The 71,039-nt window shown below is 43.5% G+C and overlaps 14 non-coding genes and 12 pseudogenes across 14 annotated transcripts; all 26 read right to left on the reverse strand.

Moving 5' to 3' along the window:
• Positions 1 to 618: 618 nt before the first annotated feature.
• Positions 619 to 737, reverse strand: LOC113566555 (annotated as a pseudogene).
• Positions 738 to 3,028: 2,291 nt separating this feature from the next.
• On the reverse strand, positions 3,029 to 3,147 carry LOC6604213 (annotated as a pseudogene).
• Positions 3,148 to 6,760: 3,613 nt separating this feature from the next.
• Positions 6,761 to 6,879, reverse strand: LOC6603220. The gene has a single exon (XR_048205.2). It is a non-coding gene; the product is annotated as a 5S ribosomal RNA (ribosomal RNA).
• Positions 6,880 to 7,195: 316 nt separating this feature from the next.
• LOC6604192 lies at positions 7,196 to 7,314 on the reverse strand. The gene has a single exon (XR_048257.1). It is a non-coding gene; the product is annotated as a 5S ribosomal RNA (ribosomal RNA).
• A 527-nt stretch (positions 7,315 to 7,841) lies between these two features.
• LOC6604193 lies at positions 7,842 to 7,960 on the reverse strand. The gene has a single exon (XR_048256.2). It is a non-coding gene; the product is annotated as a 5S ribosomal RNA (ribosomal RNA).
• Positions 7,961 to 8,269: 309 nt separating this feature from the next.
• LOC6604195 lies at positions 8,270 to 8,388 on the reverse strand. The gene has a single exon (XR_048255.1). It is a non-coding gene; the product is annotated as a 5S ribosomal RNA (ribosomal RNA).
• A 323-nt stretch (positions 8,389 to 8,711) lies between these two features.
• LOC6604548 lies at positions 8,712 to 8,830 on the reverse strand. The gene has a single exon (XR_048285.1). It is a non-coding gene; the product is annotated as a 5S ribosomal RNA (ribosomal RNA).
• Positions 8,831 to 9,146: 316 nt separating this feature from the next.
• Positions 9,147 to 9,265, reverse strand: LOC6604547. The gene has a single exon (XR_048286.1). It is a non-coding gene; the product is annotated as a 5S ribosomal RNA (ribosomal RNA).
• A 318-nt stretch (positions 9,266 to 9,583) lies between these two features.
• On the reverse strand, positions 9,584 to 9,702 carry LOC113566551. Its single transcript, XR_003409135.1, has one exon. It is a non-coding gene; the product is annotated as a 5S ribosomal RNA (ribosomal RNA).
• Positions 9,703 to 10,019: 317 nt separating this feature from the next.
• On the reverse strand, positions 10,020 to 10,139 carry LOC6603219 (annotated as a pseudogene).
• Positions 10,140 to 10,657: 518 nt separating this feature from the next.
• LOC6604244 lies at positions 10,658 to 10,776 on the reverse strand. Its single transcript, XR_048264.2, has one exon. It is a non-coding gene; the product is annotated as a 5S ribosomal RNA (ribosomal RNA).
• A 323-nt stretch (positions 10,777 to 11,099) lies between these two features.
• Positions 11,100 to 11,218, reverse strand: LOC6603221. Its single transcript, XR_048206.1, has one exon. It is a non-coding gene; the product is annotated as a 5S ribosomal RNA (ribosomal RNA).
• Positions 11,219 to 11,534: 316 nt separating this feature from the next.
• On the reverse strand, positions 11,535 to 11,653 carry LOC6604247. The gene has a single exon (XR_048262.2). It is a non-coding gene; the product is annotated as a 5S ribosomal RNA (ribosomal RNA).
• Positions 11,654 to 12,378: 725 nt separating this feature from the next.
• Positions 12,379 to 12,497, reverse strand: LOC113566552. The gene has a single exon (XR_003409136.1). It is a non-coding gene; the product is annotated as a 5S ribosomal RNA (ribosomal RNA).
• A 323-nt stretch (positions 12,498 to 12,820) lies between these two features.
• Positions 12,821 to 12,939, reverse strand: LOC6604628. The gene has a single exon (XR_048288.1). It is a non-coding gene; the product is annotated as a 5S ribosomal RNA (ribosomal RNA).
• Positions 12,940 to 13,256: 317 nt separating this feature from the next.
• Positions 13,257 to 13,376, reverse strand: LOC6604627 (annotated as a pseudogene).
• A 685-nt stretch (positions 13,377 to 14,061) lies between these two features.
• LOC113566554 lies at positions 14,062 to 14,180 on the reverse strand (annotated as a pseudogene).
• Positions 14,181 to 16,685: 2,505 nt separating this feature from the next.
• On the reverse strand, positions 16,686 to 16,804 carry LOC6603895. Its single transcript, XR_048236.2, has one exon. It is a non-coding gene; the product is annotated as a 5S ribosomal RNA (ribosomal RNA).
• A 317-nt stretch (positions 16,805 to 17,121) lies between these two features.
• LOC6604478 lies at positions 17,122 to 17,240 on the reverse strand. The gene has a single exon (XR_048281.1). It is a non-coding gene; the product is annotated as a 5S ribosomal RNA (ribosomal RNA).
• Positions 17,241 to 17,767: 527 nt separating this feature from the next.
• On the reverse strand, positions 17,768 to 17,886 carry LOC6604477 (annotated as a pseudogene).
• Positions 17,887 to 20,357: 2,471 nt separating this feature from the next.
• Positions 20,358 to 20,476, reverse strand: LOC113566553 (annotated as a pseudogene).
• A 271-nt stretch (positions 20,477 to 20,747) lies between these two features.
• LOC6604407 lies at positions 20,748 to 20,866 on the reverse strand (annotated as a pseudogene).
• A 1,671-nt stretch (positions 20,867 to 22,537) lies between these two features.
• On the reverse strand, positions 22,538 to 22,656 carry LOC6603889 (annotated as a pseudogene).
• Positions 22,657 to 24,907: 2,251 nt separating this feature from the next.
• On the reverse strand, positions 24,908 to 25,026 carry LOC6603595 (annotated as a pseudogene).
• Positions 25,027 to 41,435: 16,409 nt separating this feature from the next.
• LOC6603821 lies at positions 41,436 to 41,552 on the reverse strand (annotated as a pseudogene).
• Positions 41,553 to 46,418: 4,866 nt separating this feature from the next.
• LOC6603703 lies at positions 46,419 to 46,539 on the reverse strand (annotated as a pseudogene).
• Positions 46,540 to 71,039: the final 24,500 nt, after the last annotated feature.

Raw genomic sequence — 71,039 nt, forward strand, 5'->3', positions numbered from 1 at the left:
CATAAAGGGCTCGCAAACGATATTGCAAAAGGCTCGCAAAAGATATCATAAACGGCTCGCAAAAGTCTCGCAAAAAATATCATAAGCGGCTCGCAAAAGTCTCGCAAAAGATATCATAAAAGGCTCGCAAAAGATCCGTTTTTGAGCTACCGAAAATTAAACTTTCACTGCCACAAACTGAGCGACTAGTGATTCATTTTCTTATCGTTTTCGGATCTCAATTCGATAGTTTTACACGGCTGAGTTTCGCTTAGCTCTCGTTTGCGATATCTTTTACGAAGTTTTGGTCCACTGGCATGGTCGTTGGCGAAAGCCTGGGAGCTGAACGTTGGTTTCCTTTGTGTTCTGCTTTCGACTGACCAAAACTAACAATAGGATGTGTTTTTAGTTCAAACGACTAGACTAGGATCTGCTGGCAGGGATTGGATGTGGTATGGGGTGCCTGTATTTATGCATTTATTTAGAAAAAGAAAACCAAACGCCGTTCCCCTTCGAACAATAGTAATATAAATTTTAATTGTATCCATGACCCTTGGCCAAAATATAATTCAAGGAAAATAAAAACGAAAAATTAAAAACGAAACGAAAATACGGCAAAAGGCAAAAAGTTGGTGACGAAGCCAACAACACGCGGTGTTCCCAAGCGGTCCCTCATCTAAGTACTAACCGCGCCCGACGCTGCTTAATTTCGGTGATCGGACGAGAACCGATGTATTCAGCGTAGTATCCCAGTGGACCAAAAAGCGATGGTAAAACGGAACTATCATAAAATGTCCGGAAACGCACTTAGAAATGATAAAAATCCGGGAGCGATGAGTGAAGTCTCGCAAAATGCTCGCAGACGGACTTAGAAAAGAGCATTTACCGGACAAAAACCGAGTGACGATAAAGTCTCGCAAAACTATCACAAACGGACTTAAAAACGGGTGAAAAATGGACAGAAAAGTGAAACATAACGGAAAAAATAGCTAGGTACGGGTGAAGTCTCACAAAATGCTCGCAGACGGACTCAGAAAAGAGCATTTACCGGACGAAAACCGTGCGACGACCAAAGTCTCGCAAAACTATCACAAACGGACTTAAAAACGGGCACAATACGCAAGAAACGCCGGATCACGTAATAGAACATGAACGAACATGTCAAACTGCGGCCCGGCACAACGCCGCCGTTTTTTCGTTTTGTGTTATTTTGTGATTAAAAACCGCAGCAGAAGGACGTAAACGGGGAGTTAAATCATAAAAATAGTGAAAAAAAGGAAAAATCGGTAAGTAAATTATTATTTATTTAATAGTATAGTATAGTGCACAAAATTTGAGTTTGGGAGCAGTATAAGACCCCAAAAAGACAACAATCTACACATTCTGTGTATATATTTTTTTCTAGCCATCTTCTTGTGCATCAGGCCACCTGCGTCAACGAATATAACAATTTTCGCTGGAACTGACTTTGCGCACCATTTATACACAGGGGAGTACTAATATTAATAAAAAATGCCATTTAAGCGTAAAAGCAGGAAATATATATGCGAATCGAAGCATATCAATAAAAGTACATCGAACATTAATATTATTGACAAAAAAATGGACCTTATGCTTAATAAACTCGACGGAATAAATAACCTGGACAAAAAAATGGACATCATGATTAATAAACTGGACCGAAACACAGCGGAAATGGTGGCTCTTCGTTCCGAAATTGGCTCCATTAAGGCGAAGGTTTGTGGTGAGATCCGCAAACCCAAAGTAGTTCTGCCTTGCCAACCGCTCACAACCATAGAAGAATTGGATCATTTCGAGCATAACTTGCAGGAAGAAAGTTTCTTCAAAAATGTGGTAAGTGTTTTGCGTGAAACTCACGAGCTAAAAATATATTCAAAAATAATTCTGTACAGATCGCAGAGTTAATGATGTCGGGCGAGAAAGCATTCGACAAATGGATTCGGAGTTCTTGGCGTTCAATTGTGTCCGACGAGGTCGCACGACAGTGCTCTTGGCGGGGCACAGAGGAGAAAAAGTGCATTAGGGGCTTGCGGGTTACTCTAGCCATCCGTAGTAAGTATTATTTTCAAATTAATATGTATATTGTAATATAATAAACATGATTATTTGTTTACAGCGGGATTTAAGGAAAGATTTTCGTTAGAAGACGCCGATTTCGACCGAATCACGCAAAAATTTTTCCAGTACGCCCAGGACAGAGTGTCGAAGGAGAAAAAACAAATTAAATTTAATTCACTAATATAATTTTTTAATCTATTTATGTACCACCAAAATTAAAAATTAAAATTAATTAAAATAAAATTAAAAATTATAAAAGCAAAAAAAAAATTGTGCGTCCCTTTTCATATTACTTTCGGCTCGCAAAAGATATCATAAAGGGCTCGCAAACGATATTGCAAAAGGCTCGCAAACGATATTGCAAAAGGCTCGCAAAAGATATCATAAACGGCTCGCAAAAGTCTCGCAAAAGTCTCGCAAAATATATTATAAGCGGCTCGCAAAAGTCTCGCAAAAGATATCATAAAAGGCTCGCAAAAGATCCGTTTTTGAGCTACCGAAAATTAAGCTTTCACTGCCACAAACTGAGCGACTAGTGATTCATTTTCTTATCGTTTTCGGATCTCAATTCGATAGTTTTACACGGCTGAGTTTCGCTTAGCTCTCGTTTGCGATATCTTTTACGAAGTTTTGGTCCACTGGCATGGTCGTTGGCGAAAGTCTGGGAGCTGAACGTTGGTTTCCTTTGTGTTCTGCCTTCGACTGACCAAAACTAACAATAGGATGTGTTTTTAGTTCAAACGACTAGACTAGGATCTGCTGGCAGGGATTGGATGTGATATGTGGTGCCTGTATTTATGCATTTATTTAGAAAAAGAAAACCAAATGCCGTTCCCCTTCGAACAATAGTAATATAAATTTAAATAATCCATGTCCCTTGGCCAAAAAAAAATTCAAGGAAAATAAAAACGAAAAAAGAAAAATTAAAAACGAAACGAAAATACGGCAAAAGGCAAAAAGTTGGTGACGAAGCCAACAACACGCGGTGTTCCCAAGCGGTCCCCCATCTACGTACTAACCGCGCCCGACGCTGCTTAATTTCGGTGATCGGACGAGAACCGATGTATTCAGCGTAGTATCCCAGTGGACCAAAAAGCGATGGTAAAACGGAACTATCATAAAATGTCCGGAAACGCACTTAGAAATGATAAAAATCCGGGAGCGATGAGTGAAGTCTCGCAAAATGCTCGCAGACGGACTTAGAAAAGAGCATTTACCGGACAAAAACCGAGTGACGATAAAGTCTCGCAAAACTATCACAAACGGACTTAAAAACGGGTGAAAAATGGACAGAAAAGTGAAACATAACGGAAAAAATAGCTAGGTACGGGTGAAGTCTCACAAAATGCTCGCAGACGGACTCAGAAAAGAGCATTTACCGGACGAAAACCGTGCGACGACCAAAGTCTCGCAAAACTATCACAAACGGACTTAAAAACGGGCACAATACGCAAGAAACGCCGGATCACGTAATAGAACATGAACGAACATGTCAAACTGCGGCCCGGCACAACGCCGCCGTTTTTTCGTTTTGTGTTATTTTGTGATTAAAAACCGCAGCAGAAGGACGTAAACGGGGAGTTAAATCATAAAAATAGTGAAAAAAAGGAAAAATCGGTAAGTAAATTATTATTTATTTAATAGTATAGTATAGTGCACAAAATTTGAGTTTGGGAGCAGTATAAGACCCCAAAAAGACAACAATCTACACATTCTGTGTATATATTTTTTTCTAGCCATCTTCTTGTGCATCAGGCCACCTGCGTCAACGAATATAACAATTTTCGCTGGAACTGACTTTGCGCACTATTTATACCCGATACTCAAAATGAGTATTGGGGTATATTAGATTTGTGGTAAAAGTGGATGTGTGTAACGTCCAGAAGGAATCGTTTCCGACCCTATAAAGTATATATATTCTTGATCAGCATCAATAGCCGAGTCGATTGAGCCCTGTCTGTCTGTCCGTCCGTCCGTCTGTCCGTCTGTCCGTCTGTCCGTCCCCTTCAGCGCCTAATGCTCAAAGACTATAAGAGCTAGAGCAACGATGTTTTGGATCCAGACTTCTGTGATATGTCACTGCTCCAAAAATATTTCAAAACTTTGCCCCGCCCACTTCCGCCCCCACAAAGGGCGAAAATCTGTGGCATCCACAATTTCGACGATACGAGAAAACTAAAAACGCAGAATCGTAGAAGATGACTATATCTTCTAGAGTGCAAAATCTGAACCAGATCGTATAATTATTACAGCCAGAATCACGAAAACAATTTCACTCTTTCTCGCTCTGTCTCACTCTAACACACAGGTTTCATGGTCGGTTTTGCCAATTGCAAAATATGAGTTCAAGGATCTCAGAACCTATAAAAGCCAGAGCAACCAAATTTGGTATCCACACTCCTGTGATATCGGACCTTGACCGTTTCCTGTCCAAATTTCGCCACACCCCCTTCCGCCCCCGCAAAGGACGAAAATCTGAGGCAACCACAAATCTCAGAGACTATTAAGGCTATAGTAACCAAATTTGGTGCACACACTCCTTTAAGATGTCACTATAAAACGTATATCTCAGAATTTCGCCCCACCTCCATCCGCCCCCACAAAGGACGAAAATCTGTTGCATCCACAATATTGCAGATTTGAGAAAACTAAAAACGCAGAATCATAGATAATGACCATATCTATTAGATTGCTGAATCTGGATCAGATCAGACCATTTTTTTAGCCAAAAGGAACAAATCAATTTGCAGTGGCTACGCAGCGCCCGACGTCACGCTCAGACTGATTTTCTGTCTCTCTCGCACGCACTCTTTGTCGTGTCGTTAAATATTAGCGGCGTCTGCCGGAGGAGAGCCATACTGACTTAGTATCGGGTATAACCTTAGAGTTGCGGTGTCCGCAGCAACTCACAACGTTCCACCTCGTTTTTTTATACACAGGGGAGTACTAATATTAATAAAAAATGCCATTTAAGCGTAAAAGCAGGAAATATATATGCGAATCGAAGCATATCAATAAAAGTACATCGAACATTAATATTATTGACAAAAAAATGGACCTTATGCTTAATAAACTCGACGGAATAAATAACCTGGACAAAAAAATGGACATCATGATTAATAAACTGGACCGAAACACAGCGGAAATGGTGGCTCTTCGTTCCGAAATTGGCTCCATTAAGGCGAAGGTTTGTGGTGAGATCCGCAAACCCAAAGTAGTTCTGCCTTGCCAACCGCTCACAACCATAGAAGAATTGGATCATTTCGAGCATAACTTGCAGGAAGAAAGTTTCTTCAAAAATGTGGTAAGTGTTTTGCGTGAAACTCACGAGCTAAAAATATATTCAAAAATAATTCTGTACAGATCGCAGAGTTAATGATGTCGGGCGAGAAAGCATTCGACAAATGGATTCGGAGTTCTTGGCGTTCAATTGTGTCCGACGAGGTCGCACGACAGTGCTCTTGGCGGGGCACAGAGGAGAAAAAGTGCATTAGGGGCTTGCGGGTTACTCTAGCCATCCGTAGTAAGTATTATTTTCAAATTAATATGTATATTGTAATATAATAAACATGATTATTTGTTTACAGCGGGATTTAAGGAAAGATTTTCGTTAGAAGACGCCGATTTCGACCGAATTACGCAAAAATTTTTCCAGTACGCCCAGGACAGAGTGTCGAAGGAGAAAAAACAAATTAAATTTAATTCACTAATATAATTTTTTAATCTATTTATGTACCACCAAAATTAAAAATTAAAATTAATTAAAATAAAATTAAAAATTAAAATTAATTAAAATAAAATTAAAAATTATAAAAAACAAAAAAAAATTTTGCGTCCCTTTTCATATTACTTTCGGCTCGCAAAAGATATCATAAAGGGCTCGCAAACGATATTGCAAAAGGCTCGCAAAAGATATCATAAACGGCTCGCAAAAGTCTCGCAAAAAATATCATAAGCGGCTCGCAAAAGTCTCGCAAAAGATATCATAAAAGGCTCGCAAAAGATCAGTTTTTGAGCTACCGAAAATTAAACTTTCACTGCCACAAACTGAGCGACTAGTGATTCATTTTCTTATCGTTTTCGGATCTCAATTCGATAGTTTTACACGGCTGAGTTTCGCTTAGCTCTCGTTTGCGATATCTTTTACGAAGTTTTGGTCCACTGGCATGGTCGTTGGCGAAAGCCTGGGAGCTGAACGTTGGTTTCCTTTGTGTTCTGCTTTCGACTGACCAAAACTAACAATAGGATGTGTTTTTAGGTCAAACGACTAGACTAGGATCTGCTGGCAGGGATTGGATGTGGTATGGGGTGCCTGTATTTATGCATTTATTTAGAAAGAGAAAATCGGACGAGAACCGATGTATTCAGCGTAGTATGGTCGTTGGCGAAAGCCTGGGAGCTGAACGTTGGTTTCCTTTGTGTTCTGCCTTCGACTGACCAAAACTAACAATAAGATGGGTTTTAGTTCAAACGACTAGACTAGGATCTGCTGGCAGGGATTGGATGTGGTATGGGGTGCCTGTATTTATGCATTTATTTAGAAAAGGAAAACCAAATGCCGTTCCCCTTCGAACAATAGTAATATACATTTTAATTGTATCCATGTCCCTTGGGCAAAATATAATTCAAGGAAAATAAAAACGAAAAAAGAAAAATAAAAAAAGAAACGAAAATACGGCAAAAGGCAAAAAGTTGGTGACGAAGCCAACAACGCGCGGTGTTCCCAAGCGGTCCCCCATCTAAGTACTAACCGCGCCCGACGCTGCTTAATTTCGGTGATCGGACGAGAACCGATGTATTCAGCGTAGTATGGTCGTTGGCGAAAGCCTGGGAGCTGAACGTTGGTTTCCTTTGTGTTCTGCCTTCGACTGACCAAAACTAACAATAAGATGGGTTTTAGTTCAAACGACTAGACTAGGATCTGCTGGCAGGGATTGGATGTGGTATGGAGTGCCTGTATTTATGCATTTATTTAGAAAAGGAAAACCAAATGCCGTTCCCCTTTGAACAATAGTAATACAAATTTTAATTGTATCCATGACCCTTGGGCAAAATATAATTCAAGGAAAATAAAAACGAAAAAAGAAAAATTAAAATCGAAACGAAAATACGGCAAAAGGCAAAAAGTTGGTGACGAAGCCAACAACACGCGGTGTTCCCAAGCGGTCCCCCATCTAAGTACTAACCGCGCCCGACGCTGCTTAATTTCGGTGATCGGACGAGAACCGATGTATTCAGCGTAGTATGGTCGTTGGCGAAAGCCTGGGAGCTGAACGTTGGTTTTCCTTTGTGTTCTGCTTTCGACTGACCAAAACTAACAATAGCATGTGTTTTTAGTTCAAACGACTAGACTAGGATCTGCTGGCAGGGATTGGATGTGGTATGGGGTGCCTGTATTTATGCATTTATTTAGAAAGAGAAAATCGGACGAGAACCGATGTATTCAGCGTAGTATGGTCGTTGGCGAAAGCCTGGGAGCTGAACGTTGATTTTCCTTTGTGTTCTGCTTTCGACTGACCAAAACTAACAATAGCATGTGTTTTTAGTTCAAACGACTAGACTAGGATCTGCTGGCAGGGATTGGATGTGGTATGGGGTGCCTGTATTTATGCATTTATTTAGAAAAGGAAAACCAAATGCCGTTCCCCTTCGAACAATAGTAATATAAATTTTAATTGTATCCATGACCCTTGGCCAAAATATAATTCAAGGAAAATAAAAACGAAAAAAGAAAAATGAAAAACGAAACGAAAATACGACAAAAGGCAAAAAGTTGGTGACGAAGCCAACAACACGCGGTGTTCCCAAGCGGTCCCCCATCTAAGTACTAACCGCGCCCGACGCTGCTTAATTTCGGTGATCGGACGAGAACCGATGTATTCAGCGTAGTATGGTCGTTGGCGAAAGCCTGGGAGCTGAACGTTGGTTTCCTTTGTGTTCTGCCTTCGACTGACCAAAACTAACAATAAGATGGGTTTTAGTTCAAACGACTAGACTAGGATCTGCTGGCAGGGATTGGATGTGGTATGGAGTGCCTGTATTTATGCATTTATTTAGAAAGAGAAAACCAAATGCCGTTCCCCTTCGAACAATAGTAATATACATTTTAATTGTATCCATGTCCCTTGGGTAAAATATAATTCAAGGAAAATAAAAACGAAAAATAAAAAAAGAAACGAAAATACGGCAAAAGGCAAAAAGTTGGTGACGAAGCCAACAACACGCGGTGTTCCCAAGCGGTCCCCCATCTAAGTACTAACCGCGCCCGACGCTGCTTAATTTCGGTGATCGGACGAGAACCGATGTATTCAGCGTAGTATGGTCGTTGGCGAAAGCCTGGGAGCTGAACGTTGGTTTCCTTGGTGTTATGCCTTCGACTGACCAAAACTAACAATAAGATGGGTTTTAGTTCAAACGACTAGACTAGGATCTGCTGGCAGGGATTGGATGTGGTATGGAGTGCCTGTATTTATGCATTTATTTAGAAAAGGAAAACCAAATGCCGTTCCCCTTCGAACAATAGTAATATACATTTTAATTGTATCCATGTCCCTTGGCCAAAATATAATTCAAGGAAAATAAAAACGAAAAAAGAAAAATGAAAAACGAAACGAAAATACGGCAAAAGGCAAAAGGCAAAAAGTTGGTGACGAAGCCAACAACACGCGGTGTTCCCAAGCGGTCCCCCATCTAAGTACTAACCGCGCCCGACGCTGCTTAATTTCGGTGATCGGACGAGAACCGATGTATTCAGCGTAGTATGGTCGTTGGCGAAAGCCTGGGAGCTGAACGTTGGTTTCCTTTGTGTTCTGCCTTCGACTGACCAAAACTAACAATAAGATGGGTTTTAGTTCAAACGACTAGACTAGGATCTGCTGGCAGGGATTGGATGTGGTATGGAGTGCCTGTATTTATGCATTTATTTAGAAAAGGAAAACCAAATGCCGTTCCCCTTCGAACAATAGTAATATACATTTTAATTGTATCCATGTCCCTTGGGCAAAATATAATTCAAGGAAAATAAAAACGAAAAAAGAAAAATAAAAAAAGAAACGAAAATACGGCAAAAGGCAAAAAGTTGGTGACGAAGCCAACAACACGCGGTGTTCCCAAGCGGTCCCCCATCTAAGTACTAACCGCGCCCGACGCTGCTTAATTTCGGTGATCGGACGAGAACCGATGTATTCAGCGTAGTATGGTCGTTGGCGAAAGCCTGGGAGCTGAACGTTGGTTTTCCTTTGTGTTCTGCTTTCGACTGACCAAAACTAACAATAGCATGTGTTTTTAGTTCAAACGACTAGACTAGGATCTGCTGGCAGGGATTGGATGTGGTATGGGGTGCCTGTATTTATGCATTTATTTAGAAAAGGAAAACCAAATGCCGTTCCCCTTCGAACAATAGTAATATAAATTTTAATTGTATCCATGACCCTTGGCCAAAATATAATTCAAGGAAAATAAAAACGAAAAAAGAAAAATGAAAAACGAAACGAAAATACGACAAAAGGCAAAAAGTTGGTGACGAAGCCAACAACACGCGGTGTTCCCAAGCGGTCCCCCATCTAAGTACTAACCGCGCCCGACGCTGCTTAATTTCGGTGATCGGACGAGAACCGATGTATTCAGCGTAGTATGGTCGTTGGCGAAAGCCTGGGAGCTGAACGTTGGTTTTCCTTTGTGTTCTGCCTTCGACTGACCAAAACTAGCAATAAGATGGGTTTTAGTTCAAACGACTAGACTAGGATCTGCTGGCAGGGATTGGATGTGGTATGGGGTGCCTGTATTTATGCATTTATTTAGAAAAGGAAAACCAAATGCCGTTCCCCTTCGAACAATAGTAATATAAATTTTAATTGTATCCATGACCCTTGGGCAAAATATAATTCAAGGAAAATAAAAACGAAAAATGAAAAACGAAACGAAAATACGGCAAAAGGTAAAAGGCAAAAAGTTGGTGACGAAGCCAACAAACACGCGGTGTTCCCAAGCGGTCCCCCATCTAAGTACTAACCGCGCCCGACGCTGCTTAATTTCGGTGATCGGACGAGAACCGATGTATTCAGCGTAGTATGGTCGTTGGCGAAAGCCTGGGAGCTGAACGTTGGTTTTCCTTTGTGTTCTGCTTTCGACTGACCAAAACTAACAATAGCATGTGTTTTTAGTTCAAACGACTAGACTAGGATCTGCTGGCAGGGATTGGATGTGGTATGGAGTGCCTGTATTTATGCATTTATTTAGAAAGAGAAAATCGGACGAGAACCGATGTATTCAGCGTAGTATGGTCGTTGGCGAAAGCCTGGGAGCTGAACGTTGGTTTCCTTTGTGTTCTGCCTTCGACTGACCAAAACTAACAATAAGATGGGTTTTAGTTCAAACGACTAGACTAGGATCTGCTGGCAGGGATTGGATGTGGTATGGAGTGCCTGTATTTATGCATTTATTTAGAAAGAGAAAACCAAATGCCGTTCCCCTTCGAACAATAGTAATATACATTTTAATTGTATCCATGTCCCTTGGGTAAAATATAATTCAAGGAAAATAAAAACGAAAAATAAAAAAAGAAACGAAAATACGGCAAAAGGCAAAAAGTTGGTGACGAAGCCAACAACACGCGGTGTTCCCAAGCGGTCCCCCATCTAAGTACTAACCGCGCCCGACGCTGCTTAATTTCGGTGATCGGACGAGAACCGATGTATTCAGCGTAGTATGGTCGTTGGCGAAAGCCTGGGAGCTGAACGTTGGTTTCCTTTGTGTTCTGCCTTCGACTGACCAAAACTAACAATAAGATGGGTTTTAGTTCAAACGACTAGACTAGGATCTGCTGGCAGGGATTGGATGTGGTATGGAGTGCCTGTATTTATGCATTTATTTAGAAAAGGAAAACCAAATGCCGTTCCCCTTCGAACAATAGTAATATACATTTTAATTGTATCCATGTCCCTTGGCCAAAATATAATTCAAGGAAAATAAAAACGAAAAAAGAAAAATGAAAAACGAAACGAAAATACGGCAAAAGGCAAAAGGCAAAAAGTTGGTGACGAAGCCAACAACACGCGGTGTTCCCAAGCGGTCCCCCATCTAAGTACTAACCGCGCCCGACGCTGCTTAATTTCGGTGATCGGACGAGAACCGATGTATTCAGCGTAGTATGGTCGTTGGCGAAAGCCTGGGAGCTGAACGTTGGTTTCCTTTGTGTTCTGCCTTCGACTGACCAAAACTAACAATAAGATGGGTTTTAGTTCAAACGACTAGACTAGGATCTGCTGGCAGGGATTGGATGTGGTATGGAGTGCCTGTATTTATGCATTTATTTAGAAAAGGAAAACCAAATGCCGTTCCCCTTCGAACAATAGTAATATACATTTTAATTGTATCCATGTCCCTTGGGCAAAATATAATTCAAGGAAAATAAAAACGAAAAAAGAAAAATAAAAAAAGAAACGAAAATACGGCAAAAGGCAAAAAGTTGGTGACGAAGCCAACAACACGCGGTGTTCCCAAGCGGTCCCCCATCTAAGTACTAACCGCGCCCGACGCTGCTTAATTTCGGTGATCGGACGAGAACCGATGTATTCAGCGTAGTATGGTCGTTGGCGAAAGCCTGGGAGCTGAACGTTGGTTTTCCTTTGTGTTCTGCTTTCGACTGACCAAAACTAACAATAGCATGTGTTTTTAGTTCAAACGACTAGACTAGGATCTGCTGGCAGGGATTGGATGTGGTATGGAGTGCCTGTATTTATGCATTTATTTAGAAAGAGAAAATCGGACGAGAACCGATGTATTCAGCGTAGTATGGTCGTTGGCGAAAGCCTGGGAGCTGAACGTTGGTTTCCTTGGTGTTATGCCTTCGACTGACCAAAACTAGCAATAAGATGGGTTTTAGTTCAAACGACTAGACTAGGATCTGCTGGCAGGGATTGGATGTGGTATGGAGTGCCTGTATTTATGCATTTATTTAGAAAGAGAAAATCGGACGAGAACCGATGTATTCAGCGTAGTATGGTCGTTGGCGAAAGCCTGGGAGCTGAACGTTGGTTTCCTTTGTGTTCTGCCTTCGACTGACCAAAACTAACAATAAGATGGGTTTTAGTTCAAACGACTAGACTAGGATCTGCTGGCAGGGATTGGATGTGGTATGGAGTGCCTGTATTTATGCATTTATTTAGAAAGAGAAAACCAAATGCCGTTCCCCTTCGAACAATAGTAATATACATTTTAATTGTATCCATGTCCCTTGGGTAAAATATAATTCAAGGAAAATAAAAACGAAAAATAAAAAAAGAAACGAAAATACGGCAAAAGGCAAAAAGTTGGTGACGAAGCCAACAACACGCGGTGTTCCCAAGCGGTCCCCCATCTAAGTACTAACCGCGCCCGACGCTGCTTAATTTCGGTGATCGGACGAGAACCGATGTATTCAGCGTAGTATGGTCGTTGGCGAAAGCCTGGGAGCTGAACGTTGGTTTCCTTTGTGTTCTGCCTTCGACTGACCAAAACTAACAATAAGATGGGTTTTAGTTCAAACGACTAGACTAGGATCTGCTGGCAGGGATTGGATGTGGTATGGAGTGCCTGTATTTATGCATTTATTTAGAAAAGGAAAACCAAATGCCGTTCCCCTTCGAACAATAGTAATATACATTTTAATTGTATCCATGTCCCTTGGCCAAAATATAATTCAAGGAAAATAAAAACGAAAAAAGAAAAATGAAAAACGAAACGAAAATACGGCAAAAGGCAAAAGGCAAAAAGTTGGTGACGAAGCCAACAACACGCGGTGTTCCCAAGCGGTCCCCCATCTAAGTACTAACCGCGCCCGACGCTGCTTAATTTCGGTGATCGGACGAGAACCGATGTATTCAGCGTAGTATGGTCGTTGGCGAAAGCCTGGGAGCTGAACGTTGGTTTTCCTTTGTGTTCTGCCTTCGACTGACCAAAACTAGCAATAAGATGGGTTTTAGTTCAAACGACTAGACTAGGATCTGCTGGCAGGGATTGGATGTGGTATGGGGTGCCTGTATTTATGCATTTATTTAGAAAAGGAAAACCAAATGCCGTTCCCCTTCGAACAATAGTAATATAAATTTTAATTGTATCCATGACCCTTGGGCAAAATATAATTCAAGGAAAATAAAAACGAAAAATGAAAAACGAAACGAAAATACGGCAAAAGGTAAAAGGCAAAAAGTTGGTGACGAAGCCAACAAACACGCGGTGTTCCCAAGCGGTCCCCCATCTAAGTACTAACCGCGCCCGACGCTGCTTAATTTCGGTGATCGGACGAGAACCGATGTATTCAGCGTAGTATGGTCGTTGGCGAAAGCCTGGGAGCTGAACGTTGGTTTTCCTTTGTGTTCTGCTTTCGACTGACCAAAACTAACAATAGCATGTGTTTTTAGTTCAAACGACTAGACTAGGATCTGCTGGCAGGGATTGGATGTGGTATGGAGTGCCTGTATTTATGCATTTATTTAGAAAGAGAAAATCGGACGAGAACCGATGTATTCAGCGTAGTATGGTCGTTGGCGAAAGCCTGGGAGCTGAACGTTGGTTTCCTTGGTGTTATGCCTTCGACTGACCAAAACTAGCAATAAGATGGGTTTTAGTTCAAACGACTAGACTAGGATCTGCTGGCAGGGATTGGATGTGGTATGGGGTGCCTGTATTTATGCATTTATTTAGAAAGAGAAAATCGGACGAGAACCGATGTATTCAGCGTAGTATGGTCGTTGGCGAAAGCCTGGGAGCTGAACGTTGGTTTCCTTTGTGTTCTGCCTTCGACTGACCAAAACTAGCAATAAGATGGGTTTTAGTTCAAACGACTAGACTAGGATCTGCTGGCAGGGATTGGATGTGGTATGGGGTGCCTGTATTTATGCATTTATTTAGAAAAGGAAAACCAAATGCCGTTCCCCTTCGAACAATAGTAATATAAATTTTAATTGTATCCATGACCCTTGGCCAAAATATAATTCAAGGCAAAAGGCAAAAAGTTGGTGACGAAGCCAACAACACGCGGTGTTCCCAAGCGGTCCCCCATCTAAGTACTAACCGCGCCCGACGCTGCTTAATTTCGGTGATCGGACGAGAACCGATGTATTCAGCGTAGTATCCCAGTGGACCAAAAAGCGATAGTAAAACGGAACTATCATAAAATGTCCGGAAACGCACTTAGAAATGATAAAAATCCGGGAGCGATGAGTGAAGTCTCGCAAAATGCTCGCAGACGGACTTAGAAAAGAGCATTTACCGGACAAAAACCGAGTGACGATAAAGTCTCGCAAAACTATCACAAACGGACTTAAAAACGGGTGAAAAATGGACAAAAAAAAGAGAAACATAACGGAAAAAATAGCTAGGTACGGGTGAAGTCTCACAAAATGCTCGCAGACGGACTCAGAAAAGAGCATTTACCGGACGAAAACCGTGCGACGACCAAAGTCTCGCAAAACTATCACAAACGGACTTAAAAACGGGCACAATACGCAAGAAACGCCGGATCACGTAATAGAACATGAACGAACATGTCAAACTGCGGCCCGGCACAACGCCGCCGTTTTTTCGTTTTGTGTTATTTTGTGATTAAAAACCGCAGCAGAAGGACGTAAACGGGGAGTTAAATCATAAAAATAGTGAAAAAAAGGAAAAATCGGTAAGTAAATTATTATTTATTTAATAGTATAGTATAGTGCACAAAATTTGAGTTTGGGAGCAGTATAAGACCCCAAAAAGACAACAATCTACACATTCTGTGTATACATATATTTTTTTCTAGCCATCTTCTTGTGCATCAGGCCACCTGCGTCAACGAATATAACAATTTTCGCTGGAACTGACTTTGCGCACCATTTTTTTTATACACAGGGGAGTACTAATATTAATAAAAAATGCCATTTAAGCGTAAAAGCAGGAAATATATATGCGAATCGAAGGATATCAATAAAAGTACATCGAACATTAATATTATTGACAAAAAAATGGACCTTATGCTTAATAAACTCGACGGAATAAATAACCTGGACAAAAAAATGGACACCATGATTAATAAACTGGACCGAAACACAGCGGAAATGGTGGCTCTTCGTTCCGAAATTGGCTCCATTAAGGCGAAGGTTTGTGGTGAGATCCGCAAACCCAAAGTAGTTCTGCCTTGCCAACCGCTCACAACCATAGAAGAATTGGATCATTTCGAGCATAACTTGCAGGAAGAAAGTTTCTTCAAAAATGTGGTAAGTGTTTTGCGTGAAACTCACGAGCTAAAAATATATTCAAAAATAATTCTGTACAGATCGCAGAGTTAATGATGTCGGGCGAGAAAGCATTCGACAAATGGATTCGGAGTTCTTGGCGTTCAATTGTGTCCGACGAGGTCGCACGACAGTGCTCTTGGCGGGGCACAGAGGAGAAAAAGTGCATTAGGGGCTTGCGGGTTACTCTAGCCATCCGTAGTAAGTATTATTTTCAAATTAATATGTATATTGTAATATAATAAACATGATTATTTGTTTACAGCGGGATTTAAGGAAAGATTTTCGTTAGAAGACGCCGATTTCGACCGAATCACGCAAAAATTTTTCCAGTACGCCCAGGACAGAGTGTCGAAGGAGAAAAAACAAATTAAATTTAATTCACTAATATAATTTTTTAATCTATTTATGTACCACCAAAATTAAAAATTAAAATTAATTAAAATAAAATTAAAAATTAAAATTAATTAAAATAAAATTAAAAATTATAAAAAACAAAAAAAAATTTTGCGTCCCTTTTCATATTACTTTCGGCTCGCAAAAGATATCATAAAGGGCTCGCAAACGATATTGCAAAAGGCTCGCAAAAGATATCATAAACGGCTCGCAAAAGTCTCGCAAAAAATATCATAAGCGGCTCGCAAAAGTCTCGCAAAAGATATCATAAAAGGCTCGCAAAAGATCCGTTTTTGAGCTACCGAAAATTAAACTTTCACTGCCACAAACTGAGCGACTAGTGATTCATTTTCTTATCGTTTTCGGATCTCAATTCGATAGTTTTACACGGCTGAGTTTCGCTTAGCTCTCGTTTGCGATATCTTTTACGAAGTTTTGGTCCACTGGCATGGTCGTTGGCGAAAGCCTGGGAGCTGAACGTTGGTTTCCTTTGTGTTCTGCTTTCGACTGACCAAAACTAACAATAGGATGTGTTTTTAGGTCAAACGACTAGACTAGGATCTGCTGGCAGGGATTGGATGTGGTATGGGGTGCCTGTATTTATGCATTTATTTAGAAAGAGAAAATCGGACGAGAACCGATGTATTCAGCGTAGTATGGTCGTTGGCGAAAGCCTGGGAGCTGAACGTTGGTTTCCTTTGTGTTCTGCCTTCTACTGACCAAAACTAACAATAAGATGGGTTTTAGTTCAAACGACTAGACTAGGATCTGCTGGCAGGGATTGGATGTGGTATGGGGTGCCTGTATTTATGCATTTATTTAGAAAAGGAAAACCAAATGCCGTTCCCCTTCGAACAATAGTAATATACATTTTAATTGTATCCATGTCCCTTGGGCAAAATATAATTCAAGGAAAATAAAAACGAAAAAAGAAAAATAAAAAAAGAAACGAAAATACGGCAAAAGGCAAAAAGTTGGTGACGAAGCCAACAACGCGCGGTGTTCCCAAGCGGTCCCCCATCTAAGTACTAACCGCGCCCGACGCTGCTTAATTTCGGTGATCGGACGAGAACCGATGTATTCAGCGTAGTATGGTCGTTGGCGAAAGCCTAGGAGCTGAACGTTGGTTTCCTTTGTGTTCTGCCTTCGACTGACCAAAACTAACAATAGGATGGGTTTTTAGTTCAAACGACTAGACTAGGATCTGCTGGCAGGGATTGGATGTGGTATGGAGTGCCTGTATTTATGCATTTATTTAGAAAAGGAAAACCAAATGCCGTTCCCCTTTGAACAATAGTAATACAAATTTTAATTGTATCCATGACCCTTGGGCAAAATATAATTCAAGGAAAATAAAAACGAAAAAAGAAAAATTAAAATCGAAACGAAAATACGGCAAAAGGCAAAAAGTTGGTGACGAAGCCAACAACACGCGGTGTTCCCAAGCGGTCCCCCATCTAAGTACTAACCGCGCCCGACGCTGCTTAATTTCGGTGATCGGACGAGAACCGATGTATTCAGCGTAGTATGGTCGTTGGCGAAAGCCTGGGAGCTGAACGTTGGTTTTCCTTTGTGTTCTGCTTTCGACTGACCAAAACTAACAATAGCATGTGTTTTTAGTTCAAACGACTAGACTAGGATCTGCTGGCAGGGATTGGATGTGGTATGGGGTGCCTGTATTTATGCATTTATTTAGAAAGAGAAAATCGGACGAGAACCGATGTATTCAGCGTAGTATGGTCGTTGGCGAAAGCCTGGGAGCTGAACGTTGATTTTCCTTTGTGTTCTGCTTTCGACTGACCAAAACTAACAATAGCATGTGTTTTTAGTTCAAACGACTAGACTAGGATCTGCTGGCAGGGATTGGATGTGGTATGGGGTGCCTGTATTTATGCATTTATTTAGAAAAGGAAAACCAAATGCCGTTCCCCTATGAACAATAGTAATACAAATTTTAATTGTATCCATGACCCTTGGGCAAAATATAATTCAAGGAAAATAAAAACGAAAAAAGAAAAATTAAAAACGAAACGAAATTACGGCAAAAGTCAAAAAGTTGGTGACGAAGCCAACAACACGCGGTGTTCCCAAGCGGTCCCCCATCTACGTACTAACCGCGCCCGACGCTGCTTAATTTCGGTGATCGGACGAGAACCGATGTATTCAGCGTAGTATCCCAGTGGACCAAAAAGCGATAGTAAAACGGAACTATCATAAAATGTCCGGAAACGCACTTAGAAATGATAAAAATCCGGGAGCGATGAGTGAAGTCTCGCAAAATGCTCGCAGACGGACTTAGAAAAGAGCATTTAGCGGACAAAAACCGAGTGACGATAAAGTCTCGCAAAACTATCACAAACGGACTTAAAAACGGGTGAAAAATGGACAGAAAAGTGAAACATAACGGAAAAAATAGCTAGGTACGGGTGAAGTCTCACAAAATGCTCGCAGACGGACTCAGAAAAGAGCATTTACCGGACGAAAACCGTGCGACGACCAAAGTCTCGCAAAACTATCACAAACGGACTTAAAAACGGGCACAATACGCAAGAAACGCCGGATCACGTAATAGAACATGAACGAACATGTCAAACTGCGGCCCGGCACAACGCCGCCGTTTTTTCGTTTTGTGTTATTTTGTGATTAAAAACCGCAGCAGAAGGACGTAAACGGGGAGTTAAATCATAAAAATAGTGAAAAAAAGGAAAAATCGGTAAGTAAATTATTATTTATTTAATAGTATAGTATAGTGCACAAAATTTGAGTTTGGGAGCAGTATAACACCCCAAAGAGACAACAATCTACACATTCTGTGTATATATTTTTTTCTAGCCATCTTCTTGTGCATCAGGCCACCTGCGTCAACGAATATAACAATTTTCGCTGGAACTGACTTTGCGCACCATTTTTTTTATACACAGGGGAGTACTAATATTAATAAAAAATGCCATTTAAGCGTAAAAGCAGGAAATATATATGCGAATCGAAGCATATCAATAAAAGTACATCGAACATTAATATTATTGACAAAAAAATGAACCTTATGCTTAATAAACTCGACGGAATAAATAACCTGGACAAAAAAATGGACATCATGATTAATAAACTGGACCGAAACACAGCGGAAATGGTGGCTCTTCGTTCCGAAATTGGCTCCATTAAGGCGAAGGTTTGTGGTGAGATCCGCAAACCCAAAGTAGTTCTGCCTTGCCAACCGCTCACAACCATAGAAGAATTGGATCATTTCGAGCATAACTTGCAGGAAGAAAGTTTCTTCAAAAATGTGGTAAGTGTTTTGCGTGAAACTCACGAGCTAAAAATATATTCAAAAATAATTCTGTACAGATCGCAGAGTTAATGATGTCGGGCGAGAAAGCATTCGACAAATGGATTCGGAGTTCTTGGCGTTCAATTGTGTCCGACGAGGTCGCACGACAGTGCTCTTGGCGGGGCACAGAGGAGAAAAAGTGCATTAGGGGCTTGCGGGTTACTCTAGCCATCCGTAGTAAGTATTATTTTCAAATTAATATGTATATTGTAATATAATAAACATGATTATTTGTTTACAGCGGGATTTAAGGAAAGATTTTCGTTAGAAGACGCCGATTTCGAAAGAATCACGCAAAAATTTTTCCAGTACGCCCCGGACAGAGTGTCGAAGGAGAAAAAAAAATTAAATTTAATTCACTAATATAATTTTTTAATCTATTTATGTACCACCAAAATTAAAAATTAAAATTAATTAAAAGAAAATTAAAAATTATAAAAAACAAAAAAAAATTTTGCGTCCCTTTTCATATTACTTTCGGCTCGCAAAAGATATCATAAAGGGCTCGCAAACGATATTGCAAAAGGCTCGCAAAAGATATCATAAACGGCTCGCAAAAGTCTCGCAAAAAATATCATAAGCGGCTCGCAAAAGTCTCGCAAAAGATATCATAAAAGGCTCGCAAAAGATCAGTTTTTGAGCTACCGAAAATTAAACTTTCACTGCCACAAACTGAGCGACTAGTGATTCATTTTCTTATCGTTTTCGGATCTCAATTCGATAGTTTTACACGGCTGAGTTTCGCTTAGCTCTCGTTTGCGATATCTTTTACGAAGTTTTGGTCCACTGGCATGGTCGTTGGCGAAAGCCTGGGAGCTGAACGTTGGTTTCCTTTGTGTTCTGCTTTCGACTGACCAAAACTAACAATAGGATGTGTTTTTAGTTCAAACGACTAGACTAGGATCTGCTGGCAGGGATTGGATGTGGTATGGGGTGCCTGTATTTATGCATTTATTTAGAAAGAGAAAATCGGACGAGAACCGATGTATTCAGCGTAGTATGGTCGTTGGCGAAAGCCTGGGAGCTGAACGTTGGTTTCCTTTGTGTTCTGCCTTCGACTGACCAAAACTAACAATAGGATGGGTTTTTAGTTCAAACGACTAGACTAGGATCTGCTGGCAGGGATTGGATGTGGTATGGAGTGCCTGTATTTATGCATTTATTTAGAAAGAGAAAACCAAATGCCGTTCCCTTTCGAACAATAGTAATATAAATTTTAATAGTATCCATGTCCCTTTGCCAAAATATAATTCAAGGAAAATAAAAACGAAAAAAGAAAAGTGAAAAACGAAACGAAAATACGGCAAAAGGCAAAAAGTTGGTGACGAACCCAACAACACGCGGTGTTCCCAAGCGGTCCCCCATCTAAGTACTAACCGCGCCCGACGCTGCTTAATTTCGGTGATCGGACGAGAACCGATGTATTCAGCGTAGTATGGTCGCTGGCGAAAGCCTGGGAGCTGAACGTTGGTTTTCCTTTGTGTTCTGCTTTCGACTGACCAAAACTAACAATAGCATGTGTTTTTAGTTCAAACGACTAGACTAGGATCTGCTGGCAGGGATTGGATGTGGTATGGGGTGCCTGTATTTATGCATTTATTTAGAAAAAGAAAACCAAATGCCGTTCCCCTTCGAACAATAGTAATATAAATTTTAATTGCATCCATGACCCTTGGCCAAAATATAATTCAAGGCAAAAGGCAAAAAGTTGGTGACGAAGCCAACAACACGCGGTGTTCCCAAGCGGTCCCCCATCTAAGTACTAACCGCGCCCGACGCTGCTTAATTTCGGTGATCGGACGAGAACCGATGTATTCAGCGTAGTATCCCAGTGGACCAAAAAGCGATAGTAAAACGGAACTATCATAAAATGTCCGGAAACGCACTTAGAAATGATAAAAATCCGGGAGCGATGAGTGAAGTCTCGCAAAATGCTCGCAGACGGACTTAGAAAAGAGCATTTAGCGGACAAAAACCGAGTGACGATAAAGTCTCGCAAAACTATCACAAACGGACTTAAAAACGGGTGAAAAATGGACAGAAAAGTGAAACATAACGGAAAAAATAGCTAGGTACGGGTGAAGTCTCACAAAATGCTCGCAGACGGACTCAGAAAAGAGCATTTACCGGACGAAAACCGTGCGACGACCAAAGTCTCGCAAAACTATCACAAACGGACTTAAAAACGGGCACAATACGCAAGAAACGCCGGATCACGTAATAGAACATGAACGAACATGTCAAACTGCGGCCCGGCACAACGCCGCCGTTTTTTCGTTTTGTGTTATTTTGTGATTAAAAACCGCAGCAGAAGGACGTAAACGGGGAGTTAAATCATAAAAATAGTGAAAACGAGGGGGAACGTTGTGAGTTGCTGCGGACACCGCAACTCTACAGTTATACCCGATACTAAGTCAGTATGGCTTTCCTCCGGCAGACGCCGCTAATATTAAACGACACGACAAAGAGTGCGTGCGAGAGAGACAGAAAATCAGTCTGAGCGTGACGTCGGGCGCTGCGTAGCCACTGCAAATTGATTTGTTCCTTTTGGCTATAAAAATGATCTGATCTGATCCAGATTCAGCAATCTAATAGATATGGTCATTATCTATGATTCTGCGTTTTTAGTTTTCTCGAATCTGCAATATTGTGGATGCAACAGATTTTCGTCTTTTGCGTGGGCGGAAGGGGGTGGGGCGAAATTTTGAGATACACGTTTTATAGTGGATCTAAGAGAAGTGCGGATTCCAAATTTCGTTACTCTAGCGTTAATAGTCTTTGAGATTTGTGAATATCCCCAGATTTGCATCCTTTGCGGGGGCGGAAGGGGGTGTGGCGAAATTTTGAAACAAACTCGTCTCGGTCTGATATATTAGGAGTGTGGATACCAAATTTGGTTGCTCTAGCTTTTATAGTCTCTGAGATCTAGGCGCTAATGTTTTACTCTAAGCAAAGCCGCCTATGCTACCTGTGTGTTAGAGAGAGACAGGGCGAGAAAAAATGAAATTGTTTTCTTGATGCTGGCTATAATAGTAATACGATCCAATTCAGATTCTGCAGTCTAAAAGATATGGTCATTCTCTACGATTCTGCGTTTTTTGTTTTCTCGTATCTTTAAAATTGTGGATGCCACAGATTTTCGCCCTTTGTGGGGGCGGAAGTGGGCGGGGCAAAGTTTTGAAATATTTTTGTAGCAGTGACATATCACAGAAGTCTGGATCCAAAACATCGTTGCTCTAGCTCTTATAGTCTTTGAGCATTAGGCGCTGAAGGGGACGGACAGACGGACGGACGGACAGACGGACAGACAGACATGGCTCAATCGACTCGGCTATTGATGCTGATCAAGAATATATATACTTTATGGGGTCGGAAACGATTCCTTCTGGACGTTACACACATCCACTTTTACCACAAATCTAATATACCCCAATACTCATTTTGAGTATCGGGTATAAAAATGAAAAACGAAACGAAAATACGGCAAAAGGCAAAAAGTTGGTGACGAAGCCAACAACACGCGGTGTTCCCAAGCGGTCCCCCATCTAAGTACTAACCGCGCCCGACGCTGCTTAATTTCGGTGATCGGACGAGAACCGATGTATTCAGCGTAGTATCCCAGTGGACCAAAAAGCGATAGTAAAACGGAACTATCATAAAATGTCCGGAAACGCACTTAGAAATGATAAAAATCCGGGAGCGATGAGTGAAGTCTCGCAAAATGCTCGCAGACGGACTTAGAAAAGAGCATTTAGCGGACAAAAACCGAGTGACGATAAAGTCTCGCAAAACTATCACAAACGGACTTAAAAACGAGTGAAAAATGGACAGAAAAGTGAAACATAACGGAAAAAATAGCTAGGTACGGGTTAAGTCTCACAAAATGCTCGCAGACGGACTCAGAAAAGAGCATTTACCGGACGAAAACCGTGCGACGACCAAAGTCTCGCAAAACTATCACAAACGGACTTAAAAACGGGCACAATACGCAAGAAACGCCGGATCACGTAATAGAACATGAACGAACATGTCAAACTGCGGCCCGGCACAACGCCGCCGTTTTTTCGTTTTGTGTTATTTTGTGATTAAAAACCGCAGCAGAAGGACGTAAACGGGGAGTTAAATCATAAAAATAGTGAAAAAAAGGAAAAATCGGTAAGTAAATTATTATTTATTTAATAGTATAGTATAGTGCACAAAATTTGAGTTTGGGAGCAGTATAAGACCCCAAAAAGACAACAATCTACACATTCTGTGTATATATTTTTTTCTAGCCATCTTCTTGTGCATCAGGCCACCTGCGTCAACGAATATAACAATTTTCGCTGGAACTGACTTTGCGCACTATTTTTTTTATACACAGGGGAGTACTAATATTAATAAAAAATGCCATTTAAGCGTAAAAGCAGGAAATATATATGCGAATCGAAGCATATCAATAAAAGTACATCGAACATTAACATTATTGACAAAAAAATGAACCTTATGCTTAATAAACTCGACGGAATAAATAACCTGGACAAAAAAATGGACATCATGATTAATAAACTGGACCGAAACACAGCGGAAATGGTGGCTCTTCGTTCCGAAATTGGCTCCATTAAGGCGAAGGTTTGTGGTGAGATCCGCAAACCCAAAGTAGTTCTGCCTTGCCAACCGCTCACAACCATAGAAGAATTGGATCATTTCGAGCATAACTTGCAGGAAGAAAGTTTCTTCAAAAATGTGGTAAGTGTTTTGCGTGAAACTCACGAGCTAAAAATATATTCAAAAATAATTCTGTACAGATCGCAGAGTTAATGATGTCGGGCGAGAAAGCATTCGACAAATGGATTCGGAGTTCTTGGCGTTCAATTGTGTCCGACGAGGTCGCACGACAGTGCTCTTGGCGGGGCACAGAGGAGAAAAAGTGCATTAGGGGCTTGCGGGTTACTCTAGCCATCCGTAGTAAGTATTATTTTCAAATTAATATGTATATTGTAATATAATAAACATGATTATTTGTTTACAGCGGGATTTAAGGAAAGATTTTCGTTAGAAGACGCCGATTTCGAAAGAATCACGCAAAAATTTTTCCAGTACGCCCCGGACAGAGTGTCGAAGGAGAAAAAAAAATTAAATTTAATTCACTAATATAATTTTTTAATCTATTTATGTACCACCAAAATTAAAAATTAAAATTAATTAAAATAAAACTAAAAATTATAAAAAGCAAAAAAAAAATTGTGCGTCCCTTTTCATATTACTTTCGGCTCGCAAAAGATATCATAAAGGGCTCGCAAACGATATTGCAAAAGGCTCGCAAAAGATATCATAAACGGCTCGCAAAAGTCTCGCAAAATATATCATAAGCGGCTCGCAAAAGATATCATAAAAGGCTCGCAAAAGATCCGTTTTTGAGCTACCGAAAATTAAACTTTCACTGCCACAAACTGATCGACTAGTGATTCATTTTCTTATCGTTTTCGGATCTCAATTCGATAGTTTTACACGGCTGAGTTTCGCTTAGCTCTCGTTTGCGATATCTTTTACGAAGTTTTGGTCCACTGGCATGGTCGTTGGCGAAAGTCTGGGAGCTGAACGTTGGTTTCCTTTGTGTTCTGCCTTCGACTGACCAAAACTAACAATAGGATGTGTTTTTAGTTCAAACGACTAGACTAGGATCTGCTGGCAGGGATTGGATGTGATATGTGGTGCCTGTATTTATGCATTTATTTAGAAAAAGAAAACCAAATGCCGTTCCCCTTCGAACAATAGTAATATAAATTTAAATTATCCATGTCCCTTGGCCAAAAAAAAATTCAAGGAAAATAAAAACGAAAAAAGAAAAATTAAAAACGAAACGAAAATACGGCAAAAGGCAAAAAGTTGGTGACGAAGCCAACAACACGCGGTGTTCCCAAGCGGTCCCCCATCTACGTACTAACCGCGCCCGACGCTGCTTAATTTCGGTGATCGGACGAGAACCGATGTATTCAGCGTAGTATCCCAGTGGACCAAAAAGCGATAGTAAAACGGAACTATCATAAAATGTCCGGAAACGCACTTAGAAATGATAAAAATCCGGGAGCGATGAGTGAAGTCTCGCAAAATGCTCGCAGACGGACTTAGAAAAGAGCATTTACCGGACAAAAACCGAGTGACGATAATATCTCGCAAAACTATCACAAACGGACTTAAAAACGGGTGAAAAATGGACAGAAAAGTGAAACATAACGGAAAAAATAGCTAGGTACGGGTGAAGTCTCACAAAATGCTCGCAGACGGACTCAGAAAAGAGCATTTACCGGACGAAAACCGTGCGACGACCAAAGTCTCGCAAAACTATCACAAACGGACTTAAAAACGGGCACAATACGCAAGAAACGCCGGATCACGTAATAGAACATGAACGAACATGTCAAACTGCGGCCCGGCACAACGCCGCCGTTTTTTCGTTTTGTGTTATTTTGTGATTAAAAACCGCAGCAGAAGGACGTAAACGGGGAGTTAAATCATAAAAATAGTGAAAAAAAGGAAAAATCGGTAAGTAAATTATTATTTATTTAATAGTATAGTATAGTGCACAAAATTTGAGTTTGGGAGCAGTATAAGACCCCAAAAAGACAACAATCTACACATTCTGTGTATATATTTTTTTTCTAGCCATCTTCTTGTGCATCAGGCCACCTGCGTCAACGAATATAACAATTTTCACTGGAACTGGGGAGTACTAATATTAATAAAAAATGCCATTTAAGCGTAAAAGCAGGAAATATATATGCGAATCGAAGCATATCAATAAAAGTACATCGAACATTAATATTATTGACAAAAAAATGGACCTTATGCTTAATAAACTCGACGGAATAAATAACCTGGACAAAAAAATGGACATCATGATTAATAAACTGGACCGAAACACAGCGGAAATGGTGGCTCTTCGTTCCGAAATTGGCTCCATTAAGGCGAAGGTTTGTGGTGAGATCCGCAAACCCAAAGTAGTTCTGCCTTGCCAACCGCTCACAACCATAGAAGAATTGGATCATTTCGAGCATAACTTGCAGGAAGAAAGTTTCTTCAAAAATGTGGTAAGTGTTTTGCGTGAAACTCACGAGCTAAAAATATATTCAAAAATAATTCTGTACAGATCGCAGAGTTAATGATGTCGGGCGAGAAAGCATTCGACAAATGGATTCGGAGTTCTTGGCGTTCAATTGTGTCCGACGAGGTCGCACGACAGTGCTCTTGGCGGGGCACAGAGGAGAAAAAGTGCATTAGGGGCTTGCGGGTTACTCTAGCCATCCGTAGTAAGTATTATTTTCAAATTAATATGTATATTGTAATATAATAAACATGATTATTTGTTTACAGCGGGATTTAAGGAAAGATTTTCGTTAGAAGACGCCGATTTCGACCGAATCACGCAAAAATTTTTCCAGTACGCCCAGGACAGAGTGTCGAAGGAGAAAAAACAAATTAAATTTAATTCACTAATATAATTTTTTAATCTATTTATGTACCACCAAAATTAAAAATTAAAATTAATTAAAATAAAATTAAAAATTATAAAAAGCAAAAAAAAAATTGTGCGTCCCTTTTCATATTACTTTCGGCTCGCAAAAGATATCATAAAGGGCTCGCAAACGATATTGCAAAAGGCTCGCAAACGATATTGCAAAAGGCTCGCAAAAGATATCATAAACGGCTCGCAAAAGTCTCGCAAAATATATCATAAGCGGCTCGCAAAAGTCTCGCAAAAGATATCATAAAAGGCTCGCAAAAGATCCGTTTTTGAGCTACCGAAAATTAAACTTTCACTGCCACAAACTGAGCGACTAGTGATTCATTTTCTTATCGTTTTCGGATCTCAATTCGATAGTTTTACACGGCTGAGTTTCGCTTAGCTCTCGTTTGCGATATCTTTTACGAAGTTTTGGTCCACTGGCATGGTCGTTGGCGAAAGTCTGGGAGCTGAACGTTGGTTTCCTTTGTGTTCTGCCTTCGACTGACCAAAACTAACAATAGGATGTGTTTTTAGTTCAAACGACTAGACTAGGATCTGCTGGCAGGGATTGGATGTGATATGTGGTGCCTGTATTTATGCATTTATTTAGAAAAAGAAAACCAAATGCCGTTCCCCTTCGAACAATAGTAATTGTTAGGTTGTTTTAGTATTATAACCCTACATTTGTATTTACCTTGCTGCTAGCTTATAATTATTAGTGTTAATCTACAATTGTATTTACTATTAACGTTGTACGAAATAAGTATCGATATGAATAATCATCCGATAGTTCTAGTTCTGCGAACTAGAACTATGCGAGAACTATGCGGAGAACTAGAGATCGGAGCTGGGTTCAGGGCACTTTTGGCTGATCGACAAGACGGAGAGGTTGGAGAAAATAAAGCGAAACAATAATCTTAAAAAGTATAAAACATCCGTGGATTTTCTGCGCCAATAACTTCAGAAGTGGGATCGTAGCGGCATAGCGTCATATCTCCGACGACATATCTCCGCCCAGCACATTTTGCCGGCGGAATTATGTCGCTTTTTTTCTGGCGGACTTATGTCGTTTGAAAGCGTCATATCTCCGCTCGGAGATATGACGTTTTGAAACGACATATCTCCGCCGTGTTACAAACGACATATCTCCGCGCGGAGATATGACGTTTTGAAACGACATATCTCCGCCGTGTCACAAACGACATATCTCCGCGCGGAGCTATGACGCTTAGAAGCGACATATCTCCGCGCAGCGATTTTGAGCAAATTATGCCGATACACCATCAAAAAATACAAAAAAAAACAAAAAAAAGAAAACAAAAGGAACAAATAAATTTGCAGTGGCTACACAGCGCCCAACGACATGTTCTGACTGATTTTCTGTCCCTCTCGCACATACTGTTTATCTTTAGCTGGTTACCTAACTGTAAATGCACCGTAAAAAATATTGTCTTAATTGAGCAAATATAGCTACTGCATAATTTATGAACAGCGTTTTTATTAGGAAGTTAATTTCATTAAACAAAAATTGTTAAAGAATGCCGTGTTGTATTTAATGTAATATAAACGTATTATTTAATATGTAATATGTAGATAATTTATTGTTTTTAAACATGTGCATAGAATATAATGTTATAGAATATTTTTTTCTGTGCAATAGGCAAAGCGTGCGAGGCGCGCGCCAAAAATATGCCGCATTATTCTGCTGCATTCATTCCGATTCGGTTGCTCAGACAGTAAGAATGGACTACGAAAATATTAAATTTGAATTCAGAGAAGGAAGCCGAGCGGGCTGCTCGTTACTGTTGTTTTCATTATTCGAGCAACAAATTTATGTAAAAAACAAACAATTAAAGCTAGGCGAAACCACATATGTGTGCCGAGTTAAATTCTGTAAAGCCAGAGTTTATTTAAGTTCAGACAAATCTAGAGTTTACTCAAATCCTGAATATGTTGTGCATAGCCATGGCCCTCAGAGTGATGAAATGAAAAAAATCAGTGCTCTTAGTGAAATAAAACTGAAGTGCGAAAATAATAGCAATTTCGACACCAAAAAAGTATTCAATGATGTTCTTGCTGAGTAAGTTAATATATTAATTGAAATTTTAATAATACATACTGCCTTGCTACATATGTTTGTACAGTGGCTCACAGCTTAAATGAACCAAAGCACGTTAAAAATTTAAAATTTTCATAACTTCTAAACCATCAAACTTACCAATGAAAATCAAATGACAAACAAAACGAACTTCTTATATTTTTTAACATTTTTCTAAGACGTTTTAAATAATAAATAACAAAAATACTGCCTTTTTCCACCCCACAGCTTATTTTGTTCAAAGAGAAGGTGTTTTCTAGTGCGCATTTTGTTTTTTTCCTTTTTGCGGGGTAACGGAGAAGAATATCGAACTCTTTTTTTTGGTTGGTAAGATAAGTAAAATCTTAACAGAATTGTATTAAAATTTTTGTTATAGGACTGCTCAATTGATTTTTACAGGGGTTTGAAGTTTGAAAAGTGCTCTGGTTCATTTAAGCTGTGAGGCACTATATGTACATATATACTTCAGCGGTCGGCACGCACACATTACATTGCGTTTGTGTGCGTTGACAGAAGTCAAACTAAAACAAAAAGTATTATTGTGTTGCTGCCGACCACTGTTACAAACGCGTTGTGCCGGGTCGCAGTTTGACATGATCGTTCATGTTCTATTACGTGATCCGGTGTTTCTTGCTTCAAGTCCGTTTGCGAGACTTTGGTCGTCGCTCGGTTTTTGACCGGTAAATGCTAGTTTCGAAGTCCGTCTGCGAGCATTGGCCGTGCCGTCCCCTGATGTACATACATATGTACATATGTAGGTGTACATGTATGTATGTGCATGCGAGCAGACAAGAAATGCACACAGACTGATGTATTATTTTTCTATTCAATTAATTAGGAAAACAAGAGGTGAAGCGGAGATTGAAATAAATTATGACTCTGTCAAACGCACTTTGCAAAGAAAAAGACAGCCTTTCTTGCCAAAGTCTCCATCTTCTGCAGAGAATGTTCTGGAAGCTTTTCAAGACGAAAATATTATGAACCGTTTTGGAATAACCAAGGGAAATACTGCAAATCAGTTCTATAAAAAAGTGTACGCATCGAGCTCGTTTGCTTATTGCATATTTTCATCAGACAAGGTAATCACCTTGATGCAAGCCAACATTCCGGAGCATAATAGGCATTATTTAATTGATGCTACATTTAAAGTGTGCCCTTTTGGAGATTTTAAGCAACTTTTAATAATTTATATTAAATATTTGCAGAAGGTAAATTTCTTCTTATGCTACACTTTATTTACTAACTCTAATCAAAAATTTTTTTTAATTAGATAACCCCTTTTGTTTTTGTTTTGATGACTCGCAAAACGGAGCTGTGTTATCAGCACTTATTCACATTTATAGACTCGAACATTTGCTGCCTTAAAGGAGCATCCTTTATAACAGATTACGAAAAGGCAATGCGTAACGCGTTAAAAGGTCTGCATCCCAACATGAATTGTTACGCCTGTTGGTTTCATTTTACTCAAGCATGCAAGAAAAATGCCAAGCAATCGAGTGGTTTTGAAAATACGCTGAAATGCAATAAGAAAGCTTACATGCTATTTATGAAATTTTTGCACTTGCCGCTTTTACCAGAAAGCAAAATTGTCGAAGCATTTAACCTTCTAAAAGGCGATGCAATAAACTTGAATAAGAAGCTGTTTTCTCCATTTTTAAAATATTTTAATAGACAGTGGCTTAAAAAGGTATATTTTATTTATTGTTTAATAATTGAGTTGTATTTTACTTATTAATTTTTAACCCTAATTTTATAGGAGGGACCAAAAGCATATCCGTGTTTAAGAGGTCAACTAGAACCACGAGCTCAGTAGAAGCTTATAATTTGAATTTGGGAAATAAAATTCGAGCAAATGGGCACTTTTTTAAATTTGTTCAATGTCTTATTGATGCAGAATATGAAAAAAGTCGCGAGTTTGCTTTACTCTTTCAAAATGGTGGTAATGGAAATCAGACACAGAAGAAGAAATTACGTGTAAGTTGAATAAATTTTAAGTTCGTTCAAAATAATATGTTAGCTTAATTATTTTTGTTCTCAGGATCGCTCAAAAAAAATAATGGACGCAATGGATCTTTTTGAAAGAGGTGAAATTGATATACAGGGATTTCTGACATGCACTGTTTCCTTAGCTGACCGCTTTTCAAAGCAGGACTTCTTTGAAGGTGTGGACAATGAAAGCAATTTAACTGGAATGTCTTCTGATATGAAATCTTCCACATCGTCACTTTCATCGAATGCTTCTCATTCAAGTCAGTCATCTGATAAGTCATTGGTTCAAATAAATCCATGCAATGTGTGCCTATGTAACCCAAAGTCTGTGTTGTTGCGCCCGTGCAATCACGTAAACATTTGTGGTACATGTTGGGATCAAATTGTGGCCCACAACCAAGCAAAAAACGACTTGGAAGAAAATGAAAATATAAAGCCAAAATGTCCAAGTTGCAACCAAGAAGTCGAAGAGGCCATACGCAATGTTTTTATTTATAATTAACTTGTGTAAGTTAAGAACGAAAAAATTTAAGAAAACTGCTATTATGATTTCTGTGTATTTGGACTATTGCACATTTTTTAATTTCAATAAAATTATGTTATAAAAGGAAATGCTGTCAAAAAAATATAAGTGTATTTTACATGCGAAATTAGTTAATTATTTTCTGGCGGACTTAAGTCGTTTCGAAACGACATATCTCCGCCGTGTCACAAACGACATATCTCCGCGCGGAGATATGACGTTTTGAAACGACATATCTCCGCCGTTCCACAAACGACATATCTCCGCGCGGAGTTATGACGTTTTGAGACGACATATCTCCGCGCGGAGGTATGTCGCTTTAAAACGACATAATTTCGCGCGGAGATATGTCGTTTGTGGATCGGCGGAGATATGTCGTCGGAGATATGTCGCTACCCCATCGTAGCCCTTTAAAGAATCTGCCTACATAAGTATTTGTCTACTGGCATCCCCGACAACGAGTATTTTCCACATTTTATAAATGGCTGAGGAAACCATGGCAAACATTGACAAAGAAAAAATTGTAGAGTGGTTGCTGGAGAAGGAGATCATTTTTCCAGCCAGCGCAAGACTAAGGCAACTTCGCAAGCTTGCCATAAGTGGTGGAATGGACGAAGTTTCTGAAAGTCTGGTGAATAAATCGGATATTGAATCGGAGGAGAAAGTGTCTGAAAATGAGCAGATCGACGATATGAAAGAAGAAGAATTACTTGACGCCGCAATAAGGGTTGCTGAGAAAAAGAAGAAACTGGCTGCCTTAATGGTAATGGACAACCATGTGACCGATGACATCCGAATGGTCAAGCAACTTATTGCCCCTTTTTCTGCCAGTGAAAATGATGAAGCCTCTGAATGGGTCTTGAATTTTGAACGGATTTGTGGAGGCGTGAACGAAAGCAGCAATTTTAAGCTTCGTTGTGTGCGCATGTTGATGAAGGCGGGAACAGAGGCGGACTTGTTCATGCGTGTCGACAAATCAAAGACTTACGACGAGTTTAAAGGAAACTTCCTAAAAACTTTTGGCCGCAGCAATTCAACTGCCGACGTGGTACTCCTGTTGAAGGAAACCTTTTTCAACCCGGAGAAAAACTCCGTAATGGGATATATTCTTCGCATGGAAGAAATTGCTATGCGTGCCGACATCGAAGAGAAATTGACAGTGCAGTTCATCATTGATGGTTTTCGTGATCGATCTTCCAGTATCGCCTTATTGTATTCAGCGTCGACCATCGGAAAACTTAAGGAGCTAGCTCGACAATACGAGGCTTTGAGGAAGAGTACCCAGACGAATTTTAGGCGCACTGGGATGACCGCTTCCGGAAATGACCGGAGCCAGGTGCGCTGCTATAATTGTTCAGCACATGGCCATTATGCTTCATCGTGTCCCGCACCTAAGCGGGAGAAGGGATCGTGTTTCCAGTGTGGATCCATGCAGCACCAGGTGAAGGATTGCCAACAGAAGCCTATGTCAGCCCTGCGATCCGTGGGTACAGCCAGCAACCCGCTGATGGACGACAGAGAGGAGAACAATATTTTTGTTCCTATTGTTAATCAGGTAGGGGTATATTTTTACACTGATATAAAACGCAGGTATCAAATTAAATTTCTTTCTGGCATTTTGGACACCGGTAGCGCTATTAATTTGATGCAGCGCTCGGCGATACCTTATGAAAATTTTGATGGTGTACTAAGACCGACAGAGTATTTTGGAGTTAACGGTTCGAGAATAAGCATTTTTGGAAAAATAATTGTCAATTTAGTTTTTCATAACATTGAAAAAGAACTTATATTTTTCGTTGTACCAAACAACTATATTTCGTATAATGTCCTTCTGGGGCGCAGTTTCCTTGAAAATTATGGAATAAAATTAATTTTTGAAAATGAAATTGAAAATAGAGTATTAGTGAACAGTGACTTAGATGAAAATAGAGTATTAGTGAACAGTGACTTAGATGAAAATAGAGTATTAGTGAACAGTGACTTAGATGAAAATAGAGTATTAGTGAACAGTGACTTAGATGAAAATAGAGTATTAGTGAACAGTGACTTAGATGAAAATAGAGTATTAGTGAACATTGAGAGTGACCAAATTGAAAATGTAGTATTGACAAATAGAGACAGTGAGATGATGTTATCAGATATCAATAATAATGGATTATTGAAGGATGAAAATTATGAGAATAAGATTAGTGTCCAATTGAATTGTAATAACATTGACCTTTTATTGAAAGATAACGAGCAAAAGCATATGTCAAGTGAATCATTAGAAAGAACCAACTTAGATATACCGTATATATATAGTATTGAAATAACAAAAGAAGAGGACAGCTATAATATCGACCCAAAGCGAACTGATAAAGAACGTAGTAAATTCATGGAATTGATAAAACTTAACTATTCAGACTTAACTAACATTCCAGCAATTCAACATAACTACGAAATGATTCTCAAACTTAAATCAGAAGAACCTGTACGCACTGTTCCGAGAAGACTTTCATATCAGGAGAAGAAAGAAGTAGATACCCAAATAGATGAACTATTGAAAAAGGCTTCATAAGAGAAAGTAAATCGCCTTACAGCTCTGCAATAGTATTAGTTAAGAAAAAATCAGGGGAAAAAAGAATGTGTGTAGATTACAAACAGCTTAATAAGATTTGCATTCGTGATGGATATCCATTGCCACTAATAGACGACTGCTTAGAGAGATTAGAAGGGAACACAATTTTTACACTTTTAGATTTGAAACACAGTTATCACCAAGTAAAAGTAGCAGAAAGTTCGGTGCAGTATACAGCATTTGTCATACCTAGCGGACAATATGAATACACAAGAATGCCTTTTGGGCTTATGAATGCACCAGCAGTATTTATGAGATTTATTAATTTCATTTTACAACCATTAATTCGCGAAGGTAATGTAGTAGTTTATATGGACGATATCGCTATAGGTTCCAAGTCGTTGAACGAACATCTTATAACAGTAGGTAGAGTTTTAAGAATTCTCGCAGAATATCGACTAGAAATTAAGGTTAGTAAATGTCAATTTGGTTATGAAAGTATTGAGTTCTTGGGATATACCCTTTCTGGTAAGGGAATAAGCCCAAACTGTGAACACACAGCAACCATTAAGCATCTGCCATTGCCAAAAGATCGCCATGAAATGCAAAAGGTTTTGGGATTATTCTCTTATTTTAGGCGTTTCATCCTTGCTTACTCAAGAATAGCAAAACCATTACAAGAACTTACAAAACCTGGAACTAAGTTTGAGCTTCAAGACAAATGCATACAAATTTTTGAATCTCTTCGAGAAAAACTGATTTCGTCACCAGTATTAGCTCTGTATAATCCAAATCGAGAAACAGAATTGCATTGTGATGCAAGTAGTGAAGGCTTTGGTGGAATTTTGTTGCAGAAACAAGATGACAATAAGTTTCACCCAACAGCATATTTTTCACAGAGAGCGACAAAACTAGAGGCAAGATACGAAAGTTTCAAGCTGGAAACGTTAGCTGTGATCTATTCATTGAGGAAATTTCGAATTTATTTAGAAGGGATTCCGTTTAGAATTATAACAGATTGTAACTCAGTAGTTTTATGTTTAGGAAAGGGACGTCTTCATTCAAATATCGCCAGATGGGCCATAGAGCTAGCAAATTATAATTACACTTTAAAACATCGTAGTGGAAAATATATGTCCCATGTGGACACCTTAAGTACACCTTAAGGACACCTTCAGCGCTTAATCAAGATTTTGAATATGAACCAATAGTGACAATTCATGAAAGTGATAACAAAGACCGAATAGTTTCCGTGATTGAGTGCGACGACATTAATCTTCAGCTTCAGATAACACAAAACAGGGACAACCATATAGGAAAATTAAAAGAACAATTGGAGCATGGACCTGTTAAGAAATTTTCATTGAGCGATGGAATTGTTTATAAAATAGGTGAGAACGACGTTGAGCTGTTTTATGTTCCAGCTGAAATGGAAACGCAAATAATCAGAAGAGTTCACGAAAACTTATGTCACTTAGGAACTGAGAAATGTATGAAAGAAATCTTAAGACATTATTGGTTCCCGAATATGAGATCTAAAATCGATTTGTTTATAGGAAATTGTTAAAATTGTATCATGTTTTCAGTCCCCACACATGCGAACAATCGAACACTTCACAATATTCCTAAGCGACCAATCCCATTCGACACTTTACACGTAGACCATTTTGGACCACTTCCCGCTGTTATATCAAAGAAGAAGCATGTATTAGTTATCATTGACGCCTTTACGAAATTTGTAAAATTGTTTTCTGTAAATACGACAAGCACTAAAGAAGTCAACACATGTTTTTCAAAGTATTTTCAATTTTATAGTCGTCCACGTAGAATTATTAGCGATAGAGGAACGTGTTTTACATCATTAGAATTTAGTAAATTTTTGTTAGAAAATAATATAGAACACGTGAAAGTGGCAACTGCTTCACCCCAAGCGAATGGTCAGGTAGAACGGGTTAACAGAACTATGAAAGCTATGCTCGCCAAAATAACTGAGCCAATAAATCACGAAGATTGGAGCAAACTTTTAATAAAGGCTGAATATGCAATTAATAACTCAGTCCATTCGACCACGAAAGAATTGCCTTCAGTGTTGTTATTCGGAGTCCAACAGAGGGGTTGTAATATTGACGCGTTAACAGAATACTTAGATGATAAACAAGACCGAACTCAAAGCGATTTAGAATCAGTACGTAAGAAATCTTTGGATAAAATCGAGCATTGTCAGCAGAAGAGTGAAGAGTATTTTGAAAGGAATCACAAAAATCATATTGAGTTCTTGGAAGGCGATTTCGTTGTAATGAGAAACATTGACACCACAATAGGTACAAATAAAAAATTTGTTCCGAAGTACAGGGGTCCGTACATCATCAAAAAGGTATTGCCGAACGACAGATATGTGTTAAATGACATTGAAAACTGCCAAATAAGCCAAATCCCGTATGAGGGCATTATAGAGGCATGCCGATTAAGGAAATGGGCAGATTGGCGTAATCAGTGTGAAAGTGACCCCTACTTAAATAGTTAACAAAATATATATATACACATATAATTAAAATTACTCTTAATTACATATTTACGATCGAGGGCGATCTGATTGTCAGGATGGCCGAGCTGTTAGGTTGTTTTAGTATTATAACCCTACATTTGTATTTACCTTGCTGCTAGCTTATAATTATTAGTGTTAATCTACAATTGTATTTACTATTAACGTTGTACGAAATATCGTAAGTATCTGAATAAGTATCGATATGAATAATCATCCGATAGTTCTAGTTCTGCGAACTAGAACTATGCGAGAACTATGCGGAGAACTAGAGATCGGAGCTGGGTTCAGGGCACTTTTGGCTGATCGACAAGACGGAGAGGTTGGAGAAAATAAAGCGAAACAATAATCTTAAAAAGTATAAAACATCCGTGGCTTTTCTGCGCCAATAGTAATATAAATTTTAATTGTATCCATGTCCCTTGGCTGGCGAAAATCCTCTAGCTGAACCCTCCACGAGGGTGCCGGCTGGGCAATGGACACTGCATTACCCCGGACAAGGGTAATGCACTGTCGCTTGCTCTGTCCGGGGTAATGTCGAAGAAGGAGCAAGCACGGGTTGGGATGTCAACCCAAACGTCGGTGGAAATCGTGACTGCTACCACCGGCGGGCACGGGGAGGAGCAGTTCTCTCTGCGTGTCGCCAGCGGTCACACCTCAGACTAGGCGGGAGCAGGCCAGGTCAGTTGTAAAGCTACTGCCACAACAACAACAACAAAAACAACTCACTCCGTGGCCTGCAAGTTGAGCCGCACAGATGCCGTAGTCGATACAGACACGGATCTGGAGAGCGTGCTCTCTCTAAGCAGGACGGATGAAGAGAGCCTTCTCCGCTCGCCGGGACCAGGCACCAGCTCCCTGCGTAGGGAAGGGCCGAAGCGTTCCAAGGAGGGGATGAAGGCCAAAGCGCAATACAAAGCGGTCCTCAACATAAAAAGCCGACTGCAAGGCAAAGCAGACATCTCCCAGGAGGAGAAGGTCAAGCTAGCCTGGGCCGAGCAGAGAGTAGAGGAGGGTCGGCTACACTATGCTCAGATGCCACAGATGAGGGCGTCGAATGGCGAATATGCCAATAAGGTGGAGGAGATGATGGCCACCAAGAGGCAACGCTCGAGTGAGAGTGCCATTAAGGACACTCCAGCGAGCAAGCGGCAACGCGGGCCCAAGCCTAAAGCGAAGGTACTCTTCCCCATCACAATCCAGGGGGACCGAGCGCTGAAGCTCCTTCAGCGGCAAAACGCGGACGTGCCGACGGCCGATTGGAGGATCCTACACATTGGTAGCCCCCTACCCAACGAGGGGGGCCAATGTGTGATCCTCCAAATAAACAAGGAAGCAGAGGATCTGCTATACCCCAAGTTCGGGAAGATGGCGTGGGGCATGGGTAGCGTCTACCTGCGCCTCAAAAAGCGCCACCCTGAGGAGAAGGACGCGCATACCCTGCAGGCAGGCGAGGTGGAAAAGGACCTAGGTCTCGAGTCCATCGTGGAGGCCGCCCAGGGTCTTGCGCTTGAAGACGAAGAAGAGGAAGACGGTGACCTGACGCTGGTAGTCAACCCGTCAGGTGCAAGTGAGCCAGCCACCCATGCTGAGTGTGCTGCAGCTCAACTTGCATAAAAGCAAGGTAGCGTCGGCGGAGCTCCTCATCGCCATGGAGCAAGGGCTCGCCGACATAGCTCTAGTCCAGGAGCACTGGATTGCGACAGGCAATTCAGTGGCCGGACTAAAGTCCTCAAATCATAACCTGTTCTACTCAACATCGGTAAGCAGGAACAGAACCGTCGTACTCGTACGAAAGGGAATCCATGCTTACCTTATGTCTCATTACGGCACGGAGGACCTGACGGTTGTGATGCTGGAAAGTGAGGAAAAGCGCCTTCTGGTAGCTTCCTGCTACATGGCTCACGACAGACCCGCACCACCCGACGAACTCAGGAGCCTGGTGACAGAAACCGGCACCAAAAACTATCAACTCGTCATCGGAACGGACGCCAATGCCCACCACAATGTGTGGGGAAGCACCGACATCAATGACAGAGGTGAGTCACTCTTAGACTTTATACTAGCAACTAATCTATATATATATATCCTTCTCAGACCATAAGTACATTCAGTTCAAGTGCGAATTCAAACACCCTTCGAAGACAACAGTCTATAGAAACCCCCGGAACACAAACTGGGCAAAGTTTAAAAAGACAGTTACTTCGAAGCTCGCGAATCCGGGCTCAGTGAAATCCGCGGAGGATATAGAGAAGTCCCTAAAGACCCTATCCAACGAGCTACTGAACGCCTACCATGCATCGTGCAAACCATCGAGAACGAAGAGGAGGTCCAAGCCACTCTAGTGGAACCGAGATCTCTCTCTCCAAAGGAACAACCTCAAGGAATTCTTCAAGATCGCCAAACAAGCGAACGAAGAGATTGTCAATGAGGAATATAAAATCCTACTTAGGAGCTACAAGAAGGAAATACGTAAGGCACAAAGGAACTCGTGGAGAAACTTCTGCTCCAACATCGAGAAAGTGCCCGAAACCGCTAGGCTTCGGAAGCTGCTTTCAAAGCAGCCCACAGTACAGAGCCAACTAAAACTAGACAACGGACAGTGGACAGAGGGCAGTAAAGAAGCCCTAACAGCACTAATGGAGGCGCACTTCCCTGGATGCACCGAGGTCACTGACGCCAAGGAGCATCAGGACCTAGCAACCGAGGAACAGCACCCCCCAATAGGTCTGTTAACCACTAAGAGAATCCACTGGGCCATAGACTCCTTCGCGGGCATAAAAGCACCAGGACTGTACGGGATATTCCCAGCCATGATGCAGTTGACCAAAGAGGTTATTACCCCATGGCTCCTCGCAATATACTCAGCATGCCTAAGTACGGGCTATATCCCCATCCAATGGAGAACCTCGAGAGTTGTCTTCCTCCCTAAGGCAGGAAAGTGCAGCCACGTGAGTCCCAAGGATTACAGACCGATAAGCCTTACCTCCTTTATACTAAAAACACTAGAAAAGCTGGTGGATTTGCACATCAGGAATGAGGTAGAGGGACTGATGTCAACAAACCAACACGCCTACACTAAAGGGAAATCAGTGGAGACGGCACTACACTCGCTAGTAGCCACCATCGAGAGCGCCCTTCACAACAAAAAGTATGCTTTGGGAGCATTTGTGGACATCTCAGGAGCTTCAACAATGTGGCCACAACCGCAATAACAAGTCGCCTAGAAGCGAATAACATACACCCTGCAATCAACGTCTGGATCAAAAACCTCCTAAGTGCAAGACGGGTGCAATCGGAGTGGGGCACTGCTTCCATGGTAAAGGGGGCACACAGAGGCACACCTCAGGGTGGAGTCCTGTCGCCACTACTGTGGAATGGTCGACGACCTCATCAAGAGATTTGAAAGGAAGGCCCCAAAGATAACAGCTTATGCAGACGACATAAGCATACTTATTACGGGTGTATGTCCATCGACCCTCAGCTCCTTAATGGAACGTACACTCAGGGAGATACGTGAGTGGGCGGAAGAGGTAGGACTCAGTATCAACGCGGACAAGACGGACCTCATCCTCTTTACCAAGAGGTACAAGTTACCGATATGGACCCCCCCGAAAATTGACCAAACTAGGCTGACCCCAAAATCACAGGTGAAATACCTAGGCACAGTACTGGACAGCAAGCTGGCATGAAGGCCCAATGTAGTGGAAAGGGTGAAGAAGGCTACCATTGCGCTTTATGCATCCAAGAAGATGCTCAGCAGCACATGGGGCCTGTCACCTGCTCTAATGCACTGGATCTACATCTCGGTGGTGCGACCAACTCTGCTGTATGGAGCCTTAGTGTGGTGGCAGGCTACTGAAAAGAAGACATACCATAAGCTTATGGAAAAGACTCAGCGACAGGCTCTGCTCTGTATTACAGGGGCGCTGAGGTCAACCCCAACAAAAGCACTCGAAACTGTACTCGGAATCGACCCCCTGGACATTCACGCTCGCCTGATTGCGGGAAAGGCAGCACAACGCCTCATAGCATCAGGAAATCTATCGCCACAAGGATACGGGCATAGTTCAATCGGCAGGGAAATGACCAGATCAACTGACTACATGACCCCCCAAACTTGCCTTGACGTCAAAACAACCACATCTTTGGGACCTGAAGACTTTAATTGGAAGGGACCAAACTGAGCACCTCAATATATACACAGACGGCTCCAAGATGGAAGGAGGAGTAGGAACGGGCCTATACTGTACAGACCCTGAGATAAGGCTGTCGTATAAGCTACCGGACCAATGCAGCATATTCCAGGCAGAAGTTTTTGCCATCGGGAAGGCAGCGGAGGTCGCTCTCCTAACAGAACGAGCACACGATGCGGTCAACCTATTCGTCGACAGCCAAGCGGCGATAAGATCCATGCAGTCGTCCGCGGTCAGTTCCAGAAGTGTCTTGGCGAGCAGGGAGGCATTAGACATCCAAAGCACGACAAAGACAGTGCGGATCTATTGGGTTCCCAGCCACCAGGGCATCGAAGGAAACGAAGCGGCGGACGTACTAGCTAAGGAAGGCGTCGGGCTGGAGAATAGGAGAACCGAGAACGTGCCTGTCTCCCTCAGAACGCTGCAAGGCGATCTAGAGAAGCAGGCTAGAGCACAGACTGATAGCAGGTGGAGGAGTACCACCACCTGCAGAACCTCGAAGATAATGTGCAAGGAGCGCAACGAGAAACTTTGCCACTACTTACTGCACCTACCACGAAAGGACTGTAGACTGATAGTGGAAATACTAACAGGTCACTGTCTGGCTGCTGCACATGCAGCAATGCTAGGCATCACCTAGCATTCGAAACCCTGGAACATCTCATCTGCAACTGTCCGGCTCTCTCAAGGGCAAGGAGGAGATACCTGGGTGCCCCAGTGTTGGCATCACTGGAAGATGCCTCCAAAAGGACCCCACAGGAATTGCTGGCCTATGCTAAAAACACCTCGATTCTCGGGGACTTTTAAAACCACATTAACACTCCCGCGACGGTTCATACACCCCCCCATCCAGATAACTAAGGGCCATATTGGCCTATGCGTGGCCCCGCTGAGGGCCGTCCGGGTTAACCTAACCTAACCTATGTCCCTTGGTCAAAATATAATTGAAGGAAAATAAAAACGAAAAAAGAAAAACGAAACGAAAATACGGCAAAAGGCAAAAAGTTGGTGACGAAGCCAACAACACGCGGTGTTCCCAAGCGGTCCCCCATCTAAGTACTAACCGCGCCCGACGCTGCTTAATTTCGGTGATCGGACGAGAGCCGATGTATTCAGCGTAGTAGTATTCAGCGAAAGCCTGGGAGCTGCACGTTGGTTTTCCTTTGTGTTCTGCCTTCGTCTGACCAAAACTAACAATAGGATGAGTTTTTAGTTCAAACATTCACATGAACTTTGCAAAAGCGAACGGACGCGTCTTTATTCACTCCGCATCAAATTGTTATTAACAAGCGAATAATTGTCTAAAAAAAGGGAATTTCGTCTGATATCACCAAATAGACACTAAACCTCCCTGTGGCAGACTTGAAGCCGCAAATAATAAACATATTAAAGTGAAAAAAAGCTTTTTATTTATTTGGCAAACAAACACTGTGCTCTTCGATTTTGTTAGTGTTTACAACTCAAATCAAGCATCGAACATAATCTTCGAACAGCAGCACACTCACATTTACACAGAAACATAAACACTTATACGCGAGATACCTAAACTGCACAAAAACAAACCAAATCACAAAAGAGACGTGAAAAGCATACACACAGACATACAAAAATGTCATCATCTACTGCACCGCCAACAAAGCGCACCCGCAACAATGCTGGGACAGCGAGTGAGCGCCTCTCCGACGCCCTCTCGCCTCAATTGCTGGAGATGCTCAAAGACCGTTTCCAGGAGCAGACCAACCAAATTGCGTCCCATGTCCGAAAAGCAGAGCAGCGCATCCTCAGCAGTCTCATGGAGCGCTTGGATTCAATCGCTGGTGAGGTAAAACAGATGGGTGCCAGAGTCATCGATTTGGAGCGGGAAGTGGTTGATCTCCGCTCCCAGAGGGATCGGCTGGATGAACGGGTTGAGCGGCTGGACCGGGAAGTGGCTGATCTTCGCACACTGGGTGGGAGAGTGGGTGGCATCGAAGCGAGATTGGCAGCCGAACACATGGCAACGAGCTGCGAATCCACGGCTTTCCCTTTGTGGAGGGAGAAAATGTGAGAGCTCTCTTCAACAAGCTCTGCTTCAATCTACAGTTGACCCCACCACCAAGAATCCGAGACGTATTCAGGGCCAGACAAACACAACACTCAAATGTCGATCCCGTTATAATTGTTAAAATGGAAAACGTCCGCGAGAAGATCAATCTCCTCAGTAAGATTGGGATTTACCGCCGCGAGAGTAAGAGACAACTGAGCTTACAGTTCTTTGGTTTCGACTCAGAAGCTGCTGTCTACGTCAACGAGCAGCTTTTAAGAGAGAACTATATAATATCAAAGACTATACAGTATTGTATAGTCTTTGATAATATTCAAAGAGGCCATGCGAATGAAGAAGCACAAAATTCTTGCAGCTGTCTTTACTCGGCGCGGCCTCGTGCATGTACGATCCTATGATAGAGAGAGCGTTCAATGCATTGAGCGTATGGATGAGCTTTTGTCGCTCGCACCATCTAATGAGCCCGCACAGTCTCTCCCGCTCTCTTCGACTGCCTCCCCCACTCGCGCCTCGGTTGGATCGGAAGAAGCAGCAGCAAATAGCTTTCGCTCTTAATAACTTAAATACTGCTCTCCTAATCTTATCAGTTAGGTTATTGTTTTTATTATTTTTTTTTTCACAGTTCTTACACACAGTTAGTTTATTGTTTTTCAAATATCGAGTTTGCGCCCCTAATAAGTTCTCACTTTAATAATGAATGGTGAGATAGGTAGTTCCATAGCCGGTAGTATGATTAAAATAATTAGTAACCATAGAAATGGTCTCAAAGTTGTACACATAAATGCACAAAGTTTGTTAAGGAAAATCGATGAGTTTAGATTTCTCTTTACTCAGTCAAATGTAGATGTTATATGTGTATCTGAGACGTGGTTTAACTCTGATCTATGTGATTTGTCAATTGTGTGTGATGGTTATGTTGTTTTTCGTTCGGATCGTATTGGGCATGCAGGTGGCGTTGCTATATATGTTAACACAAAATTAAAATGTAATGTTAAGTGTACACAACCTAGTGAATGTCCTATTGAATATCTCTTTTTGGAAATCGCGAGCAAAATGAACAAGAAAATTTGATTAGGCTGTATTTATCGACCCAATTGTACAATCGACTATGAGCCACTTTTAAATATTATCTCGGACATCTCGGTGTTATACACTGACATTATACTTGCAGGTGATCTCAATAGCAATCTCTTGAAAGAGAGTCATCTATTGGATAACTTTGCCTCCCTGGGCTTGTACGCTGTTAATACAACATTGCCTACACATTTCAGCAATACCTGTGATACACTTCTTGACATTTTCTTCACTAATGACCATAGCAAGACCCTATTATATGACCAGCTATCAGTACCAGCATTCTCTAAACATGACCTTATCTTCCTGACATATGACTTGACTTTGGACCATAAAGCTAATTCCTTTACTTATAGAGATTTTAAAAATATTGACTATAATGAACTTTACCTAGAATTTACTGCGTGTGACTGGGCTTCTATTTACCATTCTCCCTTTGTTGACTGTCAATTGAGTGTTTTGAACAGCAATATTCAGTACTTGTTCAACAAATTTATACCACTAAAAACCAAAGTCACCAAACCAAGACAAAATCCATGGTTTAACAACGAGATAAAAAAAATAACTCATCAGCGAGATGTTGCCTACAGTAAATGGAAGCGGTATCAAACGGACTACTTCCGTTTATGGTACAAAGAGTTAAGAGCAAATGCTAACAAAAGTATAAGATCTGCTAAGCGTAGTTACTATAAATCTAAGTTCCAAAATTGCTCTACCATTAAGCAAAGATGGAAAGAAGTGAATAGTATAGGAATAGGCAAATGTAAACAGAAGACTGAGCTGGACATAAATGTCGAAGAACTTAACAAAAAGTTCTCGATAATTGATGTACCTGAAGCGACAAGTAACACGTACACGTAATAGCGTTCCACTTGGTGATAATAGTTTTAGCTTTGTGTGTGTCAATCAATGTGATGTCCTCGCGAGCATACTTAAGGTGAAGTCTAACGCCGAAGGTCTCGATAACATTAGCCCGAAATTTGTGAAAATCTTACTTCCTAAGATTTTGTCTCACATCACTTATATCTTCAACACGGCTATAACTACGTCCTCGTTTCCAACGGAATGGAAAAATGCGAAAATTTTACCGATCCGAAAACCTAACAACGACTTCAGGCCCATTTCAATTCTTCCGTTCCTGTCAAAAGCTCTAGAAAATCTCATGTCCTTACAGATTGAACACTACCTGACTAACTACTCGTTATTAAACAACAAGCAGTCAGGTTTTCGAAAAAAAAAAGAAGTTGTATAAGCGCTGTAACGGATATCGTCGAAGATATTCGACAGCGCGCTGTAACGGATATCGTCGAAGATATTCGACAGCAACTCGATAAGAACTGGGTTACGTTTTTAACCACAGTAAGGCGTTCGACTCAGTCAACCATAATATTCTCTGCACAAAACTGACCAAATTATTCAACTTCTCAGGGACTGCGGTCAATTTTGTAAAATCGTACCTAACAAATAGATTGCAGACAGTTGTATCCGGTACATATGCTTCCACTTTTAGGGTTCTTACACGGGGAGTCCCTCAGGGATCAGTACTAGGCCCCTTACTGTTTTCCATATATGTTAATGATCTACCCAGTGTCTTGTCTGACTGTGAAGTACATTTATATGCTGATGACGTCCAAATTTATGTTAGTAGTCCCGTTAATGAAATAAATCTATGTGTCAACATGTCCAACAAAATGCTTTCCCAAATTGAGAAATGGGTAAAAGAGAATGGCCTGGGAATAAATCCAAGAAAATCAAAATGTATTTTAATTGCCAAAAAACGGATTGATACAAAAAATCTCGTGAATGTACACATAGGCAATACACCTATTTCCTACGAAGATTGTGCAGTTAATCTGGGGATAACATTCAGTAGCACTCTATCATGGAGTAAACATATTTCAAAGGCAACTGGACGTACATATGGTCTGTTGCGTCAGCTCTCAGCATCTAAAACTTTTTTGCCAGAAGAAATAAGAGTATTAATTGCTAAAGTCATTCTCATCCCCACTCTCTTTTATGGTGTAGAGATTTTTGGTCATTGTGACGCTCGTGACTTGCACACATTAGTAGTATGCTTTAATTCAATTGTCCGTTATGCTTTTAATTTAAGTCGTTTTGACCATGTTTCCCACTTGACTCGTAAAATACTTGACCTCAACTTGACCCCATGGATAGATTTTAATACCTTAGTATACTTTCATAAAATTGTGACCACCCAAGAACCGATTTACCTTTACCGCAAACTTAACCCCGCTACATCACAATGAACTAACAATTACATTTGTCCTCGAATTCAAACGCTTTGCTCGAAGAGGCAGTTCTTCATTGATGCTATTCGCTTATGGAACAATCTTCCCCATAGCATTAAAACCATTAGGAGCGCAACTCAATTTTACTTTAAAGTCAAAAAACATTTAGGTAATCAATAAAATTAAATTAACAAATTCAATAAAAAAAAAAAAAAATATAAATAAATAAATAAAAATAATAGAAAAACAAATAAAATAGTAGAATAAATAATTAAAATTTAAAAAGTAATCAAAATTTTGTAAAAACAATTATAAGTGTAAGCTTTTCAAAAATGTTAAATGTATCTATTAGATTTAAGTAAATAACCTTCCACAAGGATGCGTAAGGTGACTAGCGCATTAAACATAAGTGTAAACTTGTAGCGCTAGGATAATGCGTGAAATAAAGAAACATAGACTAGACTAGGATCTGCTGGCAGGGATTAGATGTGGTACGGAATGCCTGTATTTATGCATTTATTTAGAAAAAAAAAACCAAATGCCGTTCCCCTTCGAACAATAGTAATATAAATTTTAATTGTATCCATGTCCCTTGGCCAAAATACGGCAAAAGGCAAAAAGTTGGTGACGAAGCCAACAACACGCGGTGTTCCCAAGCGGTCCCCCACATCTAAGTACTAACCGCGCCCGACGCTGCTTAATTTCGGTGATCGGACGAGAACCGATGTATTCAGCGTAGTATGGTCGTTGGCGAAAGCCTGGGAGCTGAACGTTCGTTTGCCTTTGTGTTCTGCCTTCGACTGACCAAAACTAACAATAAGATGGGTTTTAGTTCAAACGACTAGACTAGGATCTGCTGGCAGGGATTGGATGTGGTATGGGGTGCCTGTATTTATGCATTTATTTAGAAAAAGAAAACCAAATGCCGTTCCCCTTCGAACAATGGTTAGGTTAGGTTAGGTTCAGGCGGTAGCCTGGGCGAGTGATGAAACCCTCCCAAGCTCACTTGGACCTGTAGAAGGTCCGTTGTGGTGCCGCATGGGCGTGTGCCCCTTCCCAGTGCCTAAAAACCGTGGAGAACAGGCAGTTGCAAATTAAGGGCAGTCAGATCCTGAGGCTTGGATGAATCTGGACAAGGTCCCCGGTTTGATTTCGGACAGGTCCGAAATGTCCGTGAGGAAAGCGGCCCCGAGAATACGAAGACGACGATTTCCAAGGGCCGGGCAGTGGCAGAAGAAGTGGGGGACCGAATCCTCCTCTTCCTCGTCGCGACAACTACTGCAGAAGTCGTTATGAGGGATTGACAGTCTAGAGGCATGAGTGCCGATCTGCCAGTGTCCGGTAATGGCTCGAGTAACTGCAGAGCACTGTGCTCTGCTGAGTCTATACAGCTCGGCTGAGCGCTTCTTCGATCGATATGGCCATGTCAATCTTGAGATTTTATAGGAAACGGTTTGCTGCCCTCTCCTATTGGCATTTTGCTCGAACAATTCGTGTGTGAGGAGCCTGCAATTAGCCAGATGCATCGCTACCTCTCGGAGAGGATTCGTAGTACCCTGCCTTGCTAGCTCGTCGGCGACGGCGTTCCCCTCGATGTCCCTGTGGCCTGGGACTCGTATAAGGAAGAGGTCTAACTGCTCTGCGATCTCGTGCAGAGACCTGCGGCAGTCATTTACGGTCGCTGAGTTCGACGATATTGAGCCTAAAGCTCCATCTCCATCTCGCAGTCCTCCCTAGGTGGGATTTATACCTGGAAAGGCGTCGAGAGGTGATCACTAGGGATACAATAATCTGTCCTCTCTGGTAATTGCGGGAGTGTCGTCAGGATTCCTGGGTGCCCAACCGCGGACGCTTTCCACAGTCGGGCTTCTCTCATTCTGAGTGCGCAAAGTGTTGCCACCTTCTTTCCCATGAGATCTATAGGGAGGAGGCCCAGCACAGTATCCAGGGCTTCCCCTGGAGTAGTGCGTAGCCCGCCAGTTATGCATAGCTCTGCCATGCGTTGAACTCTGCTGAGTTTATTGAGGCATGTCCTTTGTCTAAGGCTGGCCACCATACCACCACTCCATAGAGCATGATCGGTCGCATGATGACGGTGTAAAGCCACCGAACTATATAGGGGGTCATTCCCCATTTTAGTCCGATGGCTTTCCTGCAAGTATAGAGTGCCTATGTGGCCTTCTTTACTCTATCCTTTATGCTCAATTTCCAGTCGAGCTTTCTATTGAGGATTAGGCCAAGATACTTGGCGTTGTTGCTGAAGACTAGCGCTTCCCAACATAGTCTTGGGGGAATCAGTGCCGGAACTTTGTACTTCCTAGTGAAAAGCTCCAGTTCCGTTTTGGACGGGTTGACGCCTAACCCGCATTTGTCTGCCCATTTCGTAATTTTCGTGAGAGTACTTGTCATGCACTCACACAACGTCTGCGGAAATTTTCCACGCGGCAGCCACCCCCCTCTATCTCCCGCAGCAGTTCGTTCACTGCCACGTTCCACAGGAGGGGCGAGAGGACTCCGCCCTGCGGGGTGCCTCTGCAGACAAATCTGGTGCATGTTGACGTCCCCATGCTGGGATAGGCATTAGACTAGGCGGAATATTTACCGTGAGATGCATCCCCAACAGCCGTTCCATCGTCTTCAGAAAGAAGGACGATAGACTTATGGGTCTGAAATCTTTGGGGGCATTGTGCGAGGGCTTGCCTGCCTTGGGGATGAAGACGACTTTGGTATGAAGACAGGTTCCCGGGATATATCCATGGGAGAAGATTCCCTCGTATATCCTTTTGAGCCAATTAGTGGCTTTTTGTCCAGCGTGAATCAGTTGGGCAGGGATGATGTCATCTGGTCCCGCAGACTTGTATGGTTTGAAGCTTTTGATTGCACAGGAAATGTTGTCCTGGCTTAGCAGGTTCATGATATCACTTGAGGCAACGGCATGAGCCGCGATGTAGTGTGGTCTGTTTTCAACGCAGCCGGATAGTGGATGTTAAGGAGAAGATTTAGCGACTCATTGCTGGACGTTGTCCATGATTGGTCGGCATTCTTCATGTAGCCCAGAGTGGGTGTAGTCTTCGAGAGAACTTTGCGCAAGCGCGAGGCTTCTGAGTTATTCTCAATGTCGCTACAGAACTTGCGCCATGAGGCGCGTTTGTCTTTCCTGAGTTCTTTATTGTTAATTGACAGACTGGCCTTGTAATCGGCCCAGTTCTGCTCAACGTTTTCAGCCTTAGCTTTATTGAAGAGTCTCCGGGAGGCTTTCCGGAGTTCCCTCAATTTCGGATTCCACCATTCAGGTTTCTTCCGGCCTCTGCACTTGCCAGAGGGGCAGGATTTATCGAGCGCCTCATTGCAGGCGTCGGTAAATAGTTTAACAAGATGAGTCGTAACTTCTCTGGAAATCTCCTCCTCAGGTGGAGTCTCAGGGAGAACACGACAGAGGTGGTCTGAATACCGAGCCCAGTTTTCCGCCTAAGGTTCCGGAATTGAGCTGGTTTCGGTAGTGAAAAAGAGAATACGGTTTCCACGTACCTGTGGTCCGAGCAGAAGTGCTCTTCCAGGGCCCTCCAGAATACGATGTTCCCATGTAACTCATGAGAGGCAAGTGTGAGGTCCAGGACCTCCTTGCGGTTTTTAATAATGAAGGTGGGATCACTCCCCCTATTTAATAGGACCATCTGAGTGGTCAGTAAATAGTTGAAAAGGTACTCACCCCTTTCGTTGGTGTCAGTGCTTCCCCACTGGCAGTGGTGTGCATTGGCGTCGCACCCAACGATTAGGCCGGTGTCCTTGGCCTCGCAGTCTGTGATTAGCGCCCTGAGCGCCTGTGGAGGCAATCAAAGCCGATTGCCAAGCCTAATACCCCACACACTTTACAAAAACCAGAAACACACTATTAGACTTATTTTTTGTTGACAGTCCGGAAAATTGTTACTCTATGATCAACTCACAGTGCCAGGGTATTCAAAACATGACTTTATTTTCATGACCTACGACATCAATCCTGACTACCATGACTATGTTACCTTCTATAGAGACATTAGGAACATTGACCTTAGAAAACTAGACACTGACATTAACATGCTCGACTGGACAACAATATATTATATGCCGACTGTGAATTCTCAGCTTGTCCACCTTCAATCAAATATCGACTTTATAATGAACATGTACCTATCAAGAAAGCGACCGTTAGACCAACAGATAACTCCTGGTTCAACCATGAAATAAAAATGGGTATCATTAAACGAAATGACGCCTTTAAAAAGTTTAAAAGATAGAAGACTGAAAGCCACCTTAATATGTACAAAGCATTAAGATGAAATGTAACAAAGCTAATCAACTCTGCCAAGACCGCCTTCTAGACGCCAAAGTTTTTTAATAACGCGGTATGCGGTAAGAAAAAATGGCAAATTATTAAAAATATTGGAATTGGGAAGAAAGCACGAAACACTCAAGTTGACATGGAACTAAATGAAATAAATAACAAATTTGTGCAACTAGTTGTACCTGACTTTCCCCCAACCCTTAACTTGGTATCAGTACCCTATCATAACACTGTTCCTAGCTTTAGTTTCTGTTGTGTTAGTCCGTGTGATGTTCTAGAATCCCTACTTAAGATTAAGTCGAATGCGATCGGCCTAGACAAACCCTACATTTCTGAGAATAATTCTCCCCCGAATTTTAATGCAAGTTACCCACATTTTTAACATAGCCATTACTACATCAACATTCCCTGAAAAGCGGAAGGAGGCCAAAATGATCCAAAATATCCATTTTACCGAGCCTATCAAAAGCGTTCGAGGCTTTGGGGGCTGTGCAAATAAATACATTTCTTTCTGAGCATACATTACTTAACAACAACCAATCTGGATTCAGACGAAATAGAAGTTGTTCTACCGCCATAATAAAAATGTTAGAGGATATCCGCGAAAGAATGGACGACGGAAATGTGACATTCCTAACTCTTCTTGACTATACTAAAGCTTTTGACTCAGTTGACCATGGTATCCTCATTGCAAAGCTTCGTAAATCCTATAATTTCTCTGTCTCAGCAGTACGGTTGCTATCGTCTTATCTCGTATATAGGAGTCAGGCTGTTGTCACCGAAACTGAAATGTCGTCTTTTGCATATGTGTGGTGTGGTGTGTGGTGTGCCACAGGAATCAGTACTTGGTCCATTATTGTTCTCCATTTATGTAAATGACGCCGATGACGTCTAATTATATGTTAGTCGACCGTTAAGTAGAATAATGAGTGTATCAGTGTTAGCAATGTATAACTTGAGAAGATTAGTGCATGGGCGACTTACAATCGCCTATGCCTAAGTCCAACTAAGTCTAAATGTTTGATTATCTTAAAAAACAAAAAAAGATAAACTCAACACTATTAAGATCACTATTAATCTCAAATACTCCCATTAGCTACGTAGAGAAGGCAAACATAGGAAAAACCTATGGGATTTTAATTTTTTTTTAAATGGATTGACTATTAGATGCTAACATTCCTTCATAAGATAATATTCACCAAACAACCCGAATACCTGCACCAAATTCTTAGATTCACTAATTCCGTCAGAACAAATAATATTATCACCATTCGACATAAAACTTTAAATTCCGAGAGGCATTTCTGAAAAAATACAACGCGCAACAAATTCCTGATGAGAGTATTTTCAGAAAGAACTACTTGGATAAATCCTACCAACAATCTATCCAAAAAATTCGCGAAAGTATAAAAGACGAGAACGTTTGGATATCAGTGGACGAAACTACTGGTAAGCAAGGGCGATGTGTCGCAAATTTGATTATAGGAACATTAAGCGAAAAGGAATCTTCATCCTCATTTTTATTGTAATGTAAACAGTTGAAAGAAGTAAATAATGCAACTGTTTCTCGATTTGTGAACGACAGCATTCGTATATTGTGGCCTCACGGGAATGAGTTAAAAGTTTTGTTACTCTTAACTGATGCTGCGGCATATATCATAAAAGCTGGTAAAAATTTAAAGGTTTTTTATCCGAATCTCATACATATAACTTGTTTAGCACATGGATTAAATTGAATAGCTGAAAAGTAAGAACATCGTTTCATGTCGCTAACTCGTTTATATCCTGTGTGAAAAAAATTTTCATAATAGCTCCGCTCAGAGTACAACGCTACAAACAAATACTCAATAAGGACTTACCACCAGAACCCATCATAACCAGATGGGGTACATGGTTGAAGGCGGCATGCAGATAACATGGAGGGAATAAAAGAGGTTTGTCAACAAAAAACATTTTAGTTTGATAAATAAAAAAATTCTAAATTTTCATTTTAGGTTCTTGAAACACTGAACCCAGAAGATGCTGAATCCATTAAGCTGGCGAAGGAGCTGGTAGAAAATCCACAACTACATCAAGAATTTATATATATAAAATCCCACTTCGAGAGAGTTGCCGAAATAATAACAGCATTGGAAGCGAAGGGGCTATCATTAAAAACGTTAATGGACTTATTCAAGGAAGCTGAAAATATTGTCTATAACATAACTGGTGATTTTGTGATTTGGAATTGATTTAAAAAAGAAATTTGAAGCAATTTTGAAAAGAAATCCTGATTTTTAAATCATTTCAAGAATAAATAGTATATTAAATCTAAATGCTGAGGATCTGTCTGGAATCGAACCAGTCACAAACGAAAATATAATAAAATATAAATTTGCTCCAGTTACTTCCTGTGCCGTTGAAAGAAGCTTTTCCACGTGCAAACTGATTTTTGGAGAGAAACGTCAGAGCCTCTTAATAAATAATTTAGAGAAAATTTTAGTTGTTTACTGCAATACAAATTATTTCTAATAAATTTTAAGCCTTTATTAGTATCTAGTTTAATAGCAAAAAATAGTTAATAAAATTTCAATACCTATACTACCTTCTAAATCGCTTTTAAATGTTTCTTTTATTTGATTTACATAGGAAATTGTTGCATATGTTTTGCATAATTTGCATATACTTTGCATATTTTGCATATTTTTTGCATAATTTGCATATATTTTGCATATATTTTGCATATATTATGCATATGCATTTCATGCAAATATGCAAAAAAAATGAAAATATGCAGATCGTTTTCAAATCTACTTTTCATGAAACGAACTTCAGTGTCATCAGAATTTTTCTATCTTAATCCTCTAAAAATATGCAAATATGCAAAATCCGGGGTCTAGTTATAACATACCGATCATTTGGTACATTTTTTTTTTGATAATGTATGGCCCTTTAAATTTTGGAATAAATTTCTTATTTGTACCTATCGTAGTGTCAGCGCTTCCTACGAGAACAAAGGCTCCTTCTTTAAATTTTATATGTTTCTTAATATTTTTATCATAATAGTGTTTAATCTTAGTTTGGTTTTCAGTTATTTTATCTAATACTCCTTTCCCCATTGCTATTAAGTCTTTATTTGGTCTTGAATTAGTTTTGTCTTCTAGAAATTCCGTTAAAGCGTCAATATCACAGCCTCTTTGCTGAACACCGAAGAGTACCACCGATGGTATTTCCCCAGTAACCGAATGTTTTGAATGGTTTATTGCATATTCCGCTTTTGTGAGTAGTTTACACCAATCTGAGTGTAGCAATGGTTCAGGGCTCTTTGCTAATATACTTTTTATTGTTCTATTTACTCTCTCCACTTTCCCATTTGCCTGTGGTGAGGCAGTTGCTGCTCTAACATGTTCAATGTTGCTACTTAGCATAAACTCACTGAATTCCAACGATGCGAAACATGAGCCTCTATCACTGACAATTCTCCTAGGTCAGCTATAATTTTCAAAATATTTCGTTAAGCATGCGAAAAGTTCCTTAGTGCTAGGAGTGTTTGCAGAATACAATTTAAACGAGGGGGAACGTTGTGAGTTGCTGCGGAGACCGCAACTCTACATTTATACCCGATACTTAGTCAGTATGGCTCTCCTCCGGCAGAAGCCGCGAATATTAAACGACACGACAAAGAGTGCGTGCGAGAGAGACAGAAAATCAGTCTGAGCGTGACGTCGGGCACTGCGTAGCCACTGCAAATTGATTTGTTCCCTTTGGCTATAAAAATGATCCGATCTAATCCAGATTCAGCAATCTGATAGATATGGTCATTATCTATGATTTTGCGTATTTTAGTTTTCTCGTATCTTCAAAATTGTGGATGCCACAGATTTTCGTTCTTTGTGTGGGCGGAAGGAGGTGAGGCGAAATTTTGAGATACACGTTTTATAGTGAGATCTAAGAGGAGAGCGGATTCCAAATTTGGTTACTCTAGCTTTAATAGTCTCTGAGATTTGTGAATATGCCCAGATTTTCATCCTTTGCGGGGGTGGAAGGGGGTGTGGCGAAATTTTGAAACAAACTCGTCTCGGTCCGATATCTTAGGAGTGTGGATACCAAATATGGTTGCTCTAGCTTTTATAGTCTCTGAGATCTAGGCGCTAATGTTTTACTCTAAGCAAAGCCGTCTATGCTACCTGTGTGTTAGAGAGAGACAGGGCGAGAAAAAATGAAATTGTTTTCTTGATGCTGGCTATAATAATAATACGATCCAATTCAGATTCTGCAGTCTAAAAGATATGGTCATTCTCTACGAGTCTGCGTTTTTGGCTTTCTCATATCTTAAAAATTGTGGATGCCACAGATTTTCGTTCTTTGTGGGCTATTGACTCGGCTATTGATGCTGATCAAGAATATATATACTTTATGAGGTCGGAAACGTTTCCTTCTGTACGTTACACACATCCACTTTTACCACAAATCTAATATACCCCAATCTTCATTTTGAGTATGTGTTTCTTTTTATTAATAACTGAGGGGAGGAGTCCGAAATTGTCAATATGCAGTGTGTCGAATGGAATTGGTCTTTTCGGTATACTATGCAATGAGCGATTATTGGAATGGGACGGAATGGAAACTATCAACTTTTGCGGTGTGAAGGCATAAACCTCCACAAATACGACCAAAACACCATCCCCTGAAGGGACAGCCCCGAGGGACTTATTTCATTTTAATTCCTATTAGTATTAGTATTACTTTGACACAACAATGAATCCTTATTTTTTTAGAGCAAAACATCGATGAAACATCAATGAAAGATCGATGTTATTAAAATTGTCCCTTGAAATTAACCCATTAAGGGGCGATGGGTATGCAGCGAACACCCAAACAACGATGACATCGATGTTAGCATCGATGTTTCTCCAGCTCTATCCTGCGGCGGAAGCCAAAATAAGTGCACAAAACAAACAGTGTCCAAACCCCACGCGGTGTACAAAATAAGCCGCGACCGCGCCCACGCGGTGTACAAAATAAGCCGTGACGAGGACCCGCCGCAGGATACCTGGAATTTTCCCACAGTTTTGTTATATATATATTATAGATATATTACATATATATTGTCGGCGCATCGTTTTAAGTAGGGAAATGAATAAGCAATAAAACGAAAGCAATAAAGACCCCAAATTCAACCCACCCCCTCTCCCACTTTTCCATTTTCCCTGGGGGCCCAGCGAAGTGGATGTGAATCGTGGATCATGCGTCATCCGCAAAGCTGGGTTCTCTTTCCTACACTCTCGCCCTGGGGACCCAGTGACGCAGATGTGAGTCGTGGATCATGCGGCAGCTGCTAAACTAAGCTCCCCTCTCCCACACCCTTCTTAATCTCGGTTACACATTTTTCAACTCCCAAGTGGCACAATTTTTCGTGAACAGTTCTGATTGAATTATTTCCCATTTCTTACGGAACATAAAGCAATTCGAAATCAGCATCTTTTCTGTAAACAATACCATCTTCTAGTACAACATTTTTCCCTGGTTCTCTTTCTAACTTATCCATCAACTGAATTATAGTGCTATCTCTATTTTCTATATCTATAACTGAAACTATTAGATCCTTATTTTTGTGTTCCCCAACTGAAACTTTTGAGTCGTAACTGAATTCTGGACTTATAGTGTGGTGTCTACTTAGGCCATCGGCATGGGTCATGTATTTACCACTTCGATGATTTACTGTGTAATCATAATTTTCAAGTTCAAGGGCCCATCTGGCAATCTTTGAATCTACAGTTTGTAACGGTTGCGGTTGGGCAGTACCGATACAGGGTAGGTTATTGCTATGGTGCTCGGGTATATCGCATGCAATAATCTTGGGCCAATTATCGCTGCAGGGCATAGCATAGTTGGGGTGGGTGCAGGCAAGCTCGAAGTAGGGAACAGCTGAGCTAAGCTTCCGTAAGTGCTGTGCAGCGCATCGCAACGGAGCTTTCGACGCCGATCATTAAGATCGGTAAGCTCCTATTTAAGAAGCTGGTGATTATCTCCGCGTCGGTAGCAAATATATATATAAATCGACCACGTGCAATCCCCCAAAGAGAAAAAAAGAAAAACTCAACTAACTTCCCACAAATACCAACCGAAACCGAATAAAACGGAACGGTGAAAAACCCACTCGGTGTGCGCGCGAAAATCGGGCTAAATCTATAACCGTGCGCCGAGAAAATTGGCAAGACACCTACCCTGGTGTACAGTGCATATGTGCCTCGCCTCGCCACCAAGAGTTTGTTTTGTCACCAACCCGTGCGTCACACAGCTCTGCCAGGAGCAAACAACACTCGTGTCTCCGTGGAAAAGTCGGAAAACTGGTATGTTAAAGTGCCCCGTAGGAAAAAATTAGATTTTGTCTTAGCCCTCGTGGTTTTGTTCTGTTTCGCCCATAGGGCCCGGCCACGATCGGTAGCCCACCCAGCTCTCACAAAGTTCTGGCCCCCACACCAAACTCCCACCCTTGACGGGAGTACTCTTCGCGAGTCTACCTTGGTGTGGGGCCGAGCTTGTTTTTCCTCCTCTGGAAATCGTGGGAAAGTCCACCTGCCCGGCTACATAACCTCCACCGGCCATAACCCTTGCGCCATCCCGCACGGACGCGCATAGAGGGCATATAGATCACCCCCCTCCCCGGAGGCGCCGCTAACTCGCTTTCGGCGACGGCCTAAAAGGAGCCGCTACGGATCCGAACCCAGATTTTGTAGCATAGTGTAGCTTTAATTGTCATTTTCTTTGGTTCCTTCTGAACCCTTATATGCCTATGTAACTTTCATTAACGCTGCGTCACAGTCATACCTCGATAGCCGTGCAGGTGAAAGTTCCCAAAACTAAATTTATTGTGTTGGTTGGAGAAAGAAAAACTTGATCATAGCGATCACCCCCCCTCATTTACCAATCCACCTCCGACCTGGGCACACATTAACCTTGTTTCCACAGCTCCACAACGAAAGGCGCCTTTCAGCGAGGGACCACTGTATTGAAGCTGTAAATGACCCAATTTCCTTGTTCTCTTTTGCGCCTGAATTCGCAAAATCGTAAAAGGCATGCGCAGCGGCCAGCCGCTGCTGATAAGAGAGCGCAACGCTTGCGTTCCCCACGCTCGAAGCTTTTCGTTCTCGTCGTTGTCAATTCTGCTTTAAGCTTGCAGTGCTCGCTTTCCATGCATTTTTGTAATGCATTGAAACGTAGCAGACACTAAACACTAAACAACAAAAAAAAATTATTTTTTTTTAATCTCCTTCAACCAACAACCACAAAAAATGTTTTTTATTTTTATTTTTAATTAAATTGCGTTTTGGCTCACCATGGCGGATCGCTGGTCTGACCCCGCGGCTTTTTATAATTTTTTCTTGATACATATTTCGTTTCCTTATTTCTAATATCATATATTATATTCATATACCCTATCGTTTATATATACATACATCTATAAATATCTAAAACTTTTCTATTCCTCCTTTAGTGATTAAGCCTCATATTTTTCCATTTCCATTAAATTTTTTTTCCCTTGATTTGCCTACTAGTTGTGATTAAAGACTTGTGTTCTTTCCGGTAGTTCGCTCGGTTTTGATGATGTAGCCACATGTCTAGTATTAAGTCCAGAGAAATATATTGAATTTTGTCAGCCAGGAATATGGAGTAGACTTCTAATTTCCTAGTGACATGGTGACGTAATGGGGTAGGGTGAGAATAATAGGGATTTCCGGAACCTTTCGCACAACTGGAAATCATGGAAGGGTGGGTACAGAATCGTGTGGGTCGACTTCCATCTCTAGACCTCACGCCCGCGATATTTTTGGAACACCCCGACGAAAGCCCCTAGTACTTTCGAGCCCTATGTATGATTGTGCCATTTCATTTCGGTTATGCTCGGAATAGGCAAATTGTTGTTTTCGGAGTTAGCTCCCTGTAGAGTCACGGAATTCTAAAATTTTAAAGTTTATGTAGTAGGAGTCGAGACGCGGTCAAACGGTAAACTTTATAATTCGTATTTAATCTTGGTGGCTTAGCGGAAGCTGATTGCTTGCTATGGCCAGATAAAATTTATGCGAGATCGATATGCAACCAATGCGCAGGGTTAGCATAGAACTAAACTATAGACGACGGCGTTAGATCAAAGTGATTGCCGAAGTGGCGGCAGCAGATCAAAGTAATTGCCGAAGTGGCGGCGGCAGAGAGCCCCTTTAGCGGTAGAGCGCAGCAACTCTGCAGAAAGTCAACGTTTTTCAATATAGGCGGCTCTCTCTGCTCATACAATAATAATGCTTAAAGTTACGGTTATTCTTCAGCGGCTGGCCCGAACAGGCATTAAGATCGGTTATTATTCGGAACGATATACCTTGATTCCTTCAAGGTAAATTTTAAATTTATTCAATGAGTAGATTATGGTTAGAGTTTCTAATTCCTAACTATGATACCAACTTTCTGCTGGTGTTGTTGCTTGAGGAAAATATGAGATTGTATGAAATTTGTTATCATCCTGTTTTTGTAATAGAATTCTTCCAAACCCTTCGGAACGAGCGTCACAGTGCAATTTTGTTTCCTTAGTCGGACTATACAGGGCTAGAACTGGGGTTGAGGCCAGTCTCTCACAGAGATAATTAAATACTGTCACACATTTGTCGTCTAGCTCAAATTTCCCTATAGTTCTTGTCAGTGCTTGCATTGGCTTGGCAACTTTCGAGTAACCCGGAATAAATCTCCTGAAATAAGAAAAGAGTCCTAAACATTTTAGCATATTTGCGGAATTAGTTGGTTTCGGAAGGTGCTTAATTGTCGTGATGTGATCATTATTTGGCTTAATTCCATCCTTGCTTAATGTGAATCCCAAAACAGACACTTGCTTAACTTAATTTCTAATCTATATTCTGCTAGCAAACGTACTCAAGACAACAAAGTGTTCTATGGTTTGGTTCCATTGCTGATTTGGTATACTTTTGCTCCGGGCACGTCTTTATAGTGTGGCTGCGAGAGCCGCAACGGAAGCAGGACCCCTTCGCACGTTTGGGAGCCTTGCAATCTGAAGCGTAGTGTTCAAACAACGAACAATTGTAGCATCGCGTCTCACCATTCGATGTGAATGAAGATTGTGCTGAAGTTGAAGCTGAAGAGTTCCATTTTGGTTTGTTTTTTCTCTTAGGTCCGCATATCGATGAGATAATTCCTTAAGCTCGTTGATAGTTTTCGCTCCATAGAGCAAGGCGACGGCTGGCGACGTGTCACGGAAACCATCGATGATAAAGTGGACTGTTTCAATCTCACATACACTTGCACGCAACGCCAACTCTTGCATCTGCAAAATGTACCCCTGAACGGATGTTTTTGCCGGAATGTAGAAAGTTTTCTGAATTGCATCACTAATTGAGTTGTCGATCATGCTTTATGAAATGTTTTCAGAAAGTTTGTTTTAAATTGGTAAATTTTCTGAAAGGTCGAGCCGCATGAATGTGTCCGCCTCTGAATTGGGTGCCATTAATAAGCGTGCGCATTGTAGCTTGTAGGCGTCACTTTCATCAACAGCAGAGCAAGCGCGCTCTAATCTTGTAATCCATAATACAGCGTCTTGGTCCCTCGGATTCGAGAATGGGACCATTGCACGGATCACTTCTTTGACGCTGGTGCCCTCCGCCATTAGTTTTGTTAGCAAAGCTATTTTTTGTAATATTCTAATGGCGGCATCTAACTCTTCTTCTTCTGGTATGCGTGCCTCGCCAATCACCGGCGCCAGCGTGTCGGCGTCGTTTTCCAAGTTGAGGTTGGGGTCAGCCGGAATGTCGTTGTTGGCTGAAGCGTTAGATTTGGTCGGAACGACAGGGCTGGTTGGACGATCAGAACCATTCTCGTACGCGAGTTTCTGCAGCTGCCGCAAAGTTGCATTGCTCGGGTGCGCAATTTCCTGCCCGTCTATCCAGTCCAATAGCTGCTGCTTCTCAACGGCAGCGGGGTTCATAATGATTTTGATTAATATTTGAATAAATGTATGCGTTTTGTGAGGAACCATGGTTCCCACAGGCCGAGTGCGACCAAAAGCACAGTCGGATAAAAGCTGACGGCTGGCCGGATAAGGCGAAGGTCAAGCCAGATGCCCACGGTTATCCGGATGCGGCGAAGAGGCCAAGGGCCTCGAGAGGAGAAGTGCCCTGCTCTCGGAGAGAGAGACACACGAGAGGCAAAGGAAACGGCGGGATCGGGCCGGCAGTAATCTGGCGCATGACCAAATAAGGGCATGGGATCACGCCACCGGCCAGGCCCCGTTACGAAGGCCGTGGAAACCAGGAGACGGCGATGGAAAACTACCGACGTCGAGCCGGGGCCTGGCAAGGGGCTATAAAAGGAGGCTGCGGCGTCGAAGCGGGTCTCTTCCCCGTGGATAAGTGATTGCGCGCGCACGTTGAGACCCGGTCGAAACGCAAGAGTGATACCCGGTACGAAACAAAGAAGTGTAGTGAAGTGTAGCAACAGGCAGACAGGCCCCGCCTGCCCCCCAGAGTAAGTCTAAACTAAGTGAAGATCCCCGTACGCCGGCGGAAGCTAGGAGGGGAGTGCGAGACGTGGAGTGAGGATTTGAGTGGCGGACCAAAGCGATAGCGGAGGTCAACTTGCCCCAATCAGTAGCCTCGACGCTGCCACACCCGACGAGAGCCCACGCGTGGTGGAGATCGGTAGTTAAGAGAAATTGTAACACCTAGCCCTAAGTCCTAATAGAATTGCTAATAAAGCGAAATTCAAGTAAAGAAAAGGAAAGTCTTATCATTTGTCGTTGGGGGCAACAATAAAAATACGTTGCAGCGAATCTGCCGACCGCTGAGCGAGCCCAGCAAACTCAAGCGAGCCCAAAAAGCAGGTCCGTTACAACTGGCGCCCAACGTGGGGCCTACAACGACAAATAGTAGGACAAAGGGAGGGAGAGTATAGACGCGAGAATGGGGAAGGGACAATGGATCCATCGGTTGAGAAAGGAGGAGCTTGTCCAATGCGGCCACGCCTTCGGCGTGCGGCTGGAGGGCACAGTGGACGAGATGAGAAGAACATTCAAGTAGTGGATGAGGGAACCATCCGACACCCCGGGCGGACGTCAAACAGGCCGCGTACGAGCACCTGGCACCCCCACCCGGCGGCGGCGCTGTGGAGGTCCCCAGTCGAAATACAACGAGAATTGATCGCGAGTCTCTCAGTGCCGATACCGGAACGCTCGCACACAGGGACGCCTAGCAGGTCCCGCCACCAAGGAAGGGATCGAAGCCGAGAGGCCAAAAGGGGGAGAACCGAACCAGCCACCATATGGCCGGCACACCTGGACTACCTGGCACCTGGCAAAACAGGTGAGAGAGTGGTCGTTCCGTTTCGACGGGACGACGAAGCCTCTCGAGTTCTTGGAGCAGGTCGAGTGGTCCGCCGAGACGTACGGTCTGGATCCGGATCTGATCCCTAGGGCGATGCCGGAGCTGCTAAAAGGACGGGCGCTGATGTGGTTCGTGGCGAACAATCGGCAGTGGAGAACGTGGAAAGAGTTCTCTTCCAGCTTCCAGGCTTACTTTCTGCCTCGGGGATATTTTGAGAAGTTGCTGCAGGAAGTGAGGATGCGGAAACAGAAGTGGGGCGAACCGTTCAAAGAATACATGGTAGAGATGCAGACACTTATGCGACCCCTGAAATGTCCCCAAGAGGAGCAAACGGAGTTGATTCGGGAGAATAGCATGCCTGACTTGAGAGCGTATATGAGACCACACCGGTGCAAGGATCTCGACACCATGATGGAACTGGCAGACGAGTTCGAGGCGCTGGAAAGGGACCGCCTAGAGTTCCAACGGGAGAATCCAACCGTGAAAGCCCGGGCAGCGAATCCCTTCCACAAGCCGGCCGAGACGACGGCATGTCGGCGATGCAAAGACGGCCCGATGGAGGAGGCAGCACGGGAGGAAAGGGGAGCGCATGGCCTCTTGCCGACACCGACCAACGGCAATATCGAGAATGGATATGTCAAGAATCCGGCCCAGGCGTGCCGAAGGTGTGGGAGCGCGGATCATTGGAGCCGGGAGTGCAACGGCCGACCGCTCACCTACTGCTGGAGATGCGGAAAAGTGGGCATCTCGGCATAGCAGTGCTGCAGGAGGACGGGAAACGCCCCACGACCCACGCCGCGGAGGGCCGTGCCAGGGTCGCAAGAAACGGTCCCTCAAGCCTAGTCGGCAGGCTGATCAGCGAGGAGGAGCAGTTATCCGCAGTAGTGGAGGTCGCGGGCATGGAACTGCAAGCCACGGTGGATACAGGAGCCAGCAGCAGTTTCGTGAGCCGCGAGCTGGCGGACCGACTGAGAGGTGAAGGCCGGGAGGCGGCGGCAAGGAAAAGGGTGAGGTTGGCGGATGGCCATAGCCAGGAGGTCACGTGCCAGATTGAAACGAAGATCGGGAACGAGGAGGCCAGGAGGAAAGACTGTCCGTGGCGAAGGTCGAAGCTAGAGACACGGTTCCGGAGTACGACAACAAAACGGACACGACCCTAAGAATGGCCGCCAGAGAGGTGTCAGAGAGCAGGAGGCGGAATGAGGGGGCGAGGGAAGAGCCAGTGGAGGACTTCTTGGCCCGAGAGTTGGAGGCATTTTCCAAGATCGAGGGGGTGTCTAATGTGGCGGTGCACACAATCACCATGAGTGATCCGCAACCGATTAAGCAAAGATATTACCCAAAGAACCCCAAAATGCAGGCCGAGATTAACCAGAAAGTGGACGAACTATTAGAAATGGGATGCATAGAGCCGTCAAAGAGCCCCTACAGTTCGCCTATAGTGATGGTGAAGAAGAAAAATGGCAAGTGGAGATTGTGCGTGAACTTTCGTCAAGTAAACGCGAGATCAGTAAAGGACGCATACCAAATGCCCAGGATCGATTACATACTCGATCAGCTGCGGGAAGCGAAGTTCATAAGTAGCCTGGATCTGAAGGATGGATATTGGCAGATCCCCCTGGCCGAGAGCAGCCGGCCGATCACGGCGTTCACGGTGCCCGGCAAGGGGCTATACCAATGGAAGGTGATGCCGTTTGGGTTACACTCCGCGTCGGCCTCCTTTCAACGGGCATTAGACCAAGTGATAGGGCCAGAGATGATGCCGCACGCATTCGCGTACCAGGATGACATAGTGGTCATCGGGCGAACAGAAGAAGAACACCGAAGAAACCTGAAAGAGGTGTTTCGACGGCTGCGCTTGGCCAACTTGCGGCTGAATGCGGACAAGTGCGAGTTCTTCAGGAAAGAGCTGCGGTATCTGGGCCACAAGGTGACCGGCGAGGGGATATGTACGGACCCCGAGAAAGTCGCAGCCATCGCCGAACTGAAACCGCCGACAAATGTCAAGGAGCTAAGACAGTACTTGGGAGTGGCCTCATGGTACCGGAGGTTCGTGCCCGACTTCGCCACCCTCGTGCAGCCTCTCACCGGGCTCCTCAAGAAGAAGACGGAATGGGTCTGGACCCGGGAACGGCAGGAAGCGTTCGAGGAGGTGAAGAGAAGACTAGTGGCGGACCCCGTGCTGGCGTGCCCTGACTTCTCGAAGAAATTCATCCTGCAGACAGACGCCAGTGATTACGGGCTGGGCGCGATTCTCACGCAGGAGACGGAAAGGGGAGAGCGGGTAATATCATATGCTAGCAGGACGCTAAACGGACCCGAAAGGAACTATTCGGCGACGGAGAAAGAATGTCTGGCCATTGTGTGGGCCATACGCCGGTTGAGGCCATACTTGGAAGGGTATCGCTTCAAGGTGGTCACGGACCACATGGCTCTGAAATGGTTGAATAGTATAGAAAGTCCGTCGGGAAGAGTGGCGAGATGGGCATTAGAGTTACAGCAGTACGACTTTGAAATCGCATACAGGAAAGGACAGCTCAACGTGGTAGCCGACGCACTCTCCCGACAACCGGTGGAGGAGCGAGGCCGTCGAATAAGAAATGAGGAGGGAACACCGCCAGTAGGCGAGCCGCCCTGCAAGTGGTTAGAGGGCATGGCCGAGAAGATCAGGAAAGAAGCCCCAAAGTACCCCGACTATGTGGAGAAGGGGGGGAACTTGTACCGGCACATTCCGCACCGGGCCGGGAGCGAAGAAGTCGCCTCGTGGAAGTTATGTGTGCCGAAATATGCCCGAGAAAGGGTTTTAAAGGAGAGCCACGATAACCCGGAAGCAGGCCACGCCGGCGGAAGGAGAACCGCGGCACGGGTGGCGGCAAGATATTACTGGCCGGGGATGTACAGAGACGTGAGGGCCTACGTGCGGAAGTGCGAACTATGTCTGCGTTTTAAGCCAAGTCAGCTACAAGCGGCAGGGGAAATGTTGACACAGGTACCGGAAGAGCCATGGGCAACGGTATGCGCGGACTTTGTGGGTCCTCTGCCGAGATCGAAGCATGGAAACTCGATGCTGCTGGTGCTAGTGGATCGATTCTCAAAATGGACCGAGTTGGTGCCGCTGAGGAAGGCCACAGCCGAGGCACTAATAAAGGCCTGTCGAGAGCGCATAATAGCCCGGTTTGGGGCGCCCAAAGTCTTCATTACGGACAATGGGGTGCAGTTTGCAGGCAGGGCATTTAAAAGATTTCTGGAGCAGCTAGGAGTCCGCCACCAGTTTACGGCACCATACACGCCGCAAGAGAATCCGACAGAGCGAACAAACAGAACGATAAAGACCATGATCGCTCAGTTCACCGAGGGTGATCAAAGGTGTTGGGACGAAAAATGGCCGGAGCTAATGCTGGCCATGAATTCGGGAGTGTCGGATGCAACTGGATATTCACCGGCGTTCGTGGTGCAAGGAAGGGAACCCCGGCTGCCAAAGGCCCTATATGACGAGGAGACGGTAGGCACGGGACAGGGCACAGAGACGCCGGATGAAAATGCGAAGAAGTTAAAAGAGCTGTTTTAGTTGGTACGACGAAACTTGGAAAGGGCAGCCCAGGATCAGGCCAGGCACTACAACCTGAGAAGAAGACCGTGGAGACCCAAAGTGGGAGAAATCGTATGGGCCAAACAGCACCACCTGTCCAATGCGGCGGAGGGATTCGCCGCGAAGCTGGCACCAAGGTACGATGGGCCATACCAGATAGAGGACTTTATATCCCCCGTTATCTGCAACCTAAGAAAGGAGGGCGACAGGAAGCAGAGAACGGCCCACATACGAGACCTGAAACCCCAGCCCGATGAGCGAGAGACGCAGGGGTGAGGGGGAATGGATAGAATGGGTCGCCCTAAAAGGGTCACGCAGGACCAGGAACGGTAGAGTGCCACGCAGGACACGGGGGGAGGGTGCCGCGCAGGACACGCACGAGACTCGTCAGCACGCAGGGTGACGGACTGGTGCACTTAGATCTAAATAAAAAAAAAAAGGAAGAGCAGGAAAGCCGTGGTTGGAAAGATCTGGAAAAAACAGGGTGAGAGTTAGTAGGAATAAAGAAAAATAAAGCAAGAAGAGGAAAAGCTCACCAAACCTGAACAGGAAACGCGTCCCCAAAGCTGGGAGGCGAATCCGGGGTCGGGGAGGGTAATCTCAGGCAGCGGATGACCAAAGAAAACCCAGGCCAGGCTCACGCCTCAACGCGGTCTCACAGGGCAACTACGAGCGTCGGGCCGGAACGACGGGTGCCGCTCATGCGTGGTCTACCCGGCGAGGAGTCGGATGACCCTCGGGTCCGAGCCACTGTGTGAGGGAGACGCCGGTCAAAAGAGTCCGGCTGGGGGCGCGTAGGAGTTGCCCTGGGATGTGAGCCAAAGATTCCAGCCCGGGCGGAGGGTCGGAGGACCCGTTGTTCACGAGCGGAATCGCGGCAAGCGACCCGCATTGAGGGCAGAGGGCGAGCTGGAAAGGGAGAAAGGGTTAAGTAAAAGTCATCCGGGTCGGGAGAACTCACCCAGGCCAAGGAGGGTCCAATCAGCACGGGATGAAGAAGACAGGACGACGGTAGCAGGGAATTAAATAGCAATTAAAATAAAAGGAGAAATATACGTAAGCACAAACGGGAAGGGGGTGGGTCCATCAAAGATGGAAAAATATTATCCATCAGCCAACAAAGAAACGCGGCTAGAACACAACAATATCCAAAAAAAAAAAAAAAAGAAAGACAAGGCGAAGTCGGATAGAGAGCGGAGAGCGCGTCGGTACTCACCCAACCAGGGGAAAGATGCCGTTAGAGAGCGCGGCCTGTAGAGAGACGAGGCCATGAGCACACACGTAACAACCGTTAGAACCAGGCAAGAGAGACCGAAACCCGACGCACCGGCACCGTTAGAGGGAACGACTGGTAATGCAACGCGGGTATATAGGCGGGTGGAAGACGGAACAGCGGACACTTGAAGGTAATTATCACCAAGGAGAAACCGCAGCAAAAAAAAAGGAAAAAAAAAGATGGAGACAAAACGGCTCACCCACGAGGACGGGAAGAAGAAGATGGAGGACTTGAGGGAGAAGGGGGCTATCGCGCCGATGCTTCTCGTCAGCGACGGGCGTCCGTGCTCTCGCGTGGAGACGAGGAGGATTGGTGCGATGGCTCCCAGTTCCTCCAGCTGTTGGCCTCGCCGTTGGTATCGCCGGCGCCGTCGGGCCACGACTCCGTGTCACCGACGGTATCCTCGGACGAGGGGGCCGGGGAGAGCGAAGACGATGTTATTTGCATCGACGGTCCACGCGCCCCAACCGCCCAAGAGAAGGCCAGAGTGAGAAGGCCGCTGACCCTGTGCGACCGGGTCGAAGCCTTGAAACGAAAGTTCCAGGAGGCGACGTCGGAGGAGAAGCGCCGGATCCACCGGGTGCTGGAGGCGGCACGAACGATCCGGCGGCGGAGGGACGAGCGGCTGGAGGCGCGGCGGCGACAGGAGGGAAGGGCCACCAGTAAGGAGGAGCCCGGCCACGAGAGCGACGAGGCGCCGCCACCCCCGCCATTCCGAGTGGTGCTGCCGCCGATGCAGTCCCGGGCCGACGAGGCGGGGACCGAGGGGGCGCAGCCCCAGGCCAGGGGCGAGCGGGCCACGAACCCCGAGGCCGAATGGCAGCGGCGACTGCAGCAGGCCGAGGAGGAGGAAGGCGAATTGTGGCAGCCTACGCCACCAGCCGAGGACGACGAGGGCCCCGAGAGGCGGCCACCGCAGGCCGAGGAGGAGCAGCAGCAGCAGCACCATCATCAGCAGCATCAGCAGCGCCAGCAGCAGCAGCAGCAGCAGCAGCAGCAGCAGCAGCAGCAGCACCAGCAGCAGCAGCAACAGCAGCAGGAGAAGGGGCAGTGGCAGCAGCAGCCACAATGGAGGGGACCGGAGGCGGCCGTAATAGGGCCATATGTGTCGCAGGAGGTGCGGACCGCCGTGCGCCAGGGGATGGTTTGGCACCACCAGACCCTGCACATCACGTGGGCCTCGGGGCCCGCCCCGTGCAAGACCCAGCCAGAGACCGGCGCCCGGGTGTGGGAAGAAAGCCCCCTCGGTAGCAATGACAGGGACCCGCGGAGGAGAAACCCCAAACCTGATCCCGCGACCGCAGCGGCAGGAATGGCGACGGCGGAGGCAGCGAAGGCGGCGACGGACGAAGCAGCGGCTGGCCCGACAACGGCGACCGCAGCGGCAGGAATGGCGAGGGCGGAGGCAGCGAAGGCGGCGACGGACGAAGCAGCGGCTGACCCGGCGACGGACGAAGCAGCGGCTGACCCGGCGACGGACGAGGCAGCGACGGAACACGCGGAGGTCGAGGCGTGGGAACGCGGGCCGTGGGTGTGGCCCGCGCCGGAGAGGTCGAGGGCGGTCGAGCGCCCAGCCCTGAAGAGGCAGGCCTCCTGCCCGGAGCCCCATGCAAAACCCAAGCGGCCGGCCCTGCAACGGCAGAGCTCAGCACCGGCAGCCACGGGCCACTGGAAGGCGATTCCGCGGGAGGAGTGGCCGGCGGCAGTGATCCGCGCACAGGCCCAGATTCGCCTCGTGGGTAGGCGAGTAAAAAAATTGGTGAGCGAGCGGGGTACGCGGTACCGCATCGCCATGTCGGCCACGCGCACGGAGGTGTTCAGGGAACAGAAATAAAGGAAAACGGAGAAGAAAAAAGGGGGGGGGGGGGGGGGGGGGGGGGGCAGAAGAAACACAAAAAAAAAAGGGCAAAACACGCGGGAAGACATGAATAAAGAGAAAACGGAGAAGAAAGAAAACGGAATACTGACTGGGGGGGAAATATCGAGTGGATCGCAGAAGCGCCCCTACACCTTATCGATAGGCGGAATTCGGCGCCAGCCAGAAAAGTGCAAGGGCTGGCAGCGCCGCCCGAGCAAAGGCGCCAGAGGGCGCCAGAACGCCTGTGATCCCAGGTGCAATAAAGGGCGCGCGCAACTTCGGGCCGTTTGAATGGGGAAAGCCCACCCCGTCGCGAGATCGCGGAAAACGGAAGTATTCCGCTGCGGGAAGAAAGAGGGGGGTGTGAGGAACCATGGTTCCCACAGGCCGAGTGCGACCAAAAGCACAGTCGGATAAAAGCTGACGGCTGGCCGGATAAGGCGAAGGTCAAGCCAGATGCCCACGGTTATCCGGATGCGGCGAAGAGGCCAAGGGCCTCGAGAGGAGAAGTGCCCTGCTCTCGGAGAGAGAGACACACGAGAGGCAAAGGAAACGGCGGGATCGGGCCGGCAGTAATCTGGCGCATGACCAAATAAGGGCATGGGATCACGCCACCGGCCAGGCCCCGTTACGAAGGCCGTGGAAACCAGGAGACGGCGATGGAAAACTACCGACGTCGAGCCGGGGCCTGGCAAGGGGCTATAAAAGGAGGCTGCGGCGTCGAAGCGGGTCTCTTCCCCGTGGATAAGTGATTGCGCGCGCACGTTGAGACCCGGTCGAAACGCAAGAGTGATACCCGGTACGAAACAAAGAAGTGTAGTGAAGTGTAGCAACAGGCAGACAGGCCCCGCCTGCCCCCCAGAGTAAGTCTAAACTAAGTGAAGATCCCCGTACGCCGGCGGAAGCTAGGAGGGGAGTGCGAGACGTGGAGTGAGGATTTGAGTGGCGGACCAAAGCGATAGCGGAGGTCAACTTGCCCCAATCAGTAGCCTCGACGCTGCCACACCCGACGAGAGCCCACGCGTGGTGGAGATCGGTAGTTAAGAGAAATTGTAACACCTAGCCCTAAGTCCTAATAGAATTGCGAATAAAGCGAAATTCAAGTAAAGAAAAGGAAAGTCTTATCATTTGTCGTTGGGGGCAACAATAAAAATACGTTGCAGCGAATCTGCCGACCGCTGAGCGAGCCCAGCAAACTCAAGAGAGCCCAAAAAGCAGGTTCGTTACAGTTTTTAAAGTTTCTTTGGATTGCGTATCCCACTTCTGAAGTTTTGGTGCGTTTCTTGGTTTTAGTTTTCTTATTAATCTCCTTATTTCACGTCTGTTCTCTTTTCACGTCGATCGTCGAATATCGATATCCCTCTTATCGTATAAGACTTATCCCAGTAAAATATCGGGATCGGTTAGGGTTAATATCGGTGTTGCCTTACACACTCAAATATCTCTGCGTATCTTCCTTTGATATAATAATTTCTTCATTTGCACATTTTCGCACAGCAACAATTTACGCACGCGCGACGACAACATTTTGGTAACGCTTAAAGAGAGAGAGAGGCTGTGGCTTTCAGCTTTCAGCAATCAGATCAGCAGCAGACCTGCAAGCTGATTCTGCTTGAAAAAAGCTCTCAGATCAGCTGAGCTTTCAGCTCCGATTTAATCTACAGTGTGCGCGAGCCCTAAGTCTTAAAAGACTGCCATAAGTCAAATCAAGACATAGTAATAGCTAGCACCACTAACATCAAACTAAATCTGAGATAAACTGTTTATTGTAAACCTTCCACCTATCTTACAAATTTCAAACAAGCAATTGACTACCTGTTAGAAAACCTAAACTCTTTCGAAAAGGTCATTATTGCAGGTGATTTCAATACCAGACACACGTTTTTTGGAGGTATAATAAACAGCGAAATTGGTACTTTCCTAAAGCAGACCTTGATAAATACGTGTTACGGTCCACCAACTGATCGTAGTTTGACCTTCAGGATAAATATAGGATAAGCTTCACGGGGTATGTTGATTTTCACCTTCGCGAAGGGCAGCAAAATGGAGAAGTGGAAGTGCGAGAATTTTTTCCTAGGAGGTAGTTTACTAAATAAATATAGAAAATAAATGTGAAAAGCTATGTTCGTACGGAAAGTTAGCCACACTTTTCGGTGAATTCGTGGAAGTGCAGAAAAGAGCAAGTTTGCAACCCCCCTTTCAAAACTTTGCAACACCGTAGACCTTAAGATTAAATGGAAAATGTTGTACAATTCGATAAGGGGACAGGAAATGTGAGGAGATTAACGAAAACTCGAACACTAGGGAAGCTTGGAGGTTCCTTAGTAACCTGTAATATGTCCCGGTGTTCTGGTGTGGTGGGTGATTTCACGCGTTCCACAAACTAGTCAACTTGTTTAACACTGGGGGGATCTTTCGGCTAGGGCTCATCGAATGGGGGGATCTTTTATTTGTTCTCGTTAAACACATATGTAGAAGTGATTCTAAGTGCTAACCTGGCCGTTAGGTAATACAAAAATCAATTCCATACAAAAATAGTTCCATATATATGTGGAGAAATTGGCCGCTTAGCTTTAATTCAATATTAATTTATATTATAGCTTTCTCCATTCATATGCTCATTATTGTATTGTCCCGCTTAAGCACCTATTTTTACGCGCATAGTTGTGTTGTCACTGCTTGTGCTCAAAACGTAACTGTAACGTCTCACACGTATAGACAATACATCGATGTGTACCGTTTTGCATTGCACCGTCGCATGGCATGATCTTTCAATTCCTCTTTGCTCGACTTCTTTTCGTGAAGTTGATTTTAATAGAAAATTCTAGTCGCAACCACCCGCACGCAT

The sequence above is a fragment of the Drosophila persimilis genome, unplaced genomic scaffold (genome assembly GCF_003286085.1).
Source record: "Drosophila persimilis strain 14011-0111.01,24,50 unplaced genomic scaffold, DperRS2 tig00000766-arrow-arrow-pilon, whole genome shotgun sequence".
In the NCBI taxonomy this organism is placed as follows: Eukaryota; Metazoa; Arthropoda; class Insecta; order Diptera; family Drosophilidae; genus Drosophila; species Drosophila persimilis.